This window comes from Kryptolebias marmoratus, linkage group LG24, assembly GCF_001649575.2.
Source record: "Kryptolebias marmoratus isolate JLee-2015 linkage group LG24, ASM164957v2, whole genome shotgun sequence".
NCBI lineage: Eukaryota > Metazoa > Chordata > Actinopteri > Cyprinodontiformes > Rivulidae > Kryptolebias > Kryptolebias marmoratus.
In genome coordinates, this window is record NC_051453.1 from 1,136,080 (window position 1) to 1,205,969 (window position 69,890).

Here is a 69,890-nt window from a genome sequence, read left to right on the forward strand (position 1 = left end):
AGCTCCTTGGTCTCCAGCTCTCCCCCTCACACCTGCCTGGAAAGCTGGAGCAAGCCTAAATAACTACCTCAGGTGTGTTAATTGGCTGAATGCACTGTGTGACTGACTGTCACTCTAACCAATGGGGCAGTAAGGCGGGACTAAGGGCAGTTTTTTTCCACCCTGGACTACACCCTCCCCCCTTAAATCATGCACGTCCCGTGACATGTAAACATTAAACAAATCACTTTCCAAACAAACATATTTTACAAGATGTTAAAATTAGAAGGCAAAATCTAAATGACAATATGTTTTATATGCAATCTAAAATCTAATTCTGTAAAGACTAATTACTTAGAGTCCATGCTTCTCTTAAATACACTCAAAGGTGTTTTTAATGTTTCTTTAACCATAGCTTCAGTGATGATAATGAGGCACATTTTTCTCAGAACAATTACAGTAAGAAGTACAATCACCAAACTAAAAAAAAAAAAATTGAATACTGTAGATACAATGCAGAAACAAAGCCCGAGTGAGAGGTGGGGGTTAAATAAACTGTTAACAACACAGTTCCTTCCAACTGGATTACAAAACAATAGCATGCTCAACCCGGTGAGTCAAAACCTGCCTCTTTTTCTTTTTATTTATTGGGCCTTAATGACACATTACCAGTTATCTTGAAGATTGCATCTTTTGTTTGGCTTGTATGATGTTTAAGACTTTAACAATGAATTTTTCTAACTTAAATACAGCAGTAAAGAACAATTGGTTTTAATGAGGTAGGGGTGTAATGATGTATTTATCAGACTGTTTTTGTGTGTTAGAATCTGAAAAAATCTCAAAAATCTGTGGATGCTTGGTTAATGATTGGATGCACAATTTGGTAATATTTCAAAGTAAGAGATTATTTAGTCCTTCCCTTTGATAAAAACAATTGACACCTTATGTAATATATGTTAATTACATGTGATGACATTACAAAAAATTTAAACTGTGCCTCATTAATGTGACTTTAATAAATACATAAATAGAAGCATTAAAGTATACTGAAACAAAATCCTAAATGTCCTAAATTTCTGATTAAAAATTTTGGTCCTATATTAAATTTATTGCCCAGAATTTATAAATTACACCTTGATTTCTTCACACTTTGCTTCCTAGCAGCCAGACTTTCTTCTATTTTTAAGTGGTCCTTATCAATAGTTTCCCAGACATTCTGTGGGTCTTTCAAAGTTTTTCCATGAACTTCAACTGTTTTTTTTTTGTTGTTTTTTCCACACATTTCCAGTCCAGTTCCCATATTGCAGCATATTGTCCAGTGTTTGCTGGAAAAAGTAGAGGGCATAGAGGACATAATAGGAAGAATAACCACTAAACAAAAGATTTACCACAAATAAATAGGATAAAAAGTCATGTTTTTAAGATTAAAAAAAAAAATGGTGCTGCAGCCTGCAAGTGCATGAAGATCCCACCTACAAATGGTTCCTGCCTGGTTGTGAGTTTTTTTGTAGACACAATACTAGTTTATCTATTGAGTTTAAGCTTTGCTTAATTCCTGAATGTAAGAAAAAACAGAGAAAACAAAAAGAAAAAAAAAACTAACAACACATAATAAACCTTTCTCTGGAAATAGCTTGGTATGACCAGAGAATGAGCGAGAAAAAGCAGAAAACTTGAAACATATTGCTCAGGATAATTTAAAGTTCTTCAAAACAACAACAACAAAAAAAAAGAACAGAAAAAACAACAATTCTGGCTTCTTTAAAGCAAAATATAAGGAAGAAAAGGATGACTCGTGACCTTTGCACTGTACTGTAAAAAGCCCTTTACAACTTTATAAATTAGGTTAAATTTAACAGGGGATTTAATACTGCTGTAAATGTTGTCATCTGTCTGACTCTGCCTTACAGGTCTTGCATTGGCGATGCCCGAATGACACTATCACTCAATTCTGAACTCATAAACTCATCAGGAGCTATATTCTCTGGTCACTGCACATGGGTGACTGGGAAGTAGACACACACACCCACACACATTTTACCTGTGCCATTTAAAGTTTGACATTGTAGTAAAGATACATAGAGAAAGTGACATTGACAGGCGAACCCATATGCTTGATGATATTAAAAAAAAGGCAGCAGAGTCATTACACAGAATAGGCTTCACCTCTGTGAAAGTGAAAAGAGCTTCTTGCACATTATTTTGACCAGCTGTAACACACATCAACAAGGTTGTGATGCTGTCAAAATGTCCAGGTTACTGCAGTAGTCCTTAGCACCAGATTGGTGATACAGAAAACGAGTCACTGTTAGCGTAATATTGAAAGGCAATTGGACAAGCAGGCTTTACTGAATAGCAGACTAGAAAGTAGAAGAAATCTCTGTCTCTGCATTACTTAGCACTGGAAGGATTACTGCATCAGATATGTATTAAGCTTTTTGACAGTTTAACCCAGTCTCATAACCATAATGTCAAATACTGCTGTAATGTCAAAGCTGCTGGTATTTCACAGAAACACACAAGGTGTTCTTCAGCATCAAAGTTCTGACTTAGTGGCTGCAGAAACATCAAATAACAAAAGTGATCCTCAAAATGCCATTATGAGGATCCTCTCAAAGAAACACTTCAAGAGGTGGCTTAGTTTCATATGTACTAGAAAAAACAGACAAAAACGCAAAAAGCTTTTTTTTTTCTCCTCACTTCTTTCTTTTCATTTATTTGGTCTTGTCTTCTGATTTCCTTTGCTCTTTGCTTCAGCAACACAATTTCCTGTTTAAATTTACTATCACAACAATGCTATTGGACATAATAGACAAAATGAAGATAATGCAAGGACACAAATGTGAATACAGACTGAGAAAAACATCTATTTAATGTATAAAGGAGTAATGATGGTTTCTTCATAATTCTGAATGGTGCATAGTCCATGTATCCTTCCATCTGTTTTCTTTACCTCCACCTTGAACAGATTGCAAGTCCATCATAGTACAAATATCGACAAACGAGACAAACAACTGTTCAAACCGTCACCCAACTTAGAGTTACCAGTAAACCTAACATGCATGGTTTCGGTGTGTGAACATGAACAGGACATGCAAACTCCACCCAGAAAACTCCAGGCCAGAAGGGGATCCTGCAACCTTCTTACTGAGAGGCCACAGCTCTAACCACTGCACCACCGTTTCCCTCATAGGCCATGAAAGCAATGTCAAATAAATTTGGAGGAAGTAAGGAGCAGCTGTGACAGAACGTTTTGATGGAAGTAATACAATTAGAGCTACAAATGACCAAGTTAGACGCGACAGAAAACACATACAAAAAGCCTAAAATAAGTACATACCACTATTGTATAATTTTAATATTTCACTTTTTTTCATAAATAGATATAGTAGTGGTATGTAGTCTCCTTTGTTTAACCAGGTAAAAATAATGTCTCGTTGAGATTAAAAACCTCTTTTCCAAGAGCGACCTGGCCAAGACAGCAGCATAAAACATACAACAAATCCAAAATACAACACCAAATACACAAAATACGTAACCATGAGAGATCACATAATTACACATTAAGGCAGCTACAGGAGCCAAGTGAAATGAGATGCAACTGAGCTCTATTAAATATTTCGTGCATTGTGTTTATCTTAATGTTGCAGAGCATTGTAAACTGTGAAAGTGAGTATTTAATAAAACACTTAATATAAGGTCAGATCTTTGTTTTTGTCAAACACATGGTTTGGGCTGGGAGGAGTTACATCAACTTTGTGCTGACCTCTGTATGGTATAATGTCCTTTTCTAGGGTTAAGCTGATAACTTTGCTGACCTTATCTCAGCTGACTGTAGTATTTTTTAAAATGGTTGCTCCTGAAGTTTTGCAGAGTGTGCAGTGTCTGTGTATAAGTCTGTGGGACCCAAATGTAGAGATAGCAGCCAGTCAACTTTAGCTCCCATGTTCACACATATTCTGATCTACAGCCTAATGTGGGTTACAGATATATATATATATATATATATATATATATATATATATATATATATATATATATATATCTTCTCAGCAAAGCCTCATTAACAGTGTTGTCCTTTGTTGATTTTAACTAATGAGCCACATCTAAACTAAACATGCATATATTAAGCGTGAATGTTAGCTACTTTAAAAGCAGATAACCAATATCTTTTTTCTACTATTGCTACTTTGACTACAAAGTCTGTGTTTCATTCATCTCACAGCTGTAGCCATCCCAAGGGTTGTAGCCTCTTTGTATCATCTTCTTCCCCTTTTTTCTCACTTGGAACTCTAAATAACTTTTGCCACATGGTCATTTTCTCAAAGCTCTCCATTGTGGGATTTATCTTTGTGGCCTATTACACAAAATGAGAGTAATGCTTCACAAATAAAAATAAATAATCTGATAGAAAATGTTGCAAATGGGCAACACAGTGGCCTTGACCACAAAATGCCTTAACAGTTGTTATTTAAACACCAAAAAGGCACTTTTATCTGAAGTATATGCAAAAAATATGAAAAAAGACAATAAATAAAATGTCCAGGACATGTAGTTAGATATATCATTTCATTTGTATCTCAGTTTAATATTATTTTCTCATGGAAATCAATTACCCAATATTTACTGTGATGTAGAACAATCTAACTGATTGCTCACTATTACAACCATTAGAAGGTCCTTAAGGAAGACCATCCTGCATGTTTTCATTATTTTCCTGCTCTTCAGCAGGTCTTCGAGCTCTGCAGAAGACAGTTAATCACTCAATCATTCAAATCAGGAGTGTCAAAGCAGAGAAACATCTAAAACATGCAGGATAGTCTTCCTCGAGGACCAGGGTTGGCAATCACCGATCTATAGAGAGGATTCAATTATTTACAAAGCTAAATCAAATAATTTAGGTGAGATTGAAAATTCAACAACCATGACAACAAGTTAACTGTATTTACTCCTGCTGAAGGTGAAAAATAAAACTGTCATCATTCTGGAATATAATGCCTTGTTGCTATCAGGAAGCCAGATGACCAGATGATGACATCTTTGAAACATCTGACTCAATAATTTTTTTTTGGAGGCAAAGTAAGGGAACGTGCAGTTCCCCCCCCCCCAAAAAAAGAGCCACTAGTTCTGTGGTTGAAGAGAAAGTGGACCTGTCACCATGCTGACATTCCTGCTATTAGAGGAACGTTCTCAGGTGCAGTGGCTGACAGTCTCCAGTGTTTACCAGAGAGCATCATTAGCCTTGCGTCTCACAGCCTTAAAATGTCATATATCCACAGTAATGAACTGTGAGAGCACGCACTATTCCCAAACTTCCCCGCTGCAGCACCCACATTAATCCAAACGCTCACACTCTGCACCTCCAGTCCCTCCACTCATTAACAGTGGCAGATATCAAGATAGGAATAATGAGAAAGTGCCCGCAAGTCAGGACATATATTAAAGAAATAGGAAGTGCAAGAGGAAAAGGGAGTGAGAGATGGAGAGAATAAATCCTGTCATAAATGGGAAAATACCCTCGAGGAATAGCCCAGGCTTGGATGACAAACAGCATGCATTCATATTGTTTGGAGATGGTGACAGGCTCTGTACAAGTCATGTATAGTCCAACAGTAGACACTATTTTAACAACTCCTATAAGCACAGAGTGTTTGTAAAGAATGCAGCGGCAGATTCTAAAGTACTTCCAATGGTTTTATGGGGGGAAGGGCCTTCTTAGCATGTCCTGGTTTAAAAATGAGCAGGAATCTTAATGATGAAATTCCAACAGATTTACAGGCATATGAGCACCCAGTAAGAAATGACAGAAACATTTTAGGATCCATTAATAATGTTTGGAGGATTAAAGATGATTAAAAGAAACAGGAAGAACAGGAAATAAAGTTGTTTAGGCAGTAGTACTGAACAAACTGACTAATGCTTTTGTTTTTGTTTTTTAGACATATTTTTTTAAATTACATTTATAAATGTTCAAAGAAAATTCAACTAAGCACATTCATGCAGTATAAAACTCAACAAATTAAGAGATAAATTATTATTATTATTATGTTTATTGAGCATTTCCAGCAGTTCAAAGCTGAATTGCAGCACTGATAGATCCTTGGCCTGAAGTGGAGCTGCAGACCAGCACACAGGCCAGCAACGGGCAGGTGCAGGAGAAGGTCCTTATAATTGGCGGTCCCCTGTAACCAGGCCTCTGGTGGGGCTGGGCTGTGACTCGTGAGGAAGACACACAAAATGAGCTACTGCATCAAAAATTGAGGTTGGCAACCTCCATGCACGTCTGGGCGATTTTTCAAATGAGCATTTTTAGGCCCCAGAGGAAACCACTGCACCCCTGCTATCATAAGCAATTGGAATAGAAATGGACACAAAAATCTTTTTTTTTTTTTTTCTCCTGCCATGTATAACTAGGTTGAGCAAGGGGGGGAAACTGTGATGTTCAAAGCCTGGTAGATAAGAGAGAAAGAACAAAAATAAGATGTGTTTGATTTTTTATTCATTTTTTAAGAAATTAGGTTAGTGCAATTTCAAAACTACGTTTTTTTGTTCTTTTAATCCTTACATGTCTTCGTCCTGTTTCAAAAGAAAAAAAAAAACTGAACAAAGATCACAGCAACAGGATTTGGGTATTTGGGTACTAATGAGAAGTATAAAGTCTACAAAGTGCATTTTTCTGCAGCTAACAGATCTTTCAAAGACCTGAGCAGAAATAATTTGGTTTTCACATCAACTGTTCCAACAATATGTTAAATATTTGATTTGAAATGCCACTCCATAAATCTGTTATGAGCTGTAGTTTTTTTTCATTTATTTAATTTTTTTCCCTCTAAGATTGTTTTCCAATATGTTTAAAGCCACAGTAAAATGAGCTTTTATTGTGTCTAAACTGACAGAATCTAAAAATATTTCAGAGAGGATTTTATCAAATTGTTTCAAGTTTTGATCTATTCAAAAGTGGATGCATTTTGGCACACAGTCTCTGGAGAGCTGTAATTTCTCCCACATCAGTGTTGAATAAGGAGGCAGAAATTTTAAACAAACAATGTTTGGAAATTAAAAAAATAAATTCTTATTTTTCTTCCGGTTGTTTTCGTTTCAGGGGTCTCCACAGTGAGTCATCCTCCTCCATCTAGTTGTGTCTTCTGTGTCCTCTGTCCTCTCTCCAACTACCGCCATGTCCTCTCTAATTGCATCCATAGATCTTGTCCTCCTTTTTCCTGGCAGCTGTGTCTCTAACATCCTTCTGTCCCTCCTCTGGACATGTCCAAACCATCTCAGTCTGTCCTCTGTGTCTCTAACATCCTTCTGTCCCTCCTCTGGACATGTCCAAACCATCTCAGTCTGGCCTCTCTAACTTTATCTCTCAGTTCTTCAACCTGTGCTGGACCTCCGATGACCTCATTCCTAATCCTGTCCATCCATGTCCCTCCCAAGGAGAACCTCAACATCTTCAGCTCTGCCACTTCCAGTTCTGTGTCCTGTCTTTTTGTCTCCAAACCAGACAACATGGCTGCTCTCACCACTTTCTGTAAACCTTTACTTTGACTTTTGACCTTTGCTGCCACCCTTTTGTTACAAATCACTCCTGAAAATTTTCTCGACCCACTCCGTCCTGCCTGGACTCTCTCTCCCTGTTCTTCTGGACCATAAGTCCATGAAGTCCTGCACCTTTGTAACCTCTGACCTTGTAGCCTCACTGTTCTATCTGCCTCCCTCTCATTTACACACAGATTCTCTGTCTTTCTACGGCTGACTCTCATCCCTCGTCTCTTAAGTGCATACCTCCACCTCTCCAGGTTCTCTTCCACCTGTTCCCTGTTCTCACCACAGATCATGATGTCCTCTGCAAACATCATAGTCCACAGGGACTCCTGCCTGTCCTCATCTGTTAGTCTGTCCATCACCAGAGCAAACAAGAAGGGTCTCAGAGCCGATCCTGGATGCACTCCCACCTCCACATGGAAGCTATCTGTCCCTCCACCAGCACACCTCACTGTCCTGCTGTCCTCATACAAATGCAGAAAATCCTTTTTTTTCGATTCTGAAGTTGAAATATTTCTCCTTTTTTCATTTTGTCATGAGCCTGGGGAATTATTATTATTATTATTATTATTATTATTATTATTATTATTATTATTATTATTATTATTATTATTATTATTATTATTATTATTATTATTATATTTTGGGGGTGGGTGGATGGGGGTGTAATAAATCTGTTTTTATGTCATGACTGGGCAGAACTTGCCAAAGACAACCAGGCAACATATTTGCATTTAGCTGACCAAATCATTATTTTTATAGACCTCCTTCACAATTACATATTCTTTGTGTTAATGCTACTTTCAGATGGAATTACTTCTTTATGTGCTCCAATGCTTGTAGTTCATTAATTTAGTTTTATTGCTGCTAAATTAGATTCATTTATGCCCTCTGGCAAGGAAGCATAATGTGCATAAAAATAACTTATACCACTAAACATTTATACTCAAAATATTCCTCTCAAGTGCAGAGTAGGCACACCACATGAATCTCAATAACCTCTAAAACTCATTCATGTCTCTGACAACTTTCATATGAACTAAATAACTCACATTTTCTGATTTGAGTTCCTTTAGAAGTCATAGGTGGTCCCCACCAGGCAGCGGCATCATGTCTCACCACCTACTTCCGTGGGACTGTTTTCTCTGAGGATCTGGCATCGGGATAGTAATAATATTGTCACCTTCACCCACCACATTCTGTGCAGACGGTACTCTTTCTCATTCTTCCTTTAACATTATGTTTTAGTGCCACTGTTACTGCATTATGAGAAATTCTCTCCTTCTGTGGGAGAAGGAGCTACAACTCCTGGGGTCACTTTGAGAATTGTATCTGCAGCGTGTGTGCTGAACTATGAAGTACATTTTGGAACAAGTCGTACTGATTGTTCTGCAGCTCAGCTTAACTTAAGAGGAAACAACAGAACACTGACTGATAAATGCAATGCAGTACAACTGAGTTTCAGAAATACTTTGAGCCGGAGAAGCTTTATTTCTTAAGGAATGTAACACTAGTTGAGATTGGTCAACCTTTGTTTTCAGCTGTGCATTGCAGATGTCATTGTACAATAAAACAACAGCAGCAGCACTTCCAATCACATACATGTCAAGGCAGCTACCAAAGTATTCAGCTGCTGTCAAAGCCTGGTTGGTAATTGTGTGCTTGGCCTACTTTTAATGGTTTTGGCTACTCTGGTGAAAAAATAAGAGATTAAAGAAATAGCCAGTGATCTTTTCTTCTTGATTTATATTTTATTAACTGAACATAAATAAGAACATTTCAAGCATTAACATAAATAAACTCTGCATCAGATTTGTATATAAACATACATCTATCAAAAGTATTTTTTCATGCCCATTAAAAAGGGAGTTTGAGAAAATGTGTTTTGACAGAAATACTGAAAGAGCTGTCTCCATTTTTCATTTCCTGTACTGCATGTTCTTGTTCAGGACTGTGGGGGTTGAAGCCTAAAGTCAAAAGATAGGTTGGACTTTGGAGAGGTCATTAGTTCATCACAGAGCCAACACAGAGAAACACAACACAACCATGCATGCTCACACTCACACCTAAGATCAACTTAAAATAACCAATGAACCTAATTTGCATGTTTTAAGGCTAAATTAGGAAACCAGACTATTGTGACCTGCACTGGTACATGTAAGTAATGCAGGTTTCACAACACAAAGACCGAAACAGACAAGGTTTCAACCAGAAATCTTTTGTTGAGGGGAAATGCAACACTGTTCTTACACAAATCACATCCACCTGACACAGCTTGACTTTCTAAAGACCACAGCTTAGGACAAGGATCTCCATCACTTGTGTGTCAAGTAAACGTCTTGGCCTCGTCCTGTACCACAGCCCCTACATGTTTGTCCAAGTTTATTTTAAAATGCATTAGATGTAATGCAGTGACTGGGCTGCTTGGTGTAACTTCATCCATGTGACTAGTCTATTCCCTAAAGGCGGCTTCTAGCTTTCGTCACTATATGAGCTGGCAATACAAGGCATTGCTTAGGCTGAAATCTCATGTGCCTCTATGAGATGATTCACAGTAATCCTTAATCTTGTCATAAAACTATAAAAAAAATGAGCTCCATGAAGATTCATTTCAAATTGTAAGACTTGACTTTCTATTGTGTAAATGTATACTCAAACGAAGTATAAATATCAATGCCAGCTAGTAAAAGTGATGTCATTGTAAGTTTTGAGCATTTAAAAAAATGCAGAATAAAATACTGGGATTGGGTGGCTCTTTTAGCTGATCAAAGTTAGGCTTCAGTAGAGCATCAACTCCAACTTTACTCTGGCCGGGAGAATTGCAATCATAATAACGTTATAGTATTGTTTTTATGAGCTGTATATAGTGCAAGTCACAGCATTGGACTCATGGTGAAATAAAAACCTGACAAGACCTTAGTGTTTATGTCAAATGTACTAAAGACTGGATTTTATATTTGTTAAAAAAGATGAAAGTTGGGAATTCTTTGGAAATAGTTGCAATTTCTGTATTCAGCACGAAGTCAAGTTCTTCAATACAGAAAAAAAATATATAAAAAATCCATTTCTAAGATATTTAAAAGGTATTCTCTGCAAGTTTCTGTCTGAGTGCTCATATTCATCAGTGAAGCAAGAAGTTCAAGATTTCTAAAAAAAAATTACACGGCAAATGCTTTTATTGAAAATTACACTGCAGTCCCTCGATTGCCAATTTATTTGCTTTTGTTACCATTTGAGTTGAACTTTATTACTTTGGTTATTGCTGCAGATTTTATGTGCAATGTTTCATGAATGCTTTCCTCGCACAATCACTTTTTTCCTCCTTTTTTCTTTGTTTAAACACAAGTGTTATGATGGCTGTTGAGCATGAAAAAATTCGATTCACGCTTCATTCCCCATTCCCACTTGGACTTGTGGTTTACAGAAAATTTAACATTTTGATGATAAGCCAAATAAAGGAGTTGATTTGCTCTGTGTTCCAAATAGAACAACACATTCCACGCAGATGTTACTTTTGATTGTGGTAATGCATGACAAATTTAAAACCAAATCACCATGCAGAAAAATAATGACAATAGCACAATACCAGACACCCTGGTGCATGATGGGGCATATGTTGTGTTCCATTAAACATTGGAAGAGGGATATTCCCTGCTGCTCAGTGTAATTGCAATATTATTATGTTACTTAGGTTTTGCTCAGATATGAAAAAAGAAGAAAAGAAAAGAAAAAAAACATGCCTGTGAGATCTGATTTAACCAGCAAATTAGTAAGTTTTTCCAACTTCTACTTTTCAAGTACGTTGGTGCTTGCTGAGCGAGACAGCGTTTTACTACGATTTCCCTTTGTGGTTTGATCACTGTTGGCACGAAGGCTGGCAAATAAATCAAATTTATTTGTATATTTTTCATTTTATATCTGAAGTAAAAATAGTAGTTTAATATTAATTCAGTCTAGTTTTCCCTTGATCCTTTTACTATCAATTATGAAGAAGATATTTCCTCTTTTTTTTTCTTTCTCTTTTTTATTGTTTAAACTCTGGCATAGAAGCATCACTGGTGTCTAAATGTCTGATCAGTAATACTCTGGGCAGTTTTGATTTTTGAACCCATATTTTTGCACCGACTGCTTTGATCATATGAAATGGTTAAACTTCAGAGGTCTCAGAGAATGGCTGTGTGAGGTGCATACTCGTAGCACAAAACACTTGGAGGACACAAAGCACTTTGCTTTTATTTCACGGCTTGGAGTAAGACATAAACCCCTGCAAATTACAACAGACTACAAACCACTGGGAGAGGCACCTGAGATAAGGGGCTTTGATGCTGTGTCTCCACCACTGCCCCCAAGCAGCCATCCATCAACAAAAATCTAAAGCTTAGAGGAGATCTAAAACCCCAAAATGTTCTTCAGTTACTGCGCAAAACGTCATTGCTTCTACATCTTCTGTCGTACATCAGTGGCAGTTTGTTGTAGATGAGACACATTTTTCAGTCTCAAAGATGGTTAAATAAATACATACAGCAATTTATAACTACTTAACTAGAAAAAAAAAAGATAAAGTTGTCCTTGTTTCTGAAATTTGCTTTTCCGATCTATAAGTTGTAACTTTAAAGAGATGTTGACGTTGTTTTAATGATTTTATATTAGTGTGTGTGTGTTTAAACATTTACTATTATAAGCAGTTCTTGTGGATGTGCAAGACTTGCAGAGTAGAATTACACTTACATAAATTCTATTTACATAGGCTGACTAATTACTTTTTTCCAAAATGAAATGTTTGATGGTTCTGAAAGTTTTTACCAAATAAAGAAAATAATCAAGATTTTCTCCCATATATCTGAAATTCTTACAGACCACACATAAAAATGTATTTTATTCAGTGTATTAACAAATCATATTATACATCTTATAGACAATGTTTTGTAACATTTGCTTCACAAACAACAGCATTATAAAAATAAAAGCACATGTAACATATATTGTGATCTTGTTATATTGTTTTCTTCAGGAAATCTGCATCATACTGCATCTATTTATTTTATTTCATTTAGTATTTTTTTTTACAAAAATCTGGAGTGAAAAAAAACAAAAAAACTTGAATGACTATTCTAGTTTGCAAAGCTAAAAACAAACAAAATTATAAACAGGGATATGCCTTTCCCGTTGAGGTTAAAATGGACAACGGTGAATTCAAAACAAGCATGTTTGTTTACTTTTTTGTCACGTTTTTGTTATGATGAAGAAAATACAAGGAGAACAAAAGCAAAATCATGCTGGTGCCGAAATGACTGTGAGATTATTACTTTGCTTGGATTATACTTTTTTTTAGCAAAAGCTTTTGTTCATGTGTGACTGATTCTGATTTGTGCAATTTACAAACATCAACACATTGGTAAAACATCAGTGGCAGCAGAGTTTGAGTTTATTTTATGAACTGTCAAAGTTATTTTCATCAGAAAAGAAATGAGGCAAATATGGTGAAACCCTACTCAGTTCTAAGATGTTATACAAATTTATAGGAAAAGCTGACAGAAGAATCTCAGCTGTGCTGTTGAGATTCACAATGCCAGTTAGAAATGTCCCCAAATTGTCCAGTTCACTGCTTTAGAATATCTCTTAACCATTATCAAGTCTATGGGATAACTGCTCTATCTGTGCGTCTGTGCACATGGCCACCTGTCTGCTTATTAGCTACATAATTTGGTTGTCTCATATTCAACAGAGTTGGGCTGCTTGGCACTAAAAGTCTGCAATGCTGCCTGAATCCTGGCAACATCTGTGGTAGACAGTTTGAGCCGGTGCCGCAGCAGACAGGAGAAGAGATCCAAACGCTGAGCTCCGGGAGGAGAAAGCCTGTTGACTCGGTCACGGATCTCCAGCAGCTGCAGCAGGGCAGAGTCCTGCGATCCCTGAGTATATGGGTAGTCCAGCTGTAAAATTAAGTCCTGGATTGCCTCCGGATCAAAGTGCATACTGTAGCCATACACCTGGATGCTGTTGATCTTCATGTAGCCCAGGTTCTGCCCTGGTTCCAGATACTCCAAAGGTTCAAAATATATAGTTCCATTGCCATTACTTGAAGGGCCCCTGATCCGGCTCCTTAGGTAAAAGTGGACTGTTTCAAAAAATGTTTTCCACTTGTTTCCTAAAGACAAAGTCCAGTTATAACAATCATAGGGAAGGTCTAATTTAGTCCTCTCCCAGTCTGGGTAATTGTTCTGGTCAATGGGCATGATCCAACTCTCTGAGTGACTTCCCCCAAATGGATTGATGTAGACAGACAGCATAGGGTCAAGGGTGCTGTTTTTGGTAAGGCAGATCTGCAAAGACATCCCCAGGAGCATGTGGACATGGTTTGATTTGTACTTATTACTTTTCAGAGTCAGCAGCATCCTCTTCCTCCATGATGGGTCAAACCAGTTATTCAGCCTGACATCATTGCTGACAAAGATCCCATGGATGCTGATACGGTTGTCTCTTTTCTGCAGGAGGTAGCGCAGCTCCATGTCCTGCAGATCGGTTTCAAAGCCAATGTAGTGGTCAGTGGAGTCTGGCACTTCATTACGGCACATGCCCTGACTCAGCATGTAACCCTGGTTACAGGTGGCGCAGCGGGAACGATTTTCATAGGAGCAGGATGCGCACGAGGTGCCCTCCCCCACCGTGCAGGGGATCACACCTTGGCATGGGGGATGCTCATATGGGCAAGAGCAGCTTCGGGTTTCCTCCAGGTAAGAGCCGATGTGGTTGTTTTCACTGCAGTACATGATGGAGAGGATGTAGTTCAGCCAGTAGCTAAAGGGCCTGCAACAGTACCAGAGCAGTGGATTAGAGTCACTGCAAAAATGTGCACATCTATTACATGACAAACAGTAATCCAGCACTTCTTACACTGTACAGAAACAAAATTATAGTGGGAAATGGCCACACACAAAAACTATTTTACAGTTAGATGACAAAGGTTTTATGCATTTGGAAAATAAAAGGTCAATCAAAAAAACATAACAACAAAATGTATTATTTTGTTTGTGTGGATAATATTTTGTCTGCTTGTCTGAAATGATAGAGCAGGTATAGACAGCAGAAATGGCAGAAATACAAAGGAAAGTCTAAAATAAAAATAATGTCACATCAATTTCACATTTAAACACGGTGCAATAATGAGGATGAGCCTCATCCATTAAGTTATGATGTTGCCCTTATAAAAAGATCTCTTCTTCCTGTAAAACAGGAACAGATTCTGAGGACACATCTTTCACACTGGAGTGTGGGCATGTAGTTATCTAATTAAATATGATTTAGGGAGCTGATCTAAAGCCTCTCATTGCCGAAAATATGGAACATCATTGAAGCCAGCAAAGTAATTTTGATTTGAACCACTGAAGTTCTGACATTTCTCTTGTCTACTGCCTGATCTGACAGCGTGTGTGTGTGTGTGTGTGTGTGTGTGTGGGGGGGGGGGGCATTATAGGTGAGGATCAACAGTTCTTCACAACTCAGTATTGCCTCATATTCTCCTCATGCCTGCTAAGCAAGACTAATGTTTTGGAAATCCATCTGAACCCTTGAAAATTTTGATCACATCTCTGTAGAAGTTCTATCTTGTTTGCATACATATTCAGCCCTGCTCCAGAAGTTAAAAAGGATTTCACTGCAATTAGTGCCCTGAATGCAGCTAGAAAGAGAAGATTTTCAGCATGGGCTTCAGATACTATGAATAAATAAATATTTATTGATAAATATTGAAAAAAAGCAAATATCAAAACCCCCCTGTCAACTTACTGCTGCATCTTTGTCTAAATTAACCTTTTGTTTCAAAGTTTAAATAATTTTAGTGAATTCAGAGCAGAGGTGGGAATCTTTAGGTACCTCACAGTTTCTCATCTCCCTGATGCAGAATCAGAGGTCTGCACTGCAATGTGAAAACATTTATTGATGGATTTTGATTATCTTGATGCCTCCTCCTGTGTGACTACTTGATAGTTTTAAAGCTTCCAAATAATTTACTTCCAGTTGCATATGTTGCTTAGTTATCTTGTTCACATGTCTGTTATGTGCATGTCATAGACTGTCCAAGCTCTGCAGTCCCATACTTCTGACTTCCACCTTTGGTGTTTCTCAACATTATGGTGTTAATTCACAATAACAGAACTGAGTTTTGACATCTGAAAATACTCCATGTCCACCCAGATTTTACCCCAATCCTTAGTTCAGAGGAGAAGAATAAAAGATGAAGAATCAGCACATAAGTATGTTTCAGATGGAAATAATCTTATTTTGTTTTCCCTTCTCCAAGGCTTCTCCAAATTGTAAAAAATGCTAAAACTAAATTCCAGAAACTGTTTATGGAGGCGCAGATGGACAACATGACAAGAATGTAATGTTGTCAGTTTTAACAATATCACCCAGCAGACACTTCTATGATATTTGTTCCTAAATCTGTCAAATTTTGAAATCCAAATTTGTTATCCAGAGTTAAAGGGTATACTGTATTTGTGTAATGTCACTGAGTTTATATATACAGAGGTATGTGTTCTTAAATTGCATAATATAATTGTGCAGTTTGTATGTGGCACAAGGAATGTTAATCTGACCTCAAAAAGAGGTTAAAAATAATAAATAAATAAAAAAATCCAGACAATTTTTTTCTCCTTCCTAAACATGATAATGATGAATGTGTGTGCATCTATATATAAGTTAAAATTTGATCACATTTGTCAGTTTAACAGTTAATTTAATGACTTAACATTCGTCACAGTACTCAGCTTTTCAGAAACTCATCACTTCGAACCAGTTGTGCATAGCTCAGCCCCAGAGTGCAGACTGTGCACAGCAAGACAGAGGAAGCCGTCTCACTATTCTATACGGCATTGTGTCAGCAGGACATGTAAAGTGTCATGGAGACGCAGCATGCAGTGTGGGCCAGAAAGAAGCTTTATGTTCAAGCTGCAATCTGTTCATTGTCTATCAGCTCACTTCACACAGAATAATGTCATACACAAACTTTTTATCTTCCTGAGACTCAATTTACACCAGCAGAAGGAACTTTTTTTTTTCTTCGCAGAAGCTGCACTATAGTTTGTCCTATTAAAAGCCATATTCATTTATGTGCTTGTGCTTGGTGGAGAAAAAAAGAAAACACCAGTTGTTTAATGCAGCTCCATTATAGCTGTTCTGACACCTCCTTACTGACAGTGCAGCTGAAAACAGAGTATTTATCTACAGAACCTACAGCATTTTTCTCTTTGCTTTGTCTTCATCTGCCATAGACCATGATGCTCCACTAACCAAATAATGGAATGAGATATTCATGAATAACATTCATGAATATTATTTTATTATAAGTTATTTTTATAAAGCAAGAGGAGATGCACCTTCCATGAACTAGCTTGCTATAGAATATATGCATTAAGGGATACAAATAAAATGGGGCATGTTGTTCATTTGACAGATATAATAAATATTTCTCAGTTGTTTTTAACTGTAAAACTTATGATCCAAACTTGATAAATGAATTATTCTTTATTAAAATGTTTTAAAGGAGAAGACACTTTAGATCTTATATATCCCCATTAGTTTTTACTGTCATCATTTCTCATCTCTTCTGCATTTATTACTTTGGAACTATTTGCCTTGAAAAGGGGCCAACTTAAGGGTTAAGATAGATTATCTAAAAGACTCATTAGACACCACATCTAAACGTGCCCTGTTCAGTAAATCAAAACACTTTTCTTCATCTTTGTATTTCAGCAAATAGACGTGCACGTCTGAAAGAGATCTGCGAGACACCTTTAAGAGATCTTAGACACAGAAGAGAACATTTTCTGAAAACATGAAACAATGCAGACTTTCAGCCTTTTACATCAGGTTAAGTGCTGTAAACATCGAGCTGAAGGATGTAAAGATGGTGCGTCAGATGATTATTGATAGCAGAAAGTGATTTGCATATAAATCAGTAGTCATACAAAGAACAGTTTTTACAGTGCCTATAAAAGTGTTCACCCCTTGAATAAATCTCAACTGGAGTTTGTCAAGTTAAATAAAAATATTTAACTCATTTAATATAAGTTTTTTTCGACCGTTGCCTCCGCCTGTGTCATAAGATCCAAGCCTGGTGAAGACCTGACAGCAGTTGTAGCTCAGTCTTTTACGTCTCACCTGCTGGAGCTTGGACCTCCTTCAGAGAGCTCACAGAAACAAACAAATAAATGAACTAACTAACTAAATAAATATTCAGACACTGCTGGGTTTCAGAAAGTTAATGACGCAAGACCCTTGGGCATATAGATACGAAATAAAGTAAAATGAAAAGAAACAAACAAAAAAGCAAAGGAAAAAAACAGAAACTATTGATCATTAATAAACACACTGCAAAGTGCATCAGCTCCATCGTTTACTGGCTTTTGTGCCTGAGGCTCCAGGTTTACCTTATAAATATGCAATAAAAACCTCTCTAGAAGCACTTCATGGAGAATGGTAACAGCTCCAAGGTGAAAAATAACTACTGCCCACCCACATACATGTTTTTTTGTTTTTTTCAACACTTTTAGGTAAATAATATATGCTTTGTCAATAAAAAGAATAAAGAAATAAAAGCATTATAGTTGATTTAGTTGAGAGTAAGTGTGATATATTGGGGAACTTTAGCTGATAAAAGAAAGACATTGCAGAAAACAGAAAGGAAGGAGTGCATCTGTTGCACTGACATAATCATGTCCAATTTATAAGCTTGTCTCCCAAAAAATTTATATAAAACTTAGAGAGATAACTCCAGCCCTCATCCACACGGGGATACTGTCTTTCTAAAATGACCTTTTTCCTCCTAAACACATCATTATTTCTAGAAATGCTTTATCCACACAGAAACACAGAAAATCAGCCAAAAGCAATGTTTACTTTAGTGTTGTTCAAAACTGTTTTTGGTCTTAGATTATTTGGTGTATGAACAATAAGGACTTTTTGAGCTGCTCTACTGTTCATCAATCTTGTCTGCTCAATGAAGTTATACAGGATATGACTGCTTTGCTGTAGTTGAGCAACTGGCACCAACAACACACATGGAAAAATCTAATTTGTCATTGTTGGGGTTGTAGGTTAGGCAGAAGGTGGGGCTATGACATTATTGTTTTTAAAAGGCTGTGTTAAGGCATGAACCCACACTCATGGCATTTAGGGATTTTCTTATTCTGGAACCCAGTTTTACAGAATTTATGGATTTCTTTTCTGTGTGGATGCAAGGTTGAAACAATAAAGAAAAACCAACAACAACAACAAAATAAATCCTCTGTGTATTCCCAAAACACCACTTCTATGTGGATGTAGCCCTAGTGTATGATCTCAGAGTCTCGCTAACCAACAGGTAAACCTTTCCAACTTCGCATAATTCTTTAAAACCCCGGAAACTTCAATTTCACAGGAGAATAGTTTTGATTTCCTGAATGTAAAGAAGACCTTGGATGGAGTGCAGCCAAGTGATCAGGTGTGACACTGTAGCTTATACCTTGGTAGGGTGTATTGTGTGTCCTCCTTATGTGAAGCCAAGTCATAGTGATAACAAAGTAATGCATATTGAAAGGGCTTGAGAGAATAAATGAATACTGCCATTCAAAGCACCGCCACACACACAGACACATCCACATTGGTGTCAACAAAAAGGTTGGCAGGAAAACATATCCGTTTCTCACCTCTCCCGCAGCATGATAATTTTGGGCTGAGTTTGACATCTCTTGCTGAGGGTGAAGAGCTTGTTGACAATGCGTCGTGCTTTGCTCAGTAGCTGCTGAGTGCTGAGCTCCAGCTGTTTGTAGCGCTGGTGAATGGACGGCTCTGTCTTCCAAAAATACTGGATGGCAGATGTGTTCAGGGCGTAGAATGTGGGAAGTCTTCGAACAAAGTTCTGAAACTCTTCTGGAAAGCAGACAGAAATGCAAAATAAATTGACGAGGGAAGGACAACGTCTTTCCTCTCCAGCACATGACAAACTGACTCTCATACATTTTCCCAAAAATATTTGGCTAATTTAGTCACACCAAATGAGGGGAACAATTTCTTAAAGGGCCACAGGATCCCAAGTGCTACAGGGCAAACTGGAAAATAAATTGTTTGACGCGTATGCTAATAGGAAAAGGCAGACTAAATACAGGAACGAGGAAAGATTTTTTTATTTATTTATTTTTTTACCCTTCATTAGTGAACAGCCTGCAGGTTTTTCAAAGCTCAGTTTCCAAGTCTGTCTAGGAAAATATAGAATGGATGAGGAGCTCAGATGATAATATCTGTCAGCAATTCAGAGCAACTGTTTGCTGCATGAAACTGAATAAAAACAGATTATTTTCCCAGTGCATTCAGCAGTGATATCATTGTAGTCATCATACTAATGTTTGACTGTATTGAAAATCAAACATGTGCAAGACGGATTAGAAAATGACCACAATTCTGTTTATAATTAGCTAACGTTATCTTGATAATGAAGCAACTGATTAGAAAACCAATTAGGTGTCAATGGTTTCCCTATTATGCAAGGTGTGCTACATATTCCTGTGAAAGGAATAAAAAAACAGCCTGTTTATTTTCCTATTAAACTATTTAAATGGGGATAATTTAATTTTATAATTTGTTCCACTGTATATATATATATATATATATATATATATATATATATATATGTTTAAGTTTTTGAACAATAATAGGACTGTGAGCGATAGATGGATAAACTGTGTCGCCATATGACATTTAACTTTCATTACATGCCTTTGTTTGAGTTACTGAAACACCATTTGTCATAACTTGCAATAAAAAAAAGCTCAGTGGATATTAGAAATTCTGCCAAGATGTGGCAAGCAAAGACAATACAAATGAAGGAAGAAGAAAATAATTCAAATTAAAAAGAAATAAAAAAAATACTTTGGGATAAATTGAATATATTTATAATAAAGATTTATCAAATATAATATAGCAGTTTGATGAGGAAATGTAATATCATGTTGTCATATATTCTGGAAAATAACAGCTAACCCAGACCATCGTTTTATCACCCAGACAACAAGACCTCATCCCTTGAAACCTGCTATGTAACCACCATTATTATCTTGTCAGCCACTGATCCCAAAAGGTAGCAGAGCTTTTCCTTTTTTATGACGTTAAAAATAGAAGACAGGTTTGGGAGCCACTCACGAACAGACAAACAGACACTGTGTAGATAATATTGAAACAACATTGGGAGGTTGTGGAGTAATGATACAAGTACTTATATATATATATATATATATATAAATAAGATCAAGGAACATACAATTATGTACATTAGTTTAGTTAATTGTGTGACATATAGAAATATGTTTGGGTAAAACATTTGTTTCAAACATCTTTTAAAACACCTCTCTCACATGATGATGTCTTTTTTTGCTGGCAGTTGAAAGTCGAATGCGAACAATAAGGTCTTTGCCTGTGTGGATGTGTATGTGTTTGTTACCAAAACATCCCATGAACCACTGAATGAATCTTAATGAAACTTACAGAATAAATCATTGCATGAATCTCTACAAGTGCCAACCCAATGCAATGTCGCTGCTACAAAAAACTAAACTTCAAGAACATTTTTTTCAGTTGGTTTCACAGATATTGACCTAAAATTTGGTGTGGTTGTAGTTGACATTCATACCCAACACTTTGACAACTGGTGCATGAGAAATGCTGCTTTCAAGGTTTAACAAAAGCAGCATATACAGTTCTATAATTTGATTTTGGTCTAAAACTCTGACATGAAAGACGGCAGGTGATATGAATTTCCTCAAGGAATGCTAAGCCTTTGATTTAATTATGTTTTTTTTTCTTCGTACTATGGTGTTATGAATATGAGCACTAAAAAACCTAAATCAAAGAATCTATTTCAAACTGAAATACTGATCTAGCTGAAAATTACATTATCTCTTTAATAAACCGTATTATACTCAGTGTGAGATCAAAGCAAATCGTCTCCATTATCAGCTGACAGTAGAAACCTCATTTAACAATCACAGTTATGATTATTAATCTCTCTGCTACTGAAGTAAGATGTTCTCCATAAGATCAACTGTACAAGTAGAGCCACAGGGGCACACAGAAACCTATTTTTCTTTATTAAATACAGCTCTGAGACTGTACTTCTCAGGGCACCTTAAGTTATTGCCAAGTATGTGGTAATCAAGTTGCTCTTAAGCATGTAGCTCGTGGTAACACTCTCAACCAGCAAGGTGCTCTGAAAACAGCTTAAGGCAAAGCTGGAATTGTCTCAAACTGTGATTCTCACTTCAAGCTTGTGAATGCTGCAGAGTTTTATAAATGATTCATAAAGAAATATGTTGCACGACCTTTTAAAACAGATGCACATGATCGACAGCACTGAAAATGCACATCATAAGAAATAACAGCCAATGAAGGCGCCTGACAGTTTGTCATTTTATTAATAGAAACTTCAATTAAAATGCTTGTTTAAAATCTGCCCATGTCTTCTTTTTGTCATGTTTATCAGGGAGTATTAAATAAGGTTAACAGATAAAGTGGCAACAACTGAGTCGTGAAATATTTTTATTAGAGCTTACATCTTATGCTGCTAACAGAATATAGCAACTGTAATTTGTTTCTGGAGCATGACAGATTATCGTTGAGCTACTGCAGGGTCTTCACTCGGCAGATTCACAGTTGATCCAGTCACATCGTTTTTAAATGCTCGACTTTTGTTTTCTGGACGTTGAAACTTAAACTGGTCCTGGTCATTACAAACAAAGGCACAGATAACACCATCAGGTAGCAGTTTTAATGTCAGAGAGCAGGACTGTGATATATTTGTTATATTACTGGCTGCATTAAACCACTGAGTAACGTTACTAATCAATGAGCAGCACTGCTGTGTGGCTGTATTGGATTTGCTGAGTTTTTGCATAAAATAAATAAATAAATAAGCTATTATATGTTGTGCTTTTAAGTGAGAACATTTTTGCCCTATATTAAAAAGGCTTTTAGGAAATAAATAAATTTCCTCATGTGTATCTTGAAATACTGTGTACAGTTTAATTTATGTTAAGGTAATAAGACAAAGTAAGACAAAAGATACTCATCAAAACTTATATTTTAAGTAAGTAAATTAATATAAAGGCAGATAAGAACCTTTTGTATTTTTTATTATTTTTATTAAATCTTTTAAAAATGCACTAAATCAAAAAAAAGTTGAGATGATGTGGAAAAAAATGCTAAATAATAATAACAATAAGAAATACAGATTTTGCCCTGCCACCAAGATTACATTCGTTCATTTATATTAATTCCTGCAATCCAGTCCTGCACCATTTAATAAATAAATAAAAAATAAAAAAAAACATAGAATTACACATCCAGTAGGAATTTAGGCAATTACTTAAAAAAGAAAGAATCTGAAAAACAACTTTCAGTCACTGAGAAGCTCAAGAATCTGCAGTTTTTTCAAGTTCTTCAAACATATTTGCTTTTTTTATTGTATGAAGTCAGGGATGAAGTAGTTCTGACAAACAACAAGTGCCTTTAAGAAAAACAAATCGAAGTCAAGCGTATAAAGGAGCTGTTGAAGAAGTTTGACAACTAACGTTTCAAGAGGACATCACTGAACTGGTAAACTTCAGCTAGTTTTAAAAGTCACCACGAATGTAATGGGTTCTTTGCAATGTTGATGTTATGCACAGAACTATAACATTTCTGTGACTTTTGCAGAAATGGAGAATGCAGAATTTGGAGTAATGTATTAATTTGCAAAATAAATAATAAAAAAGTTGCAGGCTTTTGCACTTCAGTCTACGCACGTCATCTTCTCCAGCCTAATCCATGTGTCATGTTGTCACAACAACAGTAATTCAACAGTGATGCTCCTTTTTCAGAAAATAACAGGCATAATTTCTTAAACAACTGTAGACAATGATTCTATTCCATCATTGGTAGCAGTGGCTTATTCAAAGTCCAAGATAAAATGCTGAAATATATTTTTATTGGTTAAGTTATCTTTATCTAAGATTGGCCCCAAACAGCTGGAACTGATGTCTCTTTTAATTACATTCATGTCACGAGTCCAGTTTGGTTCATGTTGGTGGAACAGCCAAAAACAGAGATTGCTGCACACATTGAGTGTTTTGCTAACTTTTAAAGGGCTGTGGTCCTGTGTAATGGGCTCTCTTACTGTCTGAGCTTCGGGGTTGATGTAGGGTTGTGTGGTGCAGTCGTGACTTGTCTCTGATGGAAAACATATAAATACATAGATACAGATACATGAATTGTATCTGTGTGCTTGCTGGAGAAGTGGGACATATCATCTAAAATCCTTTTTTGATTGATATCTTCTCTGCCAAAACATCATCTTATAGTTTTAAGAATGAAGGGTAAAGTTACATTTGTGTGGTAATCAGGAAATGGTGTATCTGAAAAAACATTTTCCACATCTATTTCCTACATTTGGTGTGTTCATCTCTCACGACACTTTTGTTTCATTTGCTGTCAATGAGAAAGTCATCATCAATAAATTAGGAATGAAAGAAGCACAGCACTAACCTGACCCCTCAAAGTCCTGGTTGGCCATGTTCCAGGAATCTTTGATTTGAAGTAAACTGGCTTCCATGGCCCTCAGATCCACCTCAGGGCAGTTACACTGTGGATACTCGACAGCACACTGGCACCAGCAGTCATTGTCCTGGCACACAAACTGGCCCTCCTCATTACAGCCAATGTAACTGAGTGCAGCCTGCACAAACCTGGCCCTCAGATACTCTGGCAGTATGGCCTGGAGGCCTGAGGCAAAGACAGAAACAGGACAACGGCAGGACTGAATGAAGAGGATGCGGTACAGAAGTTCTTTATGCACAGCAGAGAGGAAGCTTTGGATGTTTTGTAAGTTAAATTACTTAAAGCTAGTAATCTTTTTTTGCCACATATATACTTGACATCCCATGCAATATTCAGATTCACTCAAAGTTTTATTTTTACTCCACAGTTCTGCTACTTTTGTTCTGAATCATCACTGCCTAGGATTCACTTCAGAACTCTGCAAGCATGCATTGGAAAAAAAAGGGAAAAGAAAGAGTGATTGAAGCTAAATTCGTTCTGACACTCTCACGCTGTAGTTATAAGCTTGCAAGAGAACAGGCACTGTGACAATTCCATCAGAAATTGGGGGAGTTCAATTATGGATGGCCAACCTTGCAAATGAATCTTGTTTTCAGGGCTCTGAACCAAAACAGAGCTGACAGAGTCGAGGTTGTCATAGTTACTGCATCCAAGAGGGCCTGTCCTTGTTTCGGTCACCTAAACAGATGGAAGAAGATCAACAATAATCCACACTAAGAAAACAATTCATTATTGGAATTACGTATAAAGAGAAACAGAGCAAGAAAAAGAAAAAAAATAAATAAATAACAAGGAACATCCAGAAAATGTGACTAAATGTCATGCAGAATAAGATTAATAGCCTTCACTATTATTGTTTCTTCTTTGGAGGAACAAAATATGTTGCACAGTATTGAAACTTCTGCTTCATGAAAGTCATGTTTAGGATAATGACTTCATGAGTCAGTAAGCTGGAAACTGAGTTGAAACAAGGATCCCAGGTGTAAAACATAATGAGTAAGCTGGAGTCATCTGTCAAATTGATCTCTAAAAATTGTTTTTTCACCACAGTGTCCACTGACTCTCATAACCTGCTTAAATCCACTGTATGCCAGAGTAAGCATGTCCTCTTCAGTTACATATGCACCTGAGGATCCAGGTAATTGCTTGGCGCAGACTTTGGTGGGAGATATGAAATATTGTAGCAGGACTACACAAACAGAAATTTGATGAGAGGATTGGCAGCACACTAATTACAGGAACCTGCGGACTGATTTGTTAACGTGGTTCAACAAATCCACATTTTGATGATATTCCTCAGAGAAATATCCTTTTTTAAATTGATTTTAATGTTTTATTTATTTATTTATTTCACATCTACCAAATAAACATTAACTCCATTAGGAGAGACCACAACACAACAGTACTTTGGGTAAAACAGAAGAATTATCGTAATCACAAATACCATATTATTGTCCAAAGCAGAGGTTGTTATTTGTCATATTTATTTATAGTGTGGCATGTCGATTTACTAACAAATATGATTGTTTTTGCATTCATTGCAAACTATAAAATGGCAGATAAAAAGTTATTAGTAGAGAACTTAAGATGCAAAATAAATAAATAAAATACAAACAAAAAAAACTGCATAATCTTTTTTTGAGAAATCTTTTTAAGGATTCTGGGTATTTTTTCAAGGTGTTTTTTTCAGAAGAAATGGAGAGAGCCTGACACCTACTAACTATTGTCAAAAAATAAACCAGCTCAGGTAGGAATAAAATTGAATATAACTTTTCAGTTTCACTACACCCAAGTCATGCTTCATAGTAGATTACTGAAGTGAGAGAATAGATTGCCTGACCTCTGTTTTTATTCGTACACCTCACCCTTACTGGGCTCCAAAGCTTTCACAAAAATGAGGCAAGCTTTTCTTGCCTGGAGTTCTTTTTGTTTGGTCCACGGTTGCCTCAAGCTGTTGGTATCTGGTGATGCTGTGAATGAGGACTAAAACTGGAGAACATTCTGATTTAATGCGCTGGATGGATTCAGACCTCTTATAAAGACTGTGGTTGGAAACACACAACAAGAGCACTCAGAAAATGGTCAAAGAAGATTAATGACATGCTGACATGCCTCTGGCTGAGTCAAGCTCGTTATCACTTCTAAAATCTGTAAACGGGACTAATTGTCAAACTTCAAAAACTCGTAGGTTCGTTCCAAAGAATAGATGTGAAAAGCCTGATGGCAAATACAGCGTGATGCTACTCTCACTGCATTCACATTAGGTTTTATTTCTGCATCAAAACATCTTTTAAAAACAAAATTTAAAGAATGCTTTCAAATGATACAGGAAAACAAAAAAGGTGTGAAATCTGCATTTTATAACATTTACCAGAAGCTTTTGATTTGTATATAAAATTCATTGTGTAAACTGTGCAAAAATCATCACATTTACTGCCAACTGTGGACATAGATGATGTGATTTCTTTCTGTTGTATTTACCTTTTAGGAATTTTATCTTTCAACTGTGGGAGAGAACTCCATCCTCTAAAAATATTGTGTACAATGTCAGCTAATGTGACGTAATAAATACTGATTTTTAGAAACTTCTAGTGCCATTATGGAGGACTTGTGAACAGAATAAAATCATCTGTGAGGAATTGGGGATTGCAAAAAGAAGAAAATGGTGTGGGCTTTGCTAGAAAAAAAAAACTTTTCTGAGAAAACTGACAACTGTGTGGGAGGTGTAAAGTTCCTCTGGAGTGAATAAATTGCTTCCCCTCTCTGCTATTGATAGTTTAATATGCAGTTTCAAGAGGAGCAAACACAGTGTAGTTAGCACAGTTGCACTCATTCAAACCAGATGCTTTTTTCTCTTAAGAAAATACTAAATTAGTGACGTGCCAGAAGTTGAAATAAATTAACTTTAATTAATGCATTTAAACTTTTTCAGAATATGTATTTTAATTCATTCATTTATTCATTCATTCATTCATTCATTCATTTTTTTAACCATTTTTACATATTTCATTTTATTTTTGCACAAACAGCTATTTGTACTAAAACAGCAATAAGTCTTTTTCCTATTTGAGAATTTATTTTTGTCTAAGATTTGACAGCAATGACTGACAAGATCACTGAAAACAAGAATGTTCTTTTATGAGTAGGAGTGTTGCAAGCACCAGCTGGAGGTGGAGAGACAATTTAGTTTTACACACCTGTTCCAAGTCAGGTTAATTGACTCAGAGAAGGTTCAAACATGTAGGAGTAGAAAAGGAAAAAAAAAATCACGACTTTTATGTATTTATCTCTTTCTTTTCTTTAGTTTCCTGAGAACTAAATGCAGTATTTAAAAAAATAAAAGTATGCATAGGGAGGACAGTTAAGCAGAAAATATTCAACACAAACAAAAGTTTCTTTTGACAAAGAGTCTGCATAATAACCAACACTTTGTCTTCTGCTTTTCATTGAAAGCCAATAAAATGCCTCTCCTTTTCAAAAATTTATGCCACCTGTGATTTTTACTCATCTGCTGAGGAAGCCTAAATCACAATAATTCCTTTGACAAATTAGCAGAATTAAGTGCAAGGTAAAATGTATCAAGGTTTTTTTTGCAACAGTTGTGAAATTTATAGTGGAAAAAATAACCTGAGAGGAGGAAAAAAACAACAACAAAAAACTAAACAATGGCAAATTTACCAGAGCAGAAGATTAGACAATGTTTTTGTGAAGTATCTGCTGCTTACTTGTATCTACTTCTGATCACCGAGTCAGTTTTTGCCCTGTTTATTTATTTATTCTTAATTATTATTATTGCTCTCTTCTGTGGCAGGAGGACATTTTTCTTTTGGACAAATGAACCTTTTGAGCCTGTTCAGGTAGAAAATTGTTATTAAGTCACACTCAAGCTAAATGGGTTTATTTCTATTATGAGTCAAGTAATTGATTAGAAACCACTGCATATTCTAAAATAAATTTTTAACAAGCTCTGTGTTTATCTGCGAGTCTGGTAATGGGGAGAGAGAGAGAAAAGGACTCAGCAAACACAGAGCATGCAGTTCTGTGTAGGCCAGGTTAAAATAGTTTAAAACCTTGTTTTTAACATAATTTTATTTCTTCTTTACTCTTAGAGCTAAACATGGCTGAAGTCAGGGATGATAGACTGTAGAGTAGTGTCACACAATCTCTGGCTAAAAAATAAAAAAGCAAGATGTTTTGATAGGCTTAAGCATTATCAAACTGAATCCTACAACAATCTGACAATGAGAGTGAGTCCCAGTGAAGAAATACTGCATGGTGATGAGTTGATGAAGAGCAGCTGTGCCAAGTGGCTTGCCAAGGATCAGGAAGCCATGCTCACAGGAACACAGAGAGAACAAGGGAGACACAGACTCGCACACAACGGAAGAAAAATAGGCACGAGAGAAAGACAAACACAGCTGGCAGCGAACACAATGTCAAATTTTGGAAAACTTCCTAAAATTCTATTTTCAACGCTTATATGAGAACACTTTCTGCTCCCGACTCTCTGTGTGCAATGTGTTGCAGAAGATCACATTTCTCTTATCTTATAGTAAGAAGTTGCATGTTGACATGTAGCTTTATTGCTTCATTGTGAACCAACAAAATTATATATTAAAAATAAAGGACACTTTTACAGATTCTGGCATGTAATGATTTTTCTTTTTCTAACATATTTTTTAGATCAACTAAGTCATTGTTTAATATCAAGTATATTGTCTAAGATAATATTTGAAGAAGATAGTTAAAAGATTAGACGTCCAAATGCTTGAGGAAATCCCAGGAACTTTTCACGCTGACACTTTTTTTGCTACAAGTGTTTAAAAACGATATTATAGCAACCCAGGTAAAAAAGGCAAGATCAGATTTCTGCTGACAAAAACATGGACACGCATTAAAAAATACTGTGTAGGATATATCCTGCGCTCTGAGATCATATTTGGAGTTTTCACAATCTCAGCTCAATCATCCTTGACATAAGCTTGATTCAGAGGATGCGTTTATCCAGGTTGCAAGGGCAGCAAAGATAAACTGCCATCTTCAGGCAAAATCCATCTTCTAAGGTGTCACTTGCAAATTATTGCCAAACACCATGACCGTGTCTGCTTTAAATATTTTCTCAAAGGTCAATAAGAAATAACAATTGCTTGGCAGATTGATAAGAATCCAGCCGGTACAAAAACAAAATCTTTTCCCTCTGTGGGCAGAAAAGTTGTTATTCTTTCTTAATATCTACTTTTGACAAATCCAAGATTAACAAATAACACACAGAGACATGAGGAGACATGAAAGCTGGCAGCTCTGAGTATATATGGTATAGCATGTATCTGATCTCAGCCACACATAAAAAGTAAGCCTGAGCATCTGCGATTCAACTTCTTTTCAATTTAAACAGAACAAACTAAATAATGAGTCTTGGAAGCAGAAAAAACAGACTTTTTTGATGCATTAACACAATTAATTAAAATCCAAGCAACCTCTGTGGGGACCAGCAGATTAAATTCTACAACAGACAGATGTCCAACTTAAAGAAGAAAATTGACCAAATGCAAATCTAGAGATAGTTCCTCTATGCATAGAAATTAGACCATCTGCAAAAAGAACCCAGTGGAGCAGAGCATGTGTGCACAGTCAGCCTTATTAATTTGAAAGCAGCCATAAAGAGAGAGAGAAAGAAAAAATACTGCTTTTAATAACTCATTGGACGTTTAATTTATCTTTCACTAAAGGGGGAAAATATATATATATATATATATATATATATATATATATATATACACAAGTTATACTAAAAACATGAAATACTAATGACATGGATCAGTTGGTGAGGGAATTATTAATGTGCCATAACTGAGTACAAAATAATTGTGCTGACTGTGTTGGAATAAGTAACAGCTGCATTTAATGGAACATTTAATTGCACTTAAAGGCTTTCCTAGAATAAGCAGTTTGTGATGCTTACACATACCACAGGCATGACTTGTTTATCTTATCAAAGAGAATGTTACTTTACCCCTCAGGGTTGCCTTTTGAGATGTTTTTTTACTCTTCAAATAACCCTTCAGAAAATATTCCTCTAAAAATTCCTTTTTATTATTATTATTCTGTTTGTGTCTTTATATGACTGACTGAGAAAAAAAAAAACTAATCACAGAAAACTCAAAATACAATGTTTTATATGGCCACAATTATTCTTATTCTTAATTTAGTTTATGCATGTATGGTCTTTATTACTATAGGGACAATGGGAGAAAACAAACAAACAAAAACATTGTCACATATTAAACAATCCAACTATTACATTTCATTTAGGACTTCAAACCAGTGACTACTTTGGAATCCTTGATTGTATTTAAAACTCTTAATCGTATTTATACAAAGAGGGTTTATTTTTTCTAAAACAAACAAATAATGAATGATAACACTAGTAATACATTTTCCCTAACTTTTTTTCTGCTCACAGAAAAGTCATTAAAAATTGTTCAACATTTTGAAGCTGGGTTCTGTGGAGTTTAGTCAGTATCTTACCTGCAGAAGAGACAACTCTTGAAATCGGGCAGAAGCTCTGAGAGGAAGTTAAAGTAGCAGCTGGTTAGAGTAAGTCCAGCTCTTAAAACAACTCCAGTCTCAAAGATTCTCCACAGTTTAAGCAGATGTTATTTAAGACACCTTGATTTCATCGCCACACTTGGATTAGATGGTTATTTACAGAGAAGTTTAGAATTAGCTCAACTGGAGACTGACTCAAGCTGGAGTTAATTTTATATGACCCATGGGAAAATTAGTATTCAAATGTGCCAAAGACAAAAGACACTATCTGATGTAAAAGCAGTGCAGGAGAAACCCCCAAATTTGATAATGGTTCAAGCAAATGGTAGTTTATTGATTTTTATTTCATTTATTTACTGTTTCAGCTGCTTTCCTCTGCAGGGGTCGCCGCAGTGAGCAAACTCTGACAAAGATTTGGTAATTGTTTTCCAGCGGATGCCCTTCCTGACAAGACATCACCAAAAGCTCAGCTGTCCTGAGAAAACGGCTGTCTGAGATGTCAAACCGATAATGCTCTGAGCTCCATCAGCATGTAAGATATTGATTACTCATAACAACGTCACAGAACCACATCTAATCAAAATCTGAACTATCACCTGTAGCTGTGGCTTGACATTTCCTCCTGTACACAAAATCAGTAAACAAGCTAATTGTTTAGGCCTGCGAACAAAAACAAAGTAAAAACAAATAATAAATAAACCTAACAACTAGGAAAGGTTTAAAAGAAATTCACAATTTGAGCAGCAGAGCCTGAGACATGTTTGGTGCTCCTTTTCTCCCTGTTTTCACAGGCATCCCATTTTCTATGTAAATCCGCCATAAATTCTGAATAAAAATAAAAGCTTTTATTTCATGCAAAATCTTCTACTTCTTTGACGTTATAGAAAGTCTCTGCATGAAGACATTCAAAGCACCAACGTGTTTTAAATAGACGTGTGGTCACGAGCCAGATGCACCAGATTCCAACATGAAGGGAACCCCTAAAGCATCCCTTTTGGATTTGTGGGATCTTCCAGGCTGGTAACGCAACAGCTGCATGATGCATTGCCATAGCAACACAGCTTTTGAAAGCTTTCCACAAAGTGGAATTAAAGTGTATTAAACCGGACTTTTATTCCGTTTCAGCCCTCAGGCCTTCTTCAGATCAGTGTGCCTGATCACACTGATCAAGCTCAGGATCAGGATCAAGAGGGCCTGAGGGCCAATAAATCAGAATCAAGAGAGCCTGGGGGACAAAGCATTGATTAAATTAAGTGTAATGCTTACAAACCCTGGAGTGTGTGACACTTCCCTCAGTTTTATGATTATTTGCTAGTGATCATCAGCTCATTATGATTCTTTGTGTGCTATAATTTTCTGCTGCATAGCAAGACTGATCACAGCACCACTGTAATTTGTCCTTTGCTTTTTGTTATTGATGCAGCTATACACTGTCATACACTGTCGTTTTTCCGTCACAGACATTATCTACACATAGAAAAGAAAAACTTACATTTTTCTCTTGAGTTTCAGATATTTCTATCAGGCGGAATATGTTGCAAGTAGATATGAGGGTGTACAGTAAGATTTCACTGAAGCTTGAACTTGAATTGTCAAAGGAAAAAAGAAGGAAATGACGTTAAATCAATAAAATATTAATATTAATTGGTCATGATAATATATGTATTAAACAAATAGATCATCGTGCTTCTTTTTGCACAGTGGATGGATGATTGCCTAATGTGGCTCCTTGGCAGGGCAACACATCACTTAGCCTGTTAACATGTTTGACTGATACAGAAGGCTCTGAGGCACATTTATTATTTAACAATGTAAGGCTTTAATATTATTATAAGACCAGTTAGATGTGAGCATTTTACTGATGAAGATTCATCACTGCTGCAAATCCCTCATATGAATAATTTCACAAAACAGCATCAAATGTTATTTAGCCAGCCAGTGATGTCTGGGCAACAATGGGCTTTAAATTGCTGCACTTTTCTGCTTGCAGGAGGAAAAGAAAGACAGGACAATATTAATATTTCATGAAAATCAAAGCTCATCTCAAAATTGTCTTATTTGCTGCACCTTCAATGGTTGTTGTTCACTTAATCACCACAGCATAGGAAATGGGTAAATCTACATTTGCATCTGTGATAGCGTTCCAGACATTTTATTATTTTTTTTTTACTTTGCGTTTATTATAATTTGAGGAACATGTTTAAGGCCACTTTATTGCAGTGGCTTACTCTCTGAAGTAAAAGCAGAATAACATAACTTTAAAGTACAAGCAAGTAAAAGGGCAAGAGGAGAAAAATAGAATCACAATGAAATTACCGTGTGCAGACAGGAAAAAAAAAAAAAAAGAAAGTAGCAGAAAGGGCAATTTAATTCTGTATGTGCTGTTATGTTCACAGGAAAAACTTATTCTTTCTTACAGGAAGTACCAGTCACTTGAAGAGGTGCCAAGGGAGCAAATCTGACTCCGTATTCTGTTGTTGCTCTCTTGGCTTCACTTATTTTGAGCAATTGCAGATTAAAAAGAAATAGCTGAACTTAACTTTCAAAATCTTGACAATAACTGTCAAATTTGGGACTTGTTCCAGAAGATATCATCTGTCTATTTACACTCCATCATCGAGGGCTGCTTCATTTAAAACACACTATGGCAGCAAACTTATCTTGTTGAAATGTAAATCAGATGAAGGCAAAGTAAAAAGACAAAAAATTGAACATTTATCTTTCATTCTGAAAAAAATTAAGATACTTGAGAAAGAAAAAAAATCTATTGCAGTGAATTATTCATTCATACTCACAAATATTAAAAAATACTAAGCCATGTTTATTTTTTGTTTGTTGTGCCAATAAAACTCAACCTTTTCTGTTTCAGATCCTTCAGTTTAACTTCAACCCAGACAAATAAATAGTCCCTCCGCATGACTCTCAAGGCTATCAGTCCTTATCACGGCTCGTCACCGTCAACGATTTTCTTCCATAAATTTTAGTTCAATTCGTTTTCTTTAATGCAGCAGAGCCTGCGTCGTACCTGCTGCTTCCTCAGACCTTGGCAAAAAGGGCCCTCTGAATAAGGTCTTTCCCTGTCCTCCTCTGGTCTTTTCTCTTCAGTTGCATATAACACCTTAACTCATACCACAGAATGTTTGACAAATGATAGAGGCTCTCAAAGGAAATTGCTGAAATGGAAGGACTAATTCATCACACTGTGTAACGGCAGTGCCATTTTTTAGCACTCCTCTCTCATTTTTCCTGTCTGATTATTTTCCACTGCTGCTGTGTTTAGTCCTGCAGGCTTGAAAGGCAGGCAGTTCTACTATTTAAACATGGTATCTCTTAAAACCAAGAGCCCAGTATTCTCATTAAAGACTGCTTTGTTTCAGCATCTGTCTTCATTGGGATAAGACAGCAACCCCTGCTTGAAATTAGAGATTGCTGATGCTGGGAATTCTTCCAATCAGTCACCTAAAAATGCCTCATAAACAAATAAAAAGCTTTTTTTTGCCATTCATCTCAATCAGAAGAGGTTTTAGCAGCACTCTGGTCTAGCGGTGGCAGCCCTATCAGCTCACCATCTTCTTCCCAGTTCACTTTAAAGAAATACAGTTTTATCTCTGATTGACTGTACAGCAGGGCATCACTAAAGATAAGTCTGTGAAAAATGGTCTGCTGCTCAGAAAGGAGAAGACAATTTAGGTTTTTTGAAATGCTGTGGTAGAGCCTGGATGAAGAAATTAGAGACTTAAGTTGTTTTTTGCTGCTTTTAGAGCAGTAACTCCTTAAAATGGGTGTTTATTTGCTGTGACACACCTGACTTGAATGACTGAGTGATTAACAGGCTTCTGCACAACTGGAAGAGCTGCCGAAGAGCAGAGAAACAACTGAAACATGCAGGACAGTGGTCCTCCAGGACCAGGACTGGACACCACTGTCCCGGGCTGACTTTGTGTTGGCTCTGCAAAATATCAATGTAATTATCTCCAAAAGGCAAAGATGGACAATCATGTTTTTGCTTGTCTCTATGTGTGTGTTACCAAAATAATTCATGAACCACAGGACATATTTAAATAAAACTTGCAGAAAGAAATCACTGATTGTATATCAATAATGGATTAACTTTTGGGATCAACCCAGTTCAAAAAATAAAAACTACACCTCCAGTCAGTCTTAAAGAGATTGGTTGTCAATGTATACCCAAAGTGCTGACAGATGATGTAAGATCATTGTTAAAAACAAAGAACAAAATGCTGCTGACATTTTACTGTAATTCTAACTCAGTCAGTTGTAAGATTCGCTGTGATTGCAGCTGAGTCATTCACAAAGACACTCTAATTGTAACAAATTAAACAAGATCTTTGTTTAAAACTTTAACAATAACTGTTGGACTGAACCTTGTTTGTCTTTTAGCAAAATATCTCATGAACTACTGGATAGACTTTGATGAAACCTTTAAAAAGTAACTGGATGTACACCAACAACTGATTATCATTGGGAATCAACCTCATTCAAGATGGCCACCATAACTAATTAACATTAGCCAACAAATAAAGCAGGTTATACGTAACTCAGTCATTTTTACTGATACTGAGTTCAAATTTGATGTGGTAGTAGCTGAGAGTTATTCAGAACGCACTCATGAGATTTTGTATATTGTTATTTTTTAACAATAATTAATTTATTGACATAAAATTATCTTAGTCAAAACCTCTCCCATTAAAGGCAGCAGGTTATATGAATTCCTTCAAATAATTTTACTTTACAAAGCTTTAAATGAATACTTTGAAGTTAACAGATTAGAGTTTATGCTACCAGTGTATAAACCGATACTCAAACAAGCTGCAGCTGCATGCAGGCTCGAGATTAGAACCCGAAAACGTCCAAATCCACTCAAAACAAACATAAACACAATTTTACTATAGTTTTTATTATTAAAAATGTGTCACAGACAGTAAAATAAATGAATGCCTGTTCGCATGTTTTCTAATTTCACTTATTAAATGTCTTTTTATGATTTTTTAATACATATCAACTATAAATTATGTGGAATTCTGTATTTAATAATAATAATAATAATAATAATAATAATAATAATAATAATAATAATAATAATAATAATAATAATAATAATAATAAATCCAATTTATACCGCACTTCTCATTAACAAAAATCTCAAAGTGCTACACAGTGCAATTAAAATCAAAGATAAAAAATCAGAGATAAAAACAACATCATAAAAAAACATGTAGAAGCAGAATAGGCTTGCTTAAATAAAAAAGTCTTCAAGCCTCTTTTAAAATCAATCAATGGTTGGGGAGCTCTCAAATAATCTGGGAGAGAGTTCCAGAGCCGGGGGGCAGCGACAGCAAAAGCCCGATCTCCCATGGACCTCAATCTGGAGCAAGGAAGGTGAAGGAAGTTACAGTTTTGTGATCGTAAAGATCTGGTGGATGAGTGAGGAATGAGAAGTTATTTAAGAGCACTTAAAAACAGTGGTATGCAAACAAACTGCAGGCAGCACATGCGCTGCAGCGGCGACCCAACAGAAAGGTCAGCAGTGTGAAAAAACATGTGCATGTACAACATTTCAGCCATCTACTAGTAACACACCAACACGCTGCAGGTGCAAAGTTGACGTCAGTGCAACTCTGCAACTTGGTGATCTTTTAGTTTCTGTGATAAGAACTGAAGCAGCTGTCTTCAGTGATGAAGATCATAAGACGGCGACACAAACTGATTGTTCAACAGTTTGATTTTATGTATTTTTTTATTGAGTTTTTTATGCTGAATACAGTTCTCATGGTACAAATAAAATAACTAAATAAAAACATTAAAAAATCATGTCAGGTCTCTGTGGCTTCCTTTTAGTTACTGTGGAATGGCTCCCCATCTTAACCAGGTTTTATCTAATAACATTTTAATTATTGTCAAGGTTTTTCACATTACTTTTTAATTTATTTTAGCATGGCACATCTTCAAATATTAAAAGTCCTTTAACACGGAGCAGCAGCTTATCCCAGTTCCTCACCACATTTACGCAGCAGCTTCTAGACAACAGATACAGTTTTCTCAGTTAGATCAGAGCGTGTTTCTGAACACTACAGTATCTTTGCAGTAGCAGACATGGTTTCCTAACAAGCAGGCTGAAGAAGCTGACAGTGTCTCGAATTGGTGCTTTAGAAGGTTCTCATTATTATCTTCATTCTGTGACGTTAATCTGTTGTTTACCACAGGCGAGTGTAAACACAATAAAACCATGTGAAGAAACGTTTTCCTCAGAAAAACCCTGAGAATACTGCGTAAAAGACAAACTCGGCTTATTCAGTCCTTTTGGCCTGATAGCATATGACACAGTGATGAATGAACTCACTATAAAGTTATTAAGCAGTAAAAGATGCAGGGTGATATTTACATCATACACACAGCATGCTGTTCCATATATGTGCTTGTGAATATGCACATAAAGGAAAAACAAGCAACACTTCCTGCTTTGCATATTCTCTTGGTGTAATTCTTTTGTGCTCATCCAACGTGCATGTTTACTAAAATGTCTCGTCATCGTATCACTGAGTCCACACAAAGCACTGTTAGCGAGAAAACAAGCAAACCTATCAACCAGACAAACCATGTTCTTTGGATATTTGATTTTCTGCTATAAAATGGGATGTTTTTCTTTTTATGAAAATAAAAAATGAATACATATCTGACTGACTTGTCTAAAATGCAAGTTTAATTAAGTTTAGCTTGATCTTAAGAAAAATGTAAACCTTTCTTCTCTACCTTATATTTTTTTCTTGCAGTATGGTGTAAATTATTATTATTCTAGTGGTATAGTTGCCTTTCATGTCCCACACTCATTGCTTAATGGCAACAGAATCAGGCTCAAGCTGCCATGCTCTCTAATCAGGCAGAGGTGAAAAAAAGAGCTGAAAACGTGATAAAAATAACAATAGTTAATGAGCAGAAAATATGAAAGCAATTAAGAAAATATAAAGCAATAATAAAACAACACAATCACTATAAAAATGGTAAATAAGAAAAAAATATTGAATAAAAAAATGGGATAGGAACTATTTTTGTTATTTTTATGCTTTCTTTCCATCATTTTTTTACAGCTGTAATCATATTTTCAGCACCTTTTATTTATTTATTTTTTGTTTGTTTTATTTTACTTCTTCTACTCTGCAATTATAACATAGAATAACATAACAAAAACTAACATATATTACTACTTATACTACTACTATACTACTATTACTACAGCTACTAACACTACTTCTAATAATATTGTAAAATTTGGGGAGGCACTGGTAAACATTTTTTTTTTCTTTAAAACGAGAAGTATATTTATTTATATACCCATTTAAACAAATATAATTATAATATTGTCACTCTTGTTATTGACATTCAGATCAAAGTATGCATTTTATTGTGGTAAAAGGAGTCTAAATTACAAAATACATCTTGTGATTCAACAAAACTTAGTGCGTCCTGCAGTGGTAGACATTTTTCCAAACACTTTAATGAAGGGAATCTTTTCAGTGATGAAGTAGTTGCTTCAGTAAAGGTGTCTCAAAATAACATTAGAACATTAGACAGGGTCCTAAAGTGCATACATTTTTAATGGTTCATTAATTAAAAACAGTAGGAAAGTAGCTTCAGTTTATTAGCCTATGTGTAACTTATAGCCTTTAAATATGTCTCATTCTTCTAACCAAGTACTTTAAAGTACGTTTTAATATTGATATTCAACACTTGAAACAGGCCAAATTTGCTCAACCGGGGCTTTTTTACGAGTTTTAAATTGCATACAGTAACTGTTCGCAAGTGAAAAGTACTTGGCAAATACTAACCACTGCAGAATGTGGTTTTCTTAATTTGTTCTAATTCCTATCCCCATGGGAGGGAGAACAATTGAAATTACCATCTCAAAAACATGAGCACTGAAACAGATGTTATAGTCAGAGTCAATGACTCAAAGTCCATTAATCAGGAAGCTGAAACAAAGTGAAACGGAAATAATCTCTTTTGTTTTGTGTTTTTATAAAAAAAAAAAGTAATGGAGTGACTAAACATCAGTCCACCAAAATGAGTCACATGTAAATATGTCATAATACAGTTTCTAACATACACACAGTTGTTTGAGGGGTTTACAGACAAAATGAATCTGTAGACTACATTCACAAAGACAAAAAGCATCTGATTACTTGGCAAAAACAGCTGCATTTGTTAAAATGAGCTAAATCTTTGTTGAAAAGCCCCATGCATACCCCTCATTAGCTATGGTTTCCTTACAGTGAAGAAGCTAATTCAGTGTGTGGGAAAATACAGTTATTAAAAATATTAAACAACAACAAAAAACACTTTAGAAATGCAGTTTAAAGCTAGATTAATCTGACTGAGTTAAGCCAATCCCGTTGAAAAGCAGGCTTTTTACCTTAATGGCAGTAGATGCAATCTGGATGTGGTGCAGCTTGTGCAAGGTGCTCTCCCTGTCGATGAAGTAGGAGGCCGCCAGCTGGTGCAGAGCTTCCAGCGTCACAGCTGTTCCATTGGATTCACCTACTTCAGATGTCCGGCTCAGCTTCCGCTTGTCCACAAAGATCATTAAAGACTCTTCCCCTATGAATGCACACACACAATGACACGTTGGTCCAATATTTATGACTCATCTCCTGTGTACACACACAAATACTGCAGCATGCTCAGTTGGAAGTGGCGTTTACTAACCTATGTACATCTACCAGAGCTTATTTTATCAGAAAATAGCTACTTGCATTAAGAGTGAGAAACTATTCATGCTAATTTTCAACAAAACTCAAGATGGATGACACATAAACAGCTTGCATAAACTGAAATGCTTGATAGAATTAGTATTTTAGTAATAAATGATCCAAAGCTTTCAGAGAGCAGTGTATTGACAGGTTTGGGACACGTGAGCAATCGATTAAAAAATCTTTTCTAATGAAATATGGTTTTATGGACAAAGTGGTTTAATTTGCAGAGATATTAGACCTCTGGGAATAGATACAGATTAACATTTCTACAACAAAACATCTTTCAATTTCTTCTAATTTATAAAACAAAATTAAAATTGAACCATTTAATAAAGGGATAATGAAGTATGTTTTTAGGCATTATGTTGCAGATAATGTTTTTGCCACTTATTGATGTATTTGCACTTACCATGGCAACGTGTCATTTGGAGACCTATTTTTCTTGTTATTATTAAATAAGGAAAATTCATGCTATTCATGCTTTAGAGATACATTCAAGATGTTTTTATGTTGGAAAAAAAACCAAAAAACAAAAGCACCTTTGAATCAATTTGCGCACTCCTCGTACGAAGCAACCTTTTTTCCCTCTCACTCTCTTTCTCTCTCAAAGGCACCCTGTGGAGTTTTGCACTTGGTCTGTTGATTTGTTTTTGTATGGACTGGGTTATCCTCTTTGTCAAGTCAAGGCACAAGTGCACACCAGAGCCAATAGTTTCATGCTGTTCCACTGATCTCCAAATGTCTGCCTTGTGCCAGGAAATAAGTAACAAAGCCAGTGGAGATGACTATGAGCTTGCAGTTATGGATCACAAATGCAAGAGTTAAAACCCTCAATTTGTTTCTGTTCTCAGAGTCAGAAACTCCTGTTCTGTCAAAGCAGCTGATGCTGTGTCACAACAGCTACTTTAGTATAAATCTAAAAAAAAAAGTCTGAGGAAAAAAATATAAAACACTCCAGGGACATGCAGGAATGTTCAGCCATCAAACAATGGTTATCTAAAATGTACCAAAAGTTAAATTGTGTTTAAGGATGACTCTTACATTGTGACTCTGCATAATAGGCAGTGAATTGGTTCTTTTTCTGGCCTAAAAAACCCTCCAGTGTATCGAACCTGTAACTAAATTTGGCTGTTTTTCTCTGAAGATCAATCCCATGAATCCTGGCACAGCCTTTGTTACCGTGGGATGATTTATATTGTTCCACTTTTATCACTGTTATCTAACTTTAAACATGCAAAGTCACAATTTTAATGTTTAAGCTGCAGCACAACATGGGAACTTATCGTCTCTCCTCAGACTACGCCTGTGGCTGTGCTCAGGACTGAAAGCATAAGCTGCATGACTTAAGTACCTTTGACAAAAGTAGTAAACAAGAGAAATAAGACATTATTGCTAGATTTAGTCAAATGTTTACAGGCTAGGGACACATCCAGACCTCTGCACAATCCCATGCAGTCCCTTTTCTCTGATAATGGACACAGAGACAAACAGCTTAGTTACAGGTGGTTGGGAGCAATTAATACGATGCAAAGTGCTGAAATATATTCCAAAACACATTACATTTAACATAATTATCATCAGCTGCCAAAGGTAAATATGTGTTCCTTTGCCTGCCTGTTAGCAAAATATTTCAAGAATCACTGCATGGGAATGAATGAAACTGTCAGAAAATAACCTCTGGAGAGACTGTATAAGTACAACTCATTAACCTTTGGACTTAACCCAATTCAAGATGGCCACCTCAGCTAATCTGTATTAGGCAACTCAAAAATGGCTCTAACTCAGGTGATTTTGTATGTGGTACTACCTGAGAGTCATTCCCAACCCATTCTGTGAGCAGAAGATTTTGTCAGTAATTTCTATTTGAAACATGCTGTACTGAACAAAAAAGCAGAGCGGGATGTTTTCTTAGCTTGTCTAAAATAAAAATAGTGTGGAAAAAAAATAATCTTCAGCTTCTTTTTAAAGCCAACACAGTCAGAGAAAATTAAATCAATTTTGCCATCAAGCCACACCTGTTTGAAGAAAAACACTTTTAAATGAAGTGGGGACAACTATAGACAATTTCTGGTTAGATGAGCTGAGATTTTGAGTTTTTAATCACAGAGTAAACCAGTAAAACCAGAGGTAAACTGAGGGCCAGCCCTAAAGAACAAAATGTGTTTATTTACTACAATGTATATTAACTAATAAAGGGATAATGAACACTTCTAAGGCTTTATAATAAGAGCCTTAATGCAGTGATTCCATCAAGTTGAACATATATGAGTTATTAAATTATTTACATCATTATTCTTATGTAGTTTTTATTTCTCTTAGAGATTTAGAAATGAGCAAAGGGGCTAAATTTACTTTTAGGCTTGAGGAAGTTTATAGTTAACATGGATTCTACATTTTATGACACAGCCTTGAAATAAAAACTCATCCTTAAGGGTATAAAGTGATTTATGATGCATAACGATGACCTGACCACATGTTCTAATTCAATCAGTTAAACAATGAGGCAGAGTTGTGACTTTATTAAAGATTAGCTTTGCAAATGTTTAACAAGGATTAGATTTCAGCATTTTGTTGTGTGCAAGAACACACAGCATGCTTTTTACCAAGTCTTCCACAGGCTTTCAGTAACAAAAGGCTGGATGTAGAATACTGTGCATTGTTCGACAGGCTGTTGAAGCTCTTTTTGTTTGAAGCAGATAATGTACACGATTGCCATTCTACTTCATCTAAATACTGTTGGTATTTTTCTTTAAAGAGTTTATGCACAAATACAAAAGATGAAAGGAGCCAGCAGAGGAGCAGAGGGTGGAGATTTTGCACACGATAGCAGTGGAAGCTTTGCTGCACATTACAATACTCAGTGCAGCTAACTTCTGCCTATTGTTCTGGAAAGGATCCACTGGCATTTTTGTCAAACCACTTCAAAGACAGATTTTTACATGTTGAGTTGGAGAATATGAGCTTAAATAACCGCAAACAACTTCATGTTCACAGCTGAGCCAACATTTAGTCAGATGTTTAGTTTTAAGGACACAATTTAAGCTGTTTTCTGTAAAGCCAAATCCTAAAGATTGCTTCATATGAAAATTTCCTCATTTGAATGCTGATGTTCTTGCAGAGAAACTAATATATGATAAAGTGTTTGAATGCTGTATTGTGTACACATTTTTTTAACGAATTACCTTAAGGAAGGGCATCCATAGAAACAACAATATTCACAAATAGCAAACAAAAAAAACAATCTGCAGAATATCTTTCTCTTATCGATGGTGAAAGTCTCCTTTAAGGAACTACCACATGCATTTGTTTACCTATAGGAAGAGCCAAAGTGACTGAAAATGGGTCAAACAGTAAACTTACTGTTCTAGCAGAGTTTTGGAAAAGGTGTGTTTGTAAGCTGAGCTCTGTGTTCAAGGTTCTCCTCTGTCCCTAAAATTTATTCATGACAGTTGTCTTACTCAATCTTTTTCTTTTATTTCACGTTTAGCAGCAGATTCACTGGTACTGTATATTGCTACCTAAACATCTTCTTTTCATTTCTACGCTTGTCTGATTCTGCCATATTTGTTTACCAACACAGACTATGACCAGCCTAATGTAGGTCAATCAGGTGACTGAACCTTCAGCAGAGAAGTCTGATTGCACTGGGTGTGGACCCACATTTCAGAATTGAAAATACTGGAGTAAATGCTATTAATCTGCACTATATGATGCAGTTCAGGTTAACATTTTTTATATTTAATTTAATGCTTTGCAATAAGCACCTTTAACTATCATAGCTACTCTACAGTTACTGGTTTAAACACTGGTAAAGTTTTGGAGGTCATGAAATGATTTCTGAGAGATTTTTTGTTTGTTTTTTGTCTGAGTTTAGGTGAAATAAAATCTTTTACCTCACCTTTTAACACAGCTTCTCCCTAGTGCTAAGGCAGGTTAATAACAGCAAGGAGAACCACAGCCCATGTAGTTTTATTTACCTCCCAGCGTCGCAGAGAGCAGGAAGTGGGTTCCGTATTTCCTGATAATGTTGTCAGTGATGGCGCTGAGACTGGGCCTCCTGCCCAGCTGCCTAATGGTCTGGAGGAACTCTGGGTCCAGCGGCAAGGAAAAGCCATTGTTCTCTTGTCTCTCCAGGGCCAAGCTGTTCACCTTCCAACGGCCAAATTCCCTGCAATATCACAGAAACACATGCTCAGTTTGAGAAAATAATGCACAACACATAAATGTCATGAATGCTGCATGCAGGCTCATTTAAGAAAGATTAAAAAGAAGACTACTGCACAATATGGTTTTCATTAGTAAACTCGTTGCCATGATGTGACAGGAATCAGGGAGCTGTTTTGTGACATTTTCCATTTTCATTAGAGTCAGAGTGAAGATACTCATAAGACTACATCATTCTTAAAAAGCATTTGGGCTTCTTGGAGAGAGAGAGAGGGGAAAAAAAGAGAAAGCTGGGATTATTGTTGCAGTTTTGAAGTGGGCAGGAAACAGTTTATGCCTCACAATAAACTCAGCATCAAACTGCTCCTTGGCAGGCGTAAAATATGTTGTATGTATGACCGCTAAGTAAATCTTGTGTGCCACCTCTTTAAAAGAATAATCCCATGCTGTTTCCATTTCCAACTCAAAAAAACTGGTTTGCACCATGGTTTAAAAAAAAAAAAAAAAGTGTTTTTCTACTGATTTTGAATAATAGCTCAATTTTTTTCATCTTGAGTTTTGGTTTTTGAGGCACGGCGGTCGAACGGCCTGTAATCATGGATGGAGCCTTGCTGCTTTCAGGGACTCTTTTGGATAGAAGAGGCTTCGTATGTGGTCAACTGATATTCAGCCCGGCCTTGAAGCGTGCCAGTCGTCTTTATCTACCGAGTGCAGGCTGAATGCGGCTGCTTGATGGCTTGATTAGCACTATTCAACTATAGCTGGTGGTAAACACCGTCCTGGCGGGGGGAAGATGCAAAACCTTTCAATTGCTTCTGGGTAGCTGACCTGTCTTTTAATAAAATAAATAATAAAAAAGATACAAAATAAATATTGAGCTACATGTTTTTAAAAAATGTTCTTGTTTTCAAAGGTTGTGTGAGGTTATCAGTGTTTGCAGTGACAATGTGTGCACACACACATATGATGTCATTTATTGGATCTTTAATAGAACAAAGAATAAAATTGTTACTTTTCTTTTTAAGTAAATACATTAACAATAAAATAAAATTACAATTTGCAATATTTAATTTTGGACTTAAATGCTAAATCATCATTACAAAAACTTTTAGATGAAACGACAGATTCCCTAAACTGGAAAATGATGAAGCTGGCATAGAAAATGAAAAAACATATGAATATATCCAATATGTGATTTTTTTCCCCAGTTTTTTTAGGTTTCAGTACACTTCATTAAAATGTATAAAACAAGATAAATTTTATGAGGTGTTACCAATTTTAAAAGTCTGATAATTTTGAAAGACTTGAGTTAATTCATACTGTATGCAACTAAATCCTAATACTAATATGCTGGGCTGAGTTGCAGTTGAATTTAAATGAAATGGATTGCATGCATTTAAATTTCAAGTGAACCTGCTGACATTTTTTTTTTTTTTTGCATAGCATCCCAAGATGATTTGCCCTAAGCTGGCACTAATTAAATCAGCTGCACAAAACTGAGTTAAAGTGGTGCATCACCAGTATGAAAGGACTAACATACTTATAAGAAAGCTAGGTTTTAAATCCCACAAACATTAAGATTTTAATTTTGTCTGCTGGATGATTTATTATCTCATATGTATTATTTTATTACAGCAACCTATGGCACATCTGTGGCTCCTAAACAGCTTTTGGTTTCCTCCAAAAGAGTTCATCATTAAAACAAAACAATAAACTAATGCATAAACATGTTTAAGTGTTTAATTGAATTTATTTATGAATTGATTTATCGTGGATTTGCCATTATTGTCATATAATTAATATTTAGTGTGTGTAATCCAGTCACTATTGACAGGGATACAAGGAGTTTTGTTTTGTTCATATTTCACATTTTAACACAAGATCAGGCTGTATATTTCACTCTGGCAATAATAAAAAACACAAGGAGCCCAAAGTTACTGCAGCATCTACATGTTTCTTTAAAACAGAGCTGACAAACACAACATGCCTTGAATCACAACTTGTTTTGTTTCTAACAAGTAAAATCTTTTAAACTTAAATAAAAAAGTTGTTTTCTGTGAAAATGCTTTCCTGCTGGAAATGTTTCTACAAGAAGAACAAATGAAACGTTGAATTTTGCTTTCTTTTCCCTCCCTCCCTTCACTCTACATACACACAAACTCACACATGCACATGCATTCACACTCTGTGCTACAGCAAGCGCCTAAACAAAGCAGCCATAGCCTCAAAAGCTTTGCAATTGCCCAGAATATGACAGCCCCTGTGGGTGCAGGCCTGCTGCCAATCAATTTCCCACCAATAACAATGACCCCCTTCGAGAAAAGTACAAACAGAAAACAGCTCATTAAGGCCCGTTTCAGGTCGGTGTTTCTCTTTAACGAGCAGCCATTAGTGTTTCTGTCCATCCGCAGGGGCCAGCTGAAGAGGAGAGCAGTGTAGAGATAAAGAGGGAGAGCTTAGCTGTGATCAACACACTGCGTCACTATGATGGGCATTTATGAATGGTGTCCCAGTGTAGCTGCAGCATGCAGCGTACACACAAACATCTGCTGTCAGAAGCTTTAGAGCAGCCTCACAGTTTGCTCACACACACACACATGCATAAACAGATCCTGCATTTCATGAAATTCTTCACATTTAACTGTTCTCAGTGAGATGCTGAGTGACTGGAATAGGCTATCACACACACACACACACAGGCAATGATGGGTTTATTTCACTAGTACGTCTTAACAGCAGGGTGCCCCCCGCCCCCAAGCACATCTACCTGTCAGCCCCCCTTCTGAGTGAGCTAGTGCATCAATCGGTGAGAGGAGAGCTATAGAAGAGCAGTGGAAGCTACAGGGGCCACGATCAGGGCCGGAGAGTTGTAACTCAGTTTCTGTCCATCATAGCACAGCTGTCTCAGATCCATCCCACGCTGCCTCAGGGCTCTTCTTAGTGCCCAACATTACAAATCAGGGAATCAACTCAGTGAACCAACCTGCTGACGGAGTGGAGTCATCCCAGCAAGCACCACAAAGTACACAATGCTCACTTCAGTACGCAAGAAAGGAGGCATGTTTTTAATAATCATCATTATTTTCCTGCTATGCGTTGAAATGACGACACAAAAAAATGTGATTAAAACCAGACTATTTCTTAAATGTCCTCAAAACAGCAAACTGAAAAACAAAAGCCCCTTTTACACTTATACAGCTTTTTAAAGTGAATTCAGATCCTATTATGAGTAATTACAAAATATTTTAAGTGTCTTTCAAAGAGTTACCTCGAGAAATGGTGATGGCTACTTATTTAAAAAAATGTTTCTCATGTTTACAAAGAATTTTAAGCATTTTCATAGACCTTCACAAACATTTTGATGTAATTATGAATCTGCTGACTGATAATATACACAGTTAAAAACATAAACAAGTAATTTACTGACAGCTGCGGTTGCCACAATTTCACTGTAATACAATGATGTAGGATGAAGAACAGTGTGATTATTTTATTATATATATGTGTGTGTGTGTGTGTGTGTGTTCATTGTTGAATTTTTTTGTTGCCAACAATCTAAACCATGAAGTATTTTAGTGTCACAACGTATTTCACAGTGGAATTCTGGCAACCGCAGCTGCTGGTAATTAACCATGAGTTATACTATTTTAATTTTACAGTCTACTCAATGGAAGAAAACTAAAATAAAATGAATAAAAGTACGTGCACAGTCACTTTAAAATGATTCAACAAATGTTCTGTGGTTAACTGTGCTCAGTGTGTCAGATGTGACCAGCATTTCAAGTTCCCTTTGGAAAGATAAAACCACCAACTTGTGTATTTTAAACTATACCAGTAGAATATTTCTGCATATCCTCACACACACACATATATATATATATATATATATATATATATATATATATATATATATATATATATATATTTCCTTTACTTACACCTCTGTTCATGAGACCGCTCATTTTGTATTCTTCTGATACAGCAACGTAATAAGGCTGGCATTTAAAAATAAAAGCAAATTTCCACTAAATCATTTTCATATCATTTGAATATTAGAGTGCCACTGAACAAAAGAAAGGAAAAGAAAATGAAAACTAAAATTGCTTGACTTTTCTTTGCAGGTGTTCTGATTATTCACATCCATGCGCTCTCTCCAACAGAGAGCTGATTATTATCTGAATTTCCTTCCATTGCTCATTTCTTGGCTGTTTTACACAGATGGTGTGTAATGACTTTATGGTCATTAGGTTTACATCATTGCTCTTCATATCAAAGCTCTCACTCAAACGTTGATTCATGAAGAAAAGACGAATGTTTTATCTTTTCATTTGGCTTTAAAAAAGCTTTGGGTAGCAGCCAAAACATTTTCTAAACTCCTATATCTTGTAGTGGTAAAAACATCTAATTTATTTAGGGGATATTAAAGAGAGGGCAATAATAAAGTGTCCAAAAGTTCAAAATGATCTCTTTAGGTACAAAAATGTTTTGAAAACAAATTACAGTTTTAGATAAAAGGTCAGACTTCGACGGTAAAAAGTGGCTAAAATAAAATCTGTTGATAAAATGTCTAAAAGCTACTATCAGTGTCTTAAAGTCAGGGACATTTGTAATAATTATAAACTAAACAAAAAGGCCATCATTCATAGTTTGTATCTTTTCTTACATTGTTTTCCTGAAACTTTACTGTAATTTATTCTTTTATTGGATCTTATTTTGATTCTCTGAATAGCTTCAGAAAAAAAAAGAATATTTTAAACAGAATGTTGTATACAAACATTGGTTTCTTATTAGTAGAAGCTAATTGAAAGCAATGTGTTTTGGGTTACCCTAGATACCAAAATAACCCACTTAGCAAAACAGTTGGTTAATGTGGAATGAAAGTTATTTCAAGGACCTCCCCATAGAGAATACAGCAAAATGAGAGAAAAGTCCTTCATGCTTCAGTCAATAAGAAAACCAAATTGCATTTATTTTTAGAGGACATTATGATCAAGAAGCAAAAACTCAGCTGTTTTCATTATTGCTAAAAAGTTTCTTTGCTGCTTTAATTTAACGTGACAAAGATTTGTCTTTACATGCACCCATATAAAAAAATAACATTATTACCAATTATTAGAATAAAAAAAATAAACATTTTTTTCAGTGATGTAAAAACAATCCATTTAAACAGCTCGTATTTCCTTAACGGCGCTTTCATTGTAACATGTATCAACATGTTTTCAGTTGAGCTGCTGATGATCCTGTCTTAACTAGATAGTTAAAGAGAGAAATGGGAGTGGGAGTAAGATGGGAGATAAGAAGATAGACTCTCTGGGTGCATCTTTTAGTCATCAACCCACCACAGTGACAAACTACATGAAGGAAATAAAGTAAGATCATGACCGAGAAAGAGAAAGTGTGTAATGATGCCGACAGTCGCTGTTAGTTGTCCATGCCTCACAGAACTGCCAACACGTTTTCGAACAACATCAAACAAACAAAAGACAATTAACTTGTGATGATCTGAACAGACCTGCATCATACTGGCTCCAATTCATTTGGATTTTTCATGCCATCGATATTTTTTTTTTTTTTTTTAAGAGGAATGTTTGATGTCTTAATAAAACGATCCTTGTTGTCACTGATGGGACACAAAGCAACATACTGGAACCTTAATAAGACAACCTTGACCAATTTAAGTAGATTTTAAGCTTGGCTACTGGGCATCGCATTTACTAATTAGATGCAACACATTAAAACTACACAAATATGGCTCCACATGTGCATGATTAACATGCAAAAAGAGAAAAAAAAAGGAAAAGACAGACCAAGATGTAGGCAGATGTCACACTAATAAGAATTTCACTGAAATTAGAAGTAAGCATCTGGCAGCACTGAACTTTTTGCACTTACTTGATTGTTTTTCACAACTGTATTGTATTTGGTTGTATTTTAAATATAAGTGCATTACAGCAAATTCACATACAAAAAAAGGAAAATACATTTAAGTATATACTAGCATGTGTTTTTGACTGTATATCTAAAAAAAGTAATACATTTAATGCAAAACTACTGAAGATGGTACAATTACATATTGAAGTTAAATGACAAAGTTGTTTCCCGGCTAGCTCTTTTAGGAGGATTGATAGTCACCTTTTTTAGCAAACTACAACAAATACGTATTTATTGTAACTTTTACCTTACTTTAGCTCCTACATAGTACTTACCAGTGTGTTTCTTATTCACTAATTTACACACAGGCACAATCATACACCACTTACACTTGATTAGTTTTTTTTTCTCTGCAATTTCACAGTGATTAGACGACCAGGGGCAATCGGGGGTTTAGTGTCTTGCCCAAAGACACGACATTCCCACATCCATGTCCAAATTACAGGGTTTGTTTTGACACATACACCTTAGTTAACTTAACCATTAGAATAAAATGTTGACTTGTAGTTTTATCAAGTCTATATTGTAAGCATTGACTTCTAACATTCACTGAAGGGTGACTTCCTTTGTGATGCAATGTTAGCTTTATAGTTTTTGTTTGTATTTTGAGGAGCACGGGGCATTTTTCTCCTTTTATCTCCTTTTTTTTAAATGGGTAAAATGCAACTCTTGGTTTGGAGACTGACATACAGAATATTTTACTTATCGGTGTGTGTTTTGTAATAATCTGGCATTACTCCATGAATGCCTGCTGGGTTTTTTTAGCAGCAAGTAATTTCTGCTGCAGGTACGCACTGTGACCTTTATAATCTGACACTTCACACTAGTTACAGATACACTCATGCTAATTTGCTGCTGCAGCCCCTTCATCCCTTTAAACTATGTGTGCAATATTTCTGTGTGTGCCAGTGGAGATGTTTTTTTCTTCCTTAAATCATTGGAGAACTCTCTGAAGTAGCAAAGCCTTTTCAGCAAAATAAGTAACTTATATTCTGACTGAACTTCCATCTTAGGAAAACTTTACTGCACCTACTTCAGAATAAGAGCCACTCGGAGGCAGCGGGATCATGGTTTGCTTCATAGTTTGATGGCAACAAAACTATCTATTTATTTTGTATTGTCACAGTCCATGTTTTTGTTTTAGTTTGGGGTTCACTGTTGTGAGTTTCTTTTGTTATTTAGTTTTACTTGTGAGGTTTCTTTGTGCCACCAGCCTCATCAGCTTCTGCCACGCCCACCTACACCTGCTCCTTGTTTCATTTAGCTCAGCTGCCTCTTATCACCTCATCGACATCAGCTCTATTTATTCCTACCGCTTTCTGGATTTGGGTGTTGTATGTGCTCTGTACCGACGGCTTCTTTGTGTCCTGTTTCTTTTTGTTTTTAGTATTTTTGTTCCTTTTCGTATTCGGTTTATTGTTTCTTTTGTTGTCTTCATGTTTTGTCTTGTTCTCCGTGCCTCTGTCATCATTTCACTTCTCTTCAGTCCATCGCTTGTCTGCCTGCCACGCCCATCTACACCTGCCTCAAGTTGTTGTAATCATTCCACTTTTGCTGATTGGCTCCGGTCTTTAAAACCCGGTCATTTTCTCCGTTGATTCGCTGGTCTGTTGTCGCTTGTACGCGCTGTCTGGTTCTCTCATCTCATTTTGTGTTCATTTTTTTTTCTGAATTTTGTTTAGTTTTTGCTGCCACGTCAGCCCTTTGTTTTGTGTCCTTTATTGTAAATAAATTAGTTTATTTTCCTAAGATGAGTCTGCACTCTTGGTTTGCATCTCACTCCTGCCAACCTGACACTTTGTTGCCTCATGTTGGCCTGGAGAGTCCTGGAAGGTCTTTGCCTGCCTCACCAGCCCTGGTTTTTGCTTGTTTTTGTTACTCTAAGTTTCTTGTGTTGGACTCCACTTCAGGTCCATTCCTGCCATTCCAAGAAGCTGACATGTATGAAACATGACAAGAAACTGATCTCCACATACAAAAACCAAGATGTTGGAATCACATTTTTGAGACATGTACACTACGCATACAGACCTCGTTTCACAGACAGCAATGTGCAAACTCTAACAAAATGGCTCAAAAAATGTGTGCACAGATAATAACTTTGTTTGTTTCTGCCTTGATGGCAGTTTTTAAATATCATAAATACATGCTCTAACCCTGAAAAGTTTTAGTCTACTATTCTGTTTATTTTAAAAGTTAAATATATAAACACATCTGAAAAGGCACCAACATCAATTTCTTAAAAAGGTAGATTAAGAGAAACCCTCAAACAGTTTGTTTCAAATTGATTTAAACAACAGTTTTTTTTTTCCTAACTGCGTGTCAACAGCATGAGCTTCAATTAAATTCAGGTTTTGCTAAAAAGAATTACCTTTGTAACAGATTAACAGTTTCTGCGTTCTCTTATGTCTTCTTTGCAAGGTGTTGCAGTAAAACTGCTCTTTGTCATCTTTTTTGTAAGGGTTATTGAGTAAAATACAATTAAAACATTAACAAAAGATTTCACTGTGATGTATTTTTTTGGGATTCGTGGGACTGTTTCACACAGTTGTACTGAAGTCAAATAACTGCTTGATCTGAGTGGTTGTAGTGCTTATTTTGATGCCAAAAATACACTTTTTTTTCTTTTAATTATTCACAATTAAATTATTTTCTTCAACAATTTAAATGCTAGTGAAAGAAAGTAAATTTGTAGCATTTATAAAAGGTAGCAGGTAGTTGTCCTGATTTATTTTGGTCCCTACTTTTTATTGTACTGTGGGATATCACCTAATGTTTTTTATTATAAAGTGCCCAAAGGTTAATAGACCCTAAAATTATTAGTATTATTCAGCTGCCCAGTCAAATGATCTGTCTTAACAGTAAAAGCCAAATATATCTTTCAGATATATTTTCAGAAACAGATTAGAATATGTTTTTGCTAATTGCAGAATGTTTGAATTAGGTGTGCATTTCTGTCATTTGTGTGTCTGCATGCATTCTGTGCACTGTAACAAAATGACTGTCTAATAGATGATGATTTGCAGCTTTGCGACGGCTCATGTGTGACTTCATAATTCATAACATATTGATCCTTTTATCTCAGATAAATCTAACTAAAAATATAAATAATTAAATGAAAAGAAAAAAAAAATCAATTGCTTAATCGTCTCACTTACAGCAGATCTCCAGTATTTTTGTTTGATATTAAAGCCACTCACTGTGTATTCATTCACATATTTTCTTTCATAAAAACTGCTTCCATGAACCTCTGGCCCCGATAACTCCCTCGTCACATTCATGTCAGAAGCCATAAGCTCTACACCGGATGAAGTCCCTGTCACTGTCATCGCTGCCGGCATTCTGGTGGAAGAATCTTCTCTGCCTCTGTCCTGAAGACAACCTCAACCTCTGAGTAGAAAATGATAGACACACGTGTGTCCTGTTCTGAGCAGAAATGTACAAACACATGCAGTCTCTTAGGGCTGCAGCGGACATGTGAAAAATAAAGAGCATTTCTGCAGTAATTTCTAAACAATATGTTGATCAAAAACAGACAAGAGCACTGCAGCAAAAGTCAAGACCCACAGTAAGAAAAAGCCTTTTTACAGTCAGGATGTCAGGAAATGTGGAGAAAAGGTGTTTGAATGTGTTCTGGTATTTAATCTAGGATTTCATGAAATGAATTTGAAAATTACCTAAATACAAATTTATTTTTTAATTGTGTTCACAACAAATCTTTCGTTTTTTCATTATGCAGATGGATTTTTTTAAAAAGTCCTTAATCCTCTTAACGATGTAATCCAATGGTCTACCCCTAAAACACTTAATGTCAAGCTCCAAGAAGACAATTCATAATGAATTTCCTTCCAACAACCTTGGTTCCATTACCACATATCACCTCTGGGCTTTTTTATTTCCTCCTCCACCTTACAAAGCTTCAAAGCTAATCAGCAACAACTCAAAACTGAAGGTCAAACTGAACAAATTTAGGCTCTATTAATGAAAAAGACTTGGGGAAATTCTGAAATACACTGACCGTCTTTACAACTCTCAGGCAAGAGTGACATAAATAATTGTTCATTTTTTCCCTAATCACATTATCTGTTCAGGGTCATGGGCGGGCTCCGGCTCATTCCAGTTACAGCAGAGAGAAATACCCCAAGCAGGTCACAGTTCCATCATAAAAGAGACAAGATAAACAACCGTGCACACCCACACTCCCTACTGTCAAATAATAATAACCAATTACACAAACGTGCATGTTTCGTGACTGTGAGAGGACGCCCGAGTGTCGAGGGAAACTGACATTTTCACTTCTGCCAAATAAAAGTTTGGGCATATATAATTATTACTCATAACTGTGAATCATTTGACAGTTTGTTATTGAACCTGTTGTCAAGTGTGACTCGAGCAAATCTGTTGTAAGCACAACAAATGCTCCATCCATATTTTGTTTGTCAGACAGCCTCTTCATTGAATGTGCCATGACTGGAAACATATTGGCTGAAATTAGAATCAATGCCATTTTTAGCTTGCATATTAATGTTCGCAAACAACTCCAACATTTGTGGTGCTTTTAAAAAAAATAATAAATTGGCTGGAGAAGTTCAGGTTTGTGCATAAGTAAAATAAAAAATAATAAAAATGCATGTTTTTAATTGGTTGTAGTGTGACATTTATCACAAAACTGCCTCCAACTTTGCTGCAAATCTTATAAAGAAGAACTTTACTCTTATTGGAACTAAGTGTAATTTTAAAGTAACCATGCAATCTTAAATGTGGTATACTGTGTGAAAATAAAAAGTGGACAATTAATTTCATTAGCTGCAAAGTTCCATGTGCTGTTTTCTGGAAAGAGATGGGAAGACTGCCTAGTCAATACAGCACCCAGCTGCTAACAGGTAATTAGCACATAATCATGTAGAGTTAGCAAATCAATGCTCTCCTGTCCAATAAAGAAACATCTAGTTTTCCTTGTTTTTGTTGTTCGTTTCTTTCTTTCTAGGATCAAGTTCTCTGCACGGACAGATCACAGCAAAATCTGAGTTAATCATACCTTTAGTCCTAATCTGAACATTACAGACATTTAAATTGATATTTTTAAAATGATACTAATTCGATGCAGATAGTCGTAACGTTGTAAATAACGGTCATTAAGTCCAATCATCATTTGGAATCAGCGTTCTAATTTATGTTACGAGTTCAATGTGTGTTCGTGTATAAGGCTAAACATGTTTCAGAGACTATAATTGTGGCAACAAATAAATCAGCAAATTAGCAAAGTGCTTTATAATAAATTGTTTGATACCTTGCATGAAATTAATTTTCCATAGCTGCCTCTCGCTCCAACAGACTTAAGTCTAATTTGTCCTCAGTATTAGAGTACCAGACAAATGACATTGCAGGTATTGGAACTTGCTGTGCTGTTTCTTTAATTTGTTTGCCTTTAGATGTAGCTTAAATTCAAGTTAATAGCACAATTATTTAAATTGCACCGATGCAGTCACGACTTACTTTTAATCAAAGCCTTCTGTGAAAGCTAACAATACCTGGATCTAGATTTTTACTCTTTCTTTCCTCTTTTTAAAGAATTTAGTCTTATAGTTTTTATATTTAGTTACCAAATTAATCTTGGATAATATATTGGTTCTTGTGCCTGTAAAACAAAAGGTTTAAATGACTAAAATTAAATGAATCACACAAACATTTCTCATGTTTCATAAATGACAAGTTATACAAACGTAAAAACTTATTCCATCATGCCACTTTTCTATTTGGAAATTATGGTAAATATATGTAATTTGAGATATTTAATCTTTTTTTATTCTTAAACACTGCATAATAATTTATTAAGCATTTATATTTTCATTGATTTATTTAGTTGCATTTGCAGTGCATTATGTTCTGTTCCTTAATTGCTTCTCTCCATTCTATTCTTCCTTCTTGTCTGTTCTGTTCATTGCTTTTTCATTGCAGTTGTATGCCCATTTATTCTGTCCCATTTCATAATCTCTTTTAAATGTGCTTTCTCATCTAAAGCATTCACAACAGAACGGCAAAGTAATAAACATGGAGCAGATAAAGCACAATAGGCTACACTAAATGACAGGTATTGTGGAAATAATGCCTCTGCAGCTCAACCTCTCCACAAACATGCCTGCATATAATTGAAACACTAATCAGTTGATAATTACAAGTGACGTCTCCTTACATCAAACAAAGTCAATGTAATAGCCAGTGAGGTGACAGGGGAAAAGAGAGGAGAAAACACAGGAGATGAGGCGTGATGTAAAAGTTATGGCCCATGAAGAAGAAGAGGGGAGGTGGTGACATTTTGACTAATATGCTTCTTTCTCTCGATATGGCTCAACGACAGAAGAAATTATAGAGCAAGAACTTTTCACTTTGGCAGAGACGATTTCACAACGCAACAAGCTTCTAAATTATTAAATGAAACATGCTTTTGTTCATTTTACACCCAGTCCAAGCTATGTTGCAATTGTTGCCTTCAAGTCTGCTAAAATAACCCTGATTCAACCCCTTCTCTACCAGTGTGAAGAAGATGAGCAGTCAAAAACTGCTATTAATTGCTTCAGCTGTGTCTGTTTCAAATGTAGTAAAGCATATCTGCTTGACAAGGACACATGGAACCAGTTGGCTGCTTTTAGTGTAAAATGAAAGCCACAAAGCTGTTGTGAGGTCTCTAACACTCAGTTAGGGGAAAAGGAAGAATGGATGAATAGATGTTTTAAAACCACCATTATGCCTGACATCCAGGTGCATTTTTTCTGCAATCACACAGGAAGTAATATCGTTAAGTGCTTCAGTCCCTGTATTTCATTGCCTTTGAATTTACTGAATTCATCTATTGCCACCATTATTGCACTTAATCAAACCTTGAAAAGAAAAAAGAAGTGCTCCACTTGGAAAATTTGCAATAAATGTCACGTTTTCCAGTGTTTCAGAGTACACAACTGCGACGGCTGTAAATCTCTGCACTTTTAAATCTACTCATTGCCACCCAGGTTGAAAATGAAAAATTGCCAGTGTAACATAAATTGACATTTTCCAATACATCATGAAAATTGACTCTCTCTTTTTTTTTTTTAAATATTATAATTTGAAACTCCCCAGGCTGTTCCTGTGCAGTGACCCACCAGTAGGGGGCGGTAAAGCTGTGATTTCTTCTGTCGTCTCCCCTTTTGTACTCCAGCTCTTCCAGATCTCCCCCTAATCCTCGACTCCATCTCCCCTGCCCCCCTGACGGTAAAGGCCAACTGAGCTCTGGAGAATATTTATGAGCAGAGGAGAGCAATTGGTTTGAAATCATTCGACAAGGAAAAGAGGGAGGGAGGGAGAGAAGGGGAGAGAAGGAGATGGGTAGGGAGAAAGAGAGATGGGAGATAAATGTGCAGATAAAGACTAGAAGGAGAGATTCAATTTGAATATTTGTGTTTAACCTTTTGTTGACCTGATGGGTGATTAGCACTAATGACTGCATTTCTGTTTTTTTCATTGTTTTCTGTTCATAAGACTTAAATCTTTATGAGTACTGAGATAAAGCGTCCAGACTGGGGACATTTTGAATTCTCCCATATGGAAGTTTTCAGTTTAAGATGCACAGTGTTGATAGTTTGAGAGGTAATAACAAGATATTACTAGTCCCATAAAATGATGGCAAGTGTGCGCAGCAAGCAGAACAGTGTTGCTAATCAATACAAAAAAGGAAGAAACTGAAAATGTACTTAACCTACATTTATTTTGCTTTTAAGAGATGCACAGCTGTTTTCATCCAACTGTTCTGTAATAATAATAATAATAATAATAATAATAATAATAATAATAATAAAGAGGCTTGTTGTAAAGAAGATGAAGATTTGTTTTTATCTTACCACTTTAGTTTACAACAGATTGTTCTTATAATTAGCCAACATTTCTCTCTAATTCTCCAAAGAAAACTGTAAATGCCAGGGTAGCCCAGAGGGAAAAGACGGTTATTGACTTGTAAAGACTGCATTTTCAGATTTTTGTTCACAGAGGTCAATAAAAGTCAAACTGTAGGCAAGAGAATAATTTGGAGAACATAGACTTTAAAGGAGAAGACAATGTGTCTGAATTTTAGTTATGTAAATTTGTTAATCCTGCACACGCATTATTTTAATTATGCTAATATCTGTCAGATTTCTATGGCTTGAATGAGGTGCAAAATTGAATAAAAAATAATGTGGAAGAAACAAGCTTTGCAGCCAACCTGAGAAAGAAAAAAGAGAGAATGCCAAGAGAGATGGAGTAAAGGAGAAAATGATGGATGTAGGGAAGCAAACAGAGCTACATTCTCTGTCTTTTCCTGGCATTGTCACCCCTGTCAGCTGCTAAATGCCAGTGTCAGTCAACCCTCTGTTCAGTTGGCAACAGCCCCAATACTTCACAGTGGCGGACTTCACAGTCTCTCTCATCACAGATTATCAAAACACTTACCTTGCACATACAGCCTCAACGACAGACGCTTAAGCATGCGCAGCCAGTCATGCTCAAACCCTGAGCACAGCATCCACTAAAGAAGCTTGTTGTCAGCTAAAGCCGACGTGTCAGCTTTCATATAATCAGGAAACTGGCATTTGCTTTTAGCTAAGCTTAATGAAAACCATTTTCACTCTGCTGACTTTTCTTAACCTCTAGTGGACCTTGATAAGGTAAGGTCAAAACATGGATAAAAATCTACTTTTTATGTGACTTTATGAGCAAAATAGGCATATTTCAGATGGCTTATCCATCAAACAACACATGCACAAATAAGCCTTTGCCCTTTCAGCTCCAGCATGTTGTCTGTGTAGGTCATCCTGCCTGACACACATTGTGCTGACCACCACTCTAAAAGGATTTCATCAGTTTCAGGGTGGAATTCAAACGCCTCTTAAAACATTTTCTGTTCAGAAACAAGTCAAAATTCCAGCACAAACACAAACATTTAGCCCTAGACAATTTGAATAATTTAAACCTAATTGGTAGATTTAAGGTTTATATTTGCTGTTTTTGTTCTGAGTGCACACAGTAAATTATTCTTGTTACCTTTGGTGGCTGGTTTCAATTTACATAATTATTTCAGTCAAAATACAGAATCTGCTGGTCATAGTTAATGCTTATATTAAAATATGTTTTAAAACTTTCCACGGCTTACTTATTTTTATGTTTTATTTTTTTAGTACTGCATTTGTCTCAAAAAGATAATAGATATAGTGCTTCACAAAAAAAAAAAAAAAAAAACTCCCAAACAACACCCTGCTGCGTCTGAACACACACACACATCATACTTCACACCACACACTTCTAAAGCCACTGTGTGTACCCACTATCACACATCAACAGGCTCAGTCAGACATCTGTAATGTCCCACTGCTTTTCCTCAAACCCTCCTGTGGTATCTCCACTTTGAGTTTACACTGATATGCACCATTTAGAGTTTGTATCATACTCCAACCATATGTCTCTGCTCCACACAAAAAAAGGAGGCGAGTATCAGCACCAAAAGAAGCTTGGATCTATACAGAATGCGCGCTGAGCCTTCATTTGTATGCAAAACTCCACTGAGTAATCTTCTCAGTGCTTCATCCCACCGTTTGCCACCTACTAAATCTGCATCTTTTGTAGAGTAAAGAAAAGTACAGTGTTATCTCTTGCCTGTGCTTTTCTATACTTTTTCTTCATCCCTCACATCAAGGAGTCAGAGACTGCTCTGCCTTTTTTGTATTTGGTCTATTTTAGATTTCAAATCAGATTTCACCAACTTGCTCTTAGGCATTCCAGCTCTGCCAGCCATCGCGATGCTGTCCGTTCTTTATCTCACCTGTATATCTTGTACTTGGTAGTGAATCCTTGCTGGTAGCGCTCTGTGAAGTCAACAAACTCCTGTGAGTTGTGAAAAGGACCCTTCTCTGACAGGAGCCAGCTCAGGGGCCCATTAGAGCTGCTGAAGCCAGCCCCGGCGGAGTCCGCGGCACTGGCCCCCTCTGACAACCAGCTCTGGAGCAGGCTTAGTGTCAACCACTTCCATAGAAACATGAGGGCCGTCAGTCTAATGAATGTGCACGGGCCATTCATGCTGCTTCCCCCGACCCCGGTGACTCCTCATTCTCCCTGCAATCCCAATGAGTCCTGCTGGAAGAGAAGGGAGATGAGGAGTGAGATGAACACAGAGAAATCCAGCTGCAGTTTTGCATGAGAGTAATAAATGAATAGGGCTTAACTTGTACAGTATAGATGGGTCAGAAATCACTTTTAATGGCTACTAATATGAAGCCAACTTATCGTTGCCTACATGTCACAGCTTTTAACATTTTACTTGCTTTGAAATAATCCCGAAAGGGGATAAGACATCCTCATATGTTATCATTTCATTCTGCCTTTACTGTCGTGCTGTTTACCTTATTCTGCAAGTCTTGCGGTCCGTCTCTAGTCAGAATAAATCTCCGCAAAATCCTCTCACGGGACCGTGGAGTTGCGTTAGTCTGGGCGCCTACACTGGTGCGCATTGGGAAAAGCCGATTCTTGGGAGGGTTACAACCAGACGCACAGTAGGAGGCTGAGCAAGTTGAACCAAACAGAAGAAGACGCCCGACCTCCTCACAACAAGCTCCTCTTTCTTTAGGTCGTATTCTTTTCTTTTTTTTTTAATTTAGGTATATTTCCAGCAGAGCACCTCCGACGTTGCGCAGTCGGGAGGCTCCTGTAGATCCACTCCAGCGGAATGAGTCGCAGCCGACCCGCTGCCTCAGGAGACTCTAATCTGCCAGGTAGATTGATTATTGTAAAGATTTCTTTTGATTCGGTGAGTGAACAAAGTCCGCGCGTACGTGCGCAGCGGGGCGCACTGCTGTCCTCTCACTCATCTGGCTCTTGATTGGAGAGTCGCGCTCGGGGCGCACGCTGGGACGCACGGAGAGCCGCTGATGATTCTGACGGTGACTCTCTGCTCCCAGCGCACGGAATGTGTGAATGGCATGCGGGCTGCGCTCTCCCTCCCTCCTGTACCATATCGCCGCAATTTAATTTATTCCAACAGCGAGAATACTCCCGGTTGGCTGGGACGGAAGTGGAGGAAGTAAGAGTAGGAGGTGTTCAGAAGAAGTGGGGGTGGCAGCCTGGATGCGGGAATGGTCAGAGGACGATGTGTCGGATGCCTCGTTTTAGAAAACCGATGGAGGGCACCTGCAGTCAGTGTTCAGAGGCTACTAATTAAAGAAAACATGGAAACAAAAACCAAAGTGTCCATGTGCAATAAATGGCTAAATACATTTGGTTTAAAATTTCTAAAATACGAATAAAATCTGTGTTTTTTCAATGAAATTAGGTTGATTAAAATCACTATTCAGTGACTGTGCCAGTGTGTCTTTTTTGTTCAAATGAATTTATCTTATATAAAGTTTGAATTAGTTCAATAATGACGTTAATAATGGCTACAATGATCATCTTCATAAGGAGGAAGAGGAGTGGGAGGATGACCAGAGGGTGTATTCAGCTCCCCTGGAGTTATTCTCGTTATCTTCTTTGCCCTCTCCCTCCCCTTACCCCTTTCCTGCAAAATAATCATCACTTTCACCATCAGCAAACTTAATTAGATCTGCTCTATCCAAGCGCTTGTGCGTCGGACAGTGTGCGCGGATCAGAGCGTCAGAAAGCAGGCGAACGGAGAGAGAAATGTGTGCTGCCTTTCAGCTTTTCTGCAGACGTTCAAAGGGAGGTTTTATTCAGGGATTGGATTAGAGAAATGAACACTATTGAGTCTCGAGTTTCACCAGCTTCCACCCTGAAAAGAGAAGCTGAAATCCCGTGGCACGGCGACTTGCAGTATCTGAAGTGAAAGAATGAGTTGATTTGTCACGGTTTCATCACCATGTCTTGGGATTGGGTGCTTTTTTTTCTGACCCTGCCTCGCAGCAATGAGGACTTGTGAAGGACAACTACCTAATAGGAACAGGCAGTCTTTGGTTGATGGTGTTGTTTTGGTTGAACACTTCTTGTTCTAGTTTGCCTGCAAGCACAAAACTTTTTTCTTTCTTTTTAAGTTTTGAATAAAAGATGGTAGTGGGGAGTGTCATGGCTCATTACTTCCATGAGTTCACATAGTATTTTAGTCAGTTCTCAGAACACTGTTTTCAGGTTTCAGAGCCCCCAAACTCATATGAGCAGAGTGAAAGCAAGTCCCTAAAGCTCATATTTACAATTTCAAATAAATCATTTATCAGTTTGAGTATGTGCAAGAGCAGGTTATGTTTACCAGTGCATGGCACTGTAGTGTGCACTGAAGCAAGTTCACTGTTCACTGCTTATTTATTTTGGAAAGAAATAAAAAAAGACAGGGGGGGGTTTATTGTAATTGATGGAACATAAGGCTGCTCATCTGTGCCATGTGGATGTAAACCAAGTGCACAGAGAAATAAAGATCAAAGACAATGTCACAGAGAAGTGCTCATTAAGGCTCCAGGAAGGTGTGCAAAATGTCCAGGTCACAGTGGCTGAGAAGTGAACTGTAACAAGGAGTCACCTTGTTGCTCTTTGAGGCCCTGGTAACCACAGACTCTACAGAAGAAACTTAGCAACTGAATTCAGCTAAACATCCTTCAGTTGAGCTTTAGACGTTTAATAAAATGTGAAAAAAAATGTTATTTAGAAGTTTAAATGTTGAATACAGCAAGGTATTAATTCATTTATTACACATAAATGACCACATCCAGTGGACCCTGAAATGTTTCTGAACCAACTATCACATTAAAAAACAAAACTAAATTTAGTTTAGAGTCATTTATTTAAAACTGGAACATACATGATGAATATTCAATTATCAACTAGATAAGATATGCCTTTATTTGTACCCCAAGGGGGGAATTCACAGCGGCGTTTGACAGCAAAGGACAGCACACATTCAAAAGGTAGACAAGATATATATAATATTTTTGGAACTGCTTGAACATGCATGAAAGCAAAAAACTTGTCACAGTTCAAACAGAAGAATTTTAGAGTTCTTACATTCTCACATACACATAGTTTGCTTCCATCCATTAGTAACTATGACATTTTAGAGCATTTTTAATAAGACACAAGTGGCACACAGCTCAAAGCAGACAGCAGAGAGGTGAGGACATCAACTCAGGCTGGTGTTTGTATTAGTGCATTACTGAGGTGCCATGCTGTTCAACAGTCATTAAACTGAGCAAAAAATAATGACAACCACCAAATGGCTTTTTGTCATCAAATAGTTTGGTCTAAGACTTTGTGCTAAGGTCTCATCTCTGCATGAGTCTGTGTAACTTCACTGAGTTACATTACGATGAAAGGACCGTAGAGCTTGCATTAGCTCAGCACAGAGACAGATAGTCATTAGGGGAGGTAAACATTCACTTAAGCCTGAGCGTGCTCATTGAAGCCACTCAAGGGTCTTTGTGAGGAGAGATCAGGGAACAGAATGAGGCAGGGGTTTTAATTAGCCCGAGAACCTGACAGCCTTTGACAGGGCTTTGTCACAGCACTGTTCGTATTCCTCGCTTTTTTATTTAGTATACAGTAGAGTGGATGGAAACTGTGTTTTAACTTATTCCAGAGTTATATCTCACTGTACCCCAAGCAAGATCAGATCGAGTTCAAATGCATTAATCATAAAAGTTATCTTTGTCAATGAGATTTGGTAATGAAGAGAATAAGTCAGCTTTGTTAGATAAGTAGCATCCAGTAACACAGTGTCTGGCAAATGCTTGTTAGTTAACATATTATTAGGTATTAGATACTTGTAAAGACAAAGTAAAACATGTTATGGTAAAAGATTCACATAAAGCTAAGATTAAAGCAGCAATAAGCCTTACCAAACTTTAATCAGAATATTAATTACTTCTTTTTTTCATTTGGGTCACCAGACTCATCATTGATCAGTAAAAAACCTTCATGGCTCTGTTTGATAGTTTGGCTTTAACATCTTCATGCATCTTTTAACTCTGTAATGGAACAAACATGTCTGCACAAGGTTTTATTTGTTATTTTTTAGTGTAATACACACACTAAGACTAATTAAATGCCTAAGTTATTCACTGACTGTGAGGTATATTGTTGTAAGACAAGTAAGCAGAAACCGAAGCGTAATTGGTGTTTAATAATAAACATTATTTCCAGTGCACTAATTAACTTTTGTTTTCTTCACGTTTTCTTTTTACAACTTCAGTTTGATAATACCAAACTTGTTATATTCATTTTTGTTTAGATTCTTTTTAAGTTAACCTTTAAGAATTTCATCTTTCTTAGTAATTGTAATCTTCTTGTTTCACATCCTGTATTTTCATCAGACTACTAACACATCGTATATAGTCCAAATTAGAAAACCTTTTCAGTTCATCTCATGGATTTCTCCAATACCATTTTAAAAATCACAGATTTCAGAAGCTTTGTCCTCAGAAACAAATGTAATTAACATTTTTTGTCTCAACTTTTACGTTTGACCAGTTTCACAGTGAACATTAACGTGGAGTCAGACCATTTTTATACAGAGCTTGAAACAAACAAACTAACACAAATATGCTCGCATTTTAACCACTTAAACTACTATATGTTGCTGAATGCTTTGCAATAATTAAAGTAAATAAATAAACAGCTACTGTGGTTTCCTCTCCACAGACCAAAAACATGAACGTTAGGTTAACTGGTAACTCTAGATGAGTGTGAATGGTCGTTTGTCTCGTTTGTCTCTGTGATGGGCATGTGAGGTGTCCAGGATGTCCCCTCCTCTCACACAGTGATGGCTGGACACATCTACACAACAATTACTCTCTGTGCACTGGAACAAATATTAAAAATTTTTCACTTACATTTTAAACATGCAGATTTTCCCACACAAAAGCTTAAACCTCTCCTTACAGAATCCTCAGGTGCTTGACGTCTTCCTCCTGTTGTTTCTCCCATTAGATGATTCTGAGATTCATGTATTCAGTCATGACTGCAATGACAGCTGGCATGCTTGGGTCTACGTGTGTGTGTGTGTGTGTGTGTGTGTGTGTGTGTGTGTGTGTGTGTGTGTAAATCATATGATAAGGAGCCTGTGTGAAATCATTCCCCACTGTCAAGGCTGGTAGACTTTTCACCTCATCAGGGAGTTGAGTTCATTTGCAGAGGCAAAATTGTTATTTGCAAGTGTGGCCACTTCAGTTGAGAAACCATTAGCTTCACAGATTGAAATATATACTGTGCTGCATAGCAAACAGTAAACATTATTGCATTTTCATTGAGTGGGAAAACACAAGCCTAACAAGCTGATGGCAAATGAAAGTATATCTAACTTTCAAGATATTGTACTTATAGGAAATGTATTTTTTCTTTATTTATATATTTATTTTCCTATCTTGTCAGTGACATTGAGTTTAATGAAGACAACATTATTCACACAGTTTGTGGAGTGGTTAAAACTTTGTTGCATCATTTAGCAATAGTGTCCACAAAGCAGGTGACAAGCACTGAAAATATGGCGTTGGATTTCACTGTGTTGAGCATAACAAAGAAACACACACAGACACACACAAAAAACAACAACAAACAAAAAAAACACAAGCATAAGCTAAGAATGTAGTCAGCAAGTGCACACTGTAACATAAATCCTCAGAAACTGATGTGCACTGAATGATTGGCATTTTTTGTTTGTTTTGTCTTTTCCAGAAATGTAATAATTTTAAAGGTCTTCCTCATACATTGATTATTCTTCAACTGAGCAATTGTTTTAAATATAAATCCTTTTTGGGGATTAAAAAGAACTGAAATGTTGTTTGTTATACTAAATATAGAGTGAAATTAATTTTAATTTGGGAAATGCAGTCATGCCTTTGAAAATGTTTTCTCATGTCCAAACTATAAATCATGAGTCGGCATGATTAATGCACACAAAGAATCAGTCAATTTTTAATTGTCAATAAATTCAAATAAATTGCATTTATTAAACCTGAAGCTAAACCTGCTTTCTTCTCTGTCAGGAGCCCCTTTCACAATATAACTGTAAATATATTATGTGTGCACTGGGTCATTCACACATAACCCAATAAAGACAGCAAAGAAACATGACAGCGTGTGCTTACACCATTTCAGCTGGCACTGCAGACGCAGCCAAGTGACACTGCATGCTCACTTATGTAACGCATACTTACAGAAATGACTGTAACCGTTTCCATAGGCAGCTTTGAGGTGCATCAGAGGCCAGTCAACTTTAACCTCCTGTGTTGACTCAGTTATTTCACACTTGACACCAATGCAAGAAGAAGGCTTTTGAAGCCCATCTTAAAAAAAGATTCTGTTCAATTAATTAATGTAGTCAGGACCTTACTGCTAGTTGCCTTGTTTGCACAAAAAAAAAAAAAAAATTACCACAGATATTGCATTTGAATCCACCTAAACTACCTCTTGACTTTGATTCTGCCTCTAATTTTTCATTTAAGCCAACCTCCAATTTATATGATAAAATCAGATTTGCAATAGGTTTTCTATTTATTTGCTACTTTTAGATCTTTAGTTTATTTTGAATGCTGTATCAAACACCATCAGTTAGATTACAGTTCCCAATGATAACTGAGCCTATGTCACCTTAGACAGTTGTAAATGTCCTCATAAGACCTGTTGCTGTTCATTTTCTGTCCAGTTCCTGTGTAATTTGGCATATTTCAGTATTTTCTCCCATATTTGTTTTATTTAAGAGCAGCTTATTGTCAGCCAAATCTTCCAGAGGCCTTTTATAATGAGGCTTCAGCTTACAGAAAAACGGACCACCAAAAGTTACAGATACATTTCTCTGGTCCTGTAACGTTTCTTTGATGATATTTCACCTATTTTTGAGAACATGCCTTTCAGATTCTGTTTTCTGCTGCAAATAATTATTTTCTTTTTTAGGTAGGCCATTTCTTTTTTCATCCTCTTGCCCAGCTCCCTCTGAAGCTCTAATGATACACTGCACTCCATACCTAGGGTAATCCATATCTTTTTTTTTTTTTTGGAATTGCATTTTTGGTGTCCATGTTTTATTGGCTTTAAAATTGTGTTATTTATGTCTTGTTTTGTGGATTTAACTGAAAAAAGTGCGTCAAGTGTTCTGATTTTTCTCTGCAAGATGTTTGTTTGCCTCTGAGATGGAAGATCGAAAGTCTGTTCAGGATGAAGGCTGAGGTAGACTACCTGATATCAGCTGGGGTAGGCTACAACTATGATATGAAATTAAATTGGTCAAAGTACATATGGCAAATGAATGATTCATAGGTTACGTTTAAATAGGTTGGCAAACAAAACATTTTTTAAATGGTCAGATACAGAGAAAGATCTGAAAAAGACTGAAAAGACCTGCACAAAGCAACCTTGAATAATTGTAAGAAAGTCTGGGGCAGCAGAGGCAAAATATAAATAGTCAAGATGTTATACGAGACTTGTATTTCATTACTTCCCTTTTTAAGTTAAGCTAGGAGTTTCATTTGTGTGCAAACTATTAAATATAGTTAAAAGTCTCGTAAACTCTCACCAAACATTTTCTCGTTGGCATTACCTATTGTATGCACATTGCTAGCATTATACTTCCCCTCTTTTTCCTGCTTTTTTTTTTCTTCAGAGCTACTACTCTTCAATGCTGGTCTGAATTTGCTGAGGGGCCAAGGACAGTTCATTCCCCCCAGAGAGAGAAAAGAAAACAATTTACCAGAGAAAGACTGTTTTGCAGAATAAAACCCTGTGTTAGAACAACACTGTTGTGGTTTATAAAGAACATGGCTCAGGGATACAAAATGTCCAGCCTTTGGTGGCTAGCTGCTGACAAATGACCTCAGCCAAGAGTCTTCTGGCTGCAGTGTCCAACTGAAATACCCAACATCTGCTACAATCATCTACATGCTGGGTGCATATTGTATACTATCCCAGTTGCTAACCCATTATGAGTATAACCATCATCAGAACATGAGAACTGCCTGATTGCTTGTGTGTCACTGTATTTTGACACTGAGAAGAAATATTAAACCCTTTTCTGCCAACCTATGACTCACTTAAGCAGAAAAAGGCATCTAACTGAAAGGATAAATCTGTCTTGCTGAGAAAAATCAGAACACTTGTCAAAACATGTTTCTGTTAGATGCATATTCCAACCTGTGAATTATGGCTTCAGCATCCATTGTTATATTTAAATCTTCCGTTAGAACAGATTGGGCATTCTAAATACATATCTGGTTATTATTATGTTATTTTATAAAGTTAAAATGTATTCCACCACCTTTGATTTAAAATGAATTCTATAAGCAGTACTTTATGAAATAGGTTGCAAGTCTTGTTAAAAGCTAAAATATTGTTAATTCATTTTTATATCAACTAATAATTAGCCTATAATAATATTTGACTACTTTAATGAGAATTAATGAACATTGTAACTACAGTGCAAAGCTGCTTTTCCTCACTTGATTGAAACTACTTTTACTATCAACTGAGCAAAGCTTTATTATTTCTTATAGAGTATTTTGCATGCATAGTTTTAAAATTCAGAACCTTATGTATGGCATTTCAATATAGCATAAAGACTTCAACACTACTTCTTGATGTGCTGTATTGCCATGGGAGTACTTTGATGGAGGAAATCTCAGATATAATGAGATAAATATTGGTCTTTTGAATAGCTGAAATGTGCTGCACAAGATGTTTGCAGTAATTTTATGGTCATTGTTTGCCCACATTATGAATAACCTTGTTAAGGTCACCATTGTTTTGGGGGCAGAAACTGCACTGGCTAACTCATTATGCCATAATGACGTGCAAACTTAATCTGAGCAGAGGAGCTTGAATTTCCTCTTCCTTTTCTTGTCTTATCTTGCCTTGTCTTCTCTTCCCTTTCCTTCTTTTTCTTGTATGAGTGTGAGTAAAACACCCATATAGTCAGGGAGGGGAAGCAACACAGATTTTTGACTTTGTTTCGCAACTTTTCGTATACTTTTCTAGTTTTTACTACTCCACGTGCATGATTAGGTAGGTGCATTTTGTTTTGATAGTTATCTTTTTGACCATAGTTGTCTTTGGAAGCTCATTGAAAGATGACGTCTTCTGTAATGCCAGATAGCAACATTACTGTTGAAGATGTTCTGCTGACCATGGGTTAGCAGACGTGATGCAATAAGGTTGTTTTTACTTCCCAAATAAATAAAGGTGCAGTTGTGATCAAGAATGATAAACTCTATGTTAACTACCTGATTGGATCAAAGTGTCAAGTGTCTCCATTATCAGTTCAATCATCATAAATTAGCATGTCTGTTGTTCACTTATTCATCTTTAATGAACAGCTAAAGAACAAATAGATTTGGTAAGTTTGCAAGTACATTTAAAACCATGAGTTTGGGTTGCAATGATTAAAAACTAAAAGATATTCAGTTTTTCAAGAGACAAGTATTCACTTGAAGTTTAATTTAAAGTGTCTCTTACATGCTGTACGTTAGTTTAGGGCAAATTAAATGTTTGAAAGTGAAGGCGAGGGGCATAAACATTGTGATTGCCTGTGTAAACAAGATGCAGATCAAATCAAGGGTAGAGCTGTGACTGAAAACAGCTATGTCACCATAGCAGCTACCGTCACTGCTAATCTCCTGACTGTGTCTGTGGCCATACCGGCTCAACCTGCAGCTGATGAAACTTGGCAATTCCTGGCATTGATTTGAAATCTGAAAATTTGTCTGATAAGAGGGAATAAATTCTGGACTTTTTAGAACAAGAACCTGCAAGTGTAGATAAGCCTAATAAGAAATGTTTCTGTTGAGCCTAACATTCTCTCAAGGCAACATCTTGTGACCGAAATCATTGGCCAGACTGGTGGAGGACATTGTAAGGACCAGAGAGGTAGAGAGCTTTCATTTCTGTTTCATCAGATGTTTAGGGTGTGGAAGCTCTGCACAACTTTCCATTTTCAACTGCTGGTCCTAATGTGGATTTGTGTGGGAAAAATGAAGAAATTCTGTTCTCTTTTTAACTTCACAACTGGGAATGTTTGAGAACTTGAAAGAAGTAAAAAAGAGCCTGTGACATTTCTGGGAAATAAGACATTTTAGGTTTTTGTAGGACCTAAAGGCATCACGGTTGACTGCGGTTTTTGTAACAGGTTTCAATCCAGAGGAATGATGACAGTCCTTTTACAAATTGCCAGTTGAAAAAAGGGCAGCTGAAAGAAAGAAAAGAAAGATCCACTGATTGTCACACACCTGAGTGTGCGAAATTTGTTCTCCGCATTTGACCCCTCCCCTGAGGGAGCGGTGAGCAGCAGCGGTGCCGCGCTCGGGAATCATTTGGTGATCTAACCCCCCAATTCCAACCCTTAATGCTGAG

At 36.4% G+C, this 69,890-nt stretch overlaps 1 protein-coding gene across 2 annotated transcripts; it reads right to left on the reverse strand.

The window, feature by feature from the left end:
• Positions 1 to 11,917: 11,917 nt before the first annotated feature.
• On the reverse strand, positions 11,918 to 60,591 carry brinp3a.1 (bone morphogenetic protein/retinoic acid inducible neural-specific 3a, tandem duplicate 1). 2 transcript variants are annotated; one of them, XM_017429135.3, is made up of 8 exons: positions 59,963 to 60,591; positions 59,386 to 59,693; positions 43,442 to 43,632; positions 39,125 to 39,309; positions 24,720 to 24,825; positions 24,076 to 24,312; positions 19,212 to 19,434; positions 11,918 to 14,331 (listed from the first exon to the last, which is right to left on the reverse strand). In XM_017429135.3, exons 2-8 carry the CDS (start codon positions 59,637 to 59,639, stop codon positions 13,215 to 13,217), a joined length of 2,313 nt encoding a protein of 770 aa, XP_017284624.1. In that variant the 5' UTR covers positions 59,640 to 59,693; positions 59,963 to 60,591; the 3' UTR covers positions 11,918 to 13,214. The 2 variants fall into 2 exon arrangements, with proteins under 2 accessions (XP_017284624.1, XP_017284623.1); XM_017429134.3 differs by having other exon boundaries at positions 59,386 to 59,696.
• Between the last annotated feature and the right edge of the window lie 9,299 nt (positions 60,592 to 69,890).

Coding starts and splice junctions, on each gene's coding strand:
- brinp3a.1 (XM_017429135.3), bottom strand. CDS start 59,639: ATGAATGGCCCGTGCACATTCATTAGACTGACGGCCCTCATGTTTCTA. Junction 43,633..59,385: donor ACCAAGTACAAGATATACAG/GTGAGATAAAGA, acceptor GTGATATTGCAG/GGAATTTGGCCGTTGGAAGG. Junction 24,313..24,719: donor AAACAAGATTCATTTGCAAG/GTTGGCCATCCA, acceptor TCTTTGCCTCAG/GCCTCCAGGCCATACTGCCA.